The sequence below is a fragment of the Topomyia yanbarensis genome, chromosome 3 (assembly GCF_030247195.1).
Source record: "Topomyia yanbarensis strain Yona2022 chromosome 3, ASM3024719v1, whole genome shotgun sequence".
Classification (NCBI taxonomy): Eukaryota; Metazoa; Arthropoda; class Insecta; order Diptera; family Culicidae; genus Topomyia; species Topomyia yanbarensis.
In genome coordinates, this window is record NC_080672.1 from 110,401,316 (window position 1) to 110,473,404 (window position 72,089).

Sequence of the window (72,089 nt, forward strand, 5' to 3'; positions counted from 1 at the left end):
AAATTTTCATAAGAGATTTTTCTAACCCGAAGAGGCGAATGACCTTAAGGTTAAAACCTCTATAATCGAAATAAAAAAAAACCCTTTCTATAAGAGAAAGGTAAAATGTTTTATATGGAAAATTCACGTGGGATCGGATTCTTTTACTCAGATCTGGAACCAGTACTTTGTTCAAATGAAATTCGGTTGCAATCAATATGAATACTATACCCTTCATTTAAGACTAAGATTGTGAGAGTCGAGTCAGAAATGTATGAGAAACAGATGTGAATCTTATTTTGAAACTTGGCCATTTCCTCAAATTTCTGGAATCCCCAACAGTTTTCAATGTGGTCAAAGAGACTTTGGTTTGCAATTAGTGATTTGGACCAACAATTTCAAGTAATTTAGAACTTATTTGAATTAGTTTTACATCATATAGATATAATGATTATACCGGTTTGTATGGAAATTTTGCATTTGACCACATACTTCAACCCATAACACGAGAATTAGAACTCCGATTCCAATGAATTTTAATAGTAGTCAATATGGATGCTGTAGCTTTCATTTTAGACAAATTTTGAGAAAATAGAGTCAACCATTTCCAAGATGCAGATGTGAGTTAACTTCAGAAATTTAGTCACTTTCCCGAAGCTTCCGGTTCCGCCGATGGTGTCCAAAATGGTCAATGTGGGTTTGATTGGAAATGAGTGAGCAATTTTTTTTGTAAATGATCGGTCCGGACAGCAGGAAGTAACAAGTTACTTTACGCTTGTCCGGACATACCGTCGACTCAGGTGATTCGCATTTCTAATGCCAAAAGACCTTGACTCCTACGGGAGCAGACAAAGGGTTAAGTCGCCGGTAAACTCTAAGCTTGCTCAAATGACCCTTCCACGCTTTTCTAAACTTTCTCCCTTCAACTCCTTGCTCTCTTTTGAGTACTATGGCTCTTAATATTGAAAAATATACTTAACCTTCCAGTCCCTTGGTAATTAAATGCCGTAACAACAGCTGAAACTGCCAATCCAAGCAACTTCGTACACAATTTATGAGATTTAGCATCTTTTAGATAACATGCTGATATCAATTTATGTGGGAATTTCATGTGTGATCGAACCCTTCAACCCGTAATGGGAACTTTGTGCCTTTCATTTAAAACTAAGTTTGAGAAAATCGGTTCGGCCATCTCCGTGCAACCGATGTGCATATTTTTGGTCACATATATACATACACACGCACACACACAGACATTTGCCGAGCTCGACGAGCTAAGTCGAATGGTATAAGAAACTTAGCCCTCCGGGTCTCGGTTAAAAAATCGATTTTCAGAGTGATTGCACAGCCTTTCTTTAGGAGAAAGGCAAAAACCTACCTCGTCGAAAAATTCGTACACAAAGCGATAATATTACAAAGAGTCTACAGCAAGGATGGAATATGAGTTAACCTCAAAGCAATAGCACGTTTAGAATCAATATTATATCAGTTGATTTTAAAGGTGGCAAGACTCGGCGAAGTGGAAAGTTCGTTGGAAGAGAATATGTGGCTTTTTCCAAAGTTGGATGTTGACTCTGACCGGTTTCATCACATCAGGAATGTTATATTGTTCACAATCAAGAGGTTCTGATCAGATCTTAAACGGACAATGTTACTGCGTACTATTTTAATTCTCGTAGTTAAAAGACTAGTTATCTTGACATTTAAATTTATTGTTTCCATTTTTGAGCCTAACGTCAAGATCGCGATCAAGATGGCTGTCATACGCTAACCCAACTTATCATGCACGCTCCAATGGTGTACTTGACTACCACTCCTTAGCAAACAACGGTCAAAATGAACATCAAGTATTTTTTCTATATTTTATCAGCATTGTGAGAATTAAAATGTGTGATACTTTTCTATACTAAATTCCATAAAATATCAAGATTTGCTCATATATTACCGACCTTTGGCGACTATAGTCTCGATGCTAAAAAGTTCAGATTGAACGTGTGAAAACTGTACTGTTAAAAATAATCACTAAATAGGAACAATTCGCTCATCATGTAATACAAAGATTATTTTATAGTCAAGACAATGTTCAAATGGCGGACGGTAAACCCGCCCTTCTTCAGTAAGCCCCCTTGGCTAAAGCACCCTTCATCCTCAAACAACGTCAATGAACTATGAAGGTCAGATTACCACATGTTAATTCTGTCAGGTTACTGCTATATTACGCAACTGCTATTAAGAGAAACGTGACACAATATTTTTTATTTCTAACCTTAAAATATCCTCTTATCTTTCCAATAGCTTTGAAAATATGTCTCCTTTTGGAAATCTTAGATAGAAACACGAGTGTTTAAACGATTATTTTAAACGCTATTAACTCTACCTTAGGGTGTTCGGGATTTTGCTTTTTTCGGAGATTCTGCGCAAAATAGAATCACTTGCTAATACATTTTCAGATCAACTCAGACCATCTTGCGTGTCTAATGTCACCTGGCGATGGAATCTAAAACCATGTGTTTTCTCCATTTATTTTGATGGTTTGTTGCCTACATCGTCGCTCTTGTGCTATCTTTTGACAAACGCCATTTTGGGGTAAACTGAGTTAGATATGCCATATTACTCGTCTAACGAATCTCTACAAGATAAGTTGATGTCACGCCTATTTCTCAATGAATTTTTTACCGATTTTTACAAATGAAATGCATATTATCCCTACAGACTGCCACAAAATTTCGTGCAGATTGAATCGTCCGGTCACATAAGAAATTCCCATATAAGCCAGATCTAAAATTTTTATTTGAAAAGAGGGACCCCATGGAATTTTGGAGAGCGACTTCGTATTTTTTATGCCAAATGTTTTGTAAAATGCATGAAACCTTGAGATTTTATGTCAACTCGAAAAAAAATTGTTTTTTGAGGATCGACTTTTTGGAACTTGAATGATTCACACATTTCCTTTCTCATGAAAAATGTTATGCAATCACTCTGAACATGGGCAAGATAATCCCAGCCCGGAGTTACGAGTGTCATATACCCTTCGACTCAGTTCGTCGAGATCCGATAATGTTTATGTGTGCATATATGTATGTAATGGGTGGGTCGATTTGCACAAACTTAGTCTCAAATGAGAGATATAATCTTCCTATCGGTCACTGTTGATTTTTTTATTGGTCGGATTTCCGGTTCCGGAGTTACGGGTTGAAGAGTGTGATCACACAGCAAATTCCCATATAAACTGGTACCAACATGATATGAAAATGATGCAAAACTTATTAAAATAGGTGCAAAATTACTTGGGTTTACCAGTCTATCCGGTTTTTTTTATACGGTTTATCAAAGTTATGCGGCTTTTTTAATGCGGATTTTCAAAGTTATGCGATTTTTTATGCGGTACGTATCCTCCGCATAAAAAAAACTTCAGTGTACATCTATTTACATCGGTGCAATGACGGGGGCTCCTTAGTTCAATAGTGCCCAGGGACCCCGAGTGGTCTTAAGACGGCCCTGAGAATTAAATAACTAGATATCCGCGCTACTTGATCGTAAATAAGCACAACAATACTGTAAAAAGAGCATTTAATATAAATAATTAATAAGTTAAAAAGTTTTCTAACAACTAACCCTAAGTATATTCTACTTCATTCTGGTTATGTGTCTGACGGTATTTTTGTTTTTGACAGTGCTTTACACCGGATCTAAACTCTGCTATCATTATACAAGTGTTGTGATATTTATTTCGTTGATTGCAAATGTCGAAGTATTTTTCGAACTGCTCATTATTTTCATACTCTTTATAAAGTTTCCTCTTTTCATTTTGATCTGTCTATTGGTCCAAACTGAATGTCGCGAGTTTCAATCAAAATCAATCAGACTACAGATGTCGAATCTTTATTTTGAGTGAGCTCCACAGTAACCGAACATGCAAATTGCTCCCCACATCCTGCATTCGCGGTGAAATAAAAAATCGATCGAATATAAATCATACCATTTACCCCATCGGAGCAGTAGTTTCCAAAACAAATCAGGGGTATCTCTGGAAATAAGTGTTCAAAAATTAAATCCTCCATTACTCACATTGACTCTTTGATCCCAGTCCAGGCAGACGCAATCGTCGCTCATATTTCACCCGTTGCCGAACATCTGCGGAACCCGATTTCCATTTGTCCGGATAGATGGCGTTTAACACCGAAGCCATAAATTTGTTGAAAATTTGTCAAGGGACAGCATACGAGAATAGAGTTTACTTTTGAAGTAGGAGCAACAACAAAAAAGAGCAATCCCATAAGTTGGGGTGCCTACAGCTAAGTGGAACAGGAGTCAGTTCAAAGTAGTAGCGTAACAGTCTCGATTCGAAGAACTTTTCCGTTTGCACTTCTACTGTGTGGCTCAAGGACTGTAAACTCGTATGAATGTGCGGCTTTTGGTTGGCTCCTCTTGAAAAGTTGAACTTGCTGCCAATGTCGTTTGTCTGTATCTCTCTCCATTTTCCTCGCTCTCTCTCTATCTCTCTTTCTCTGTCTGTCTCTACGGTATCTACGCCAAGTTCTAATGAAGAAAAGTGGTGCACGCTTTGGGAGTGGAAAAAATATGCCCAAGTCCGTTGCAGCTCGTTTGTAGAGATTATTTATGGTGATCCTTCCAACACGTTTGAGCTGCTCGGGTGGTTGCATTTGGCGGGGAAAGGAGTCCGGGGTTATGTCACAGGAAATAGCTCATATGTTCAAATGATTATGCACTTATCCAGAGATGGCTCTTTGGTTGATAGCATGTAGCACTGATGCTACCAGCGGAGAGCGCTAATATGTGAAACACTTTGAGCATAAGAAATGAATGACGATGATGATGATGACGCTCTTGTGATAACTAGCCGGGTTATATTAGTTTGGGTTGCTTTTGAAAATTGTGCTGGTGGCTGGTTGTGTTCACACATTCCGTGTCAGGAATTGGATCATGGTCCTACTGCTCTGGTTTCGGGTACTTCGAGGTCGTAAACTGCTTTTGATGGTGCGACATTTTTACATCAGTTACAAGGAGATAATGATACGAAACCTCCTAGCAGGCACATTTTGAACCATGTTTCACACCAATAATGGTAAACGAATCAAATTTTTCGCTATGAGAGGTGAACATTTTATAATTTTTATTCTCAGTTTTCATTCATCAAACCTGAACTAAAATAACGCTAGGGTGATTTTGAAATTTTCAACAATTCCCTCGAGTACCTACAATAAACCCACTAGATAACAGAACCCGAACTTAGTACCACGTACCTGGCCAAGAATGCCCATTAATTCCAGATGGTAATTTGTTTACGGTGTAATGCGTTTTACTTGCTTACTTCCGAGCCGCTACTGGCACTGCATTGCAAGTGCTGGCGGCCACTAATGCCATTCTATCTTCTCCACGAGAACCAGTAACACTCCTAAAACGAGAACGAGTGGAAATGCGGACCATGATGTGTGCATGAAATTTGATTACCAGAGATTATGGCTGGAGCAGTGAAAATTCCGTTTTTTTCGTATTTCTCAGCATCCGAAAAGCAGCCAGGCACTACTACAACCGTTGAAAGCGGGTTTTATGGGACCGTCGTCGTCATCTCCTACTACACATCAGTAGGTAGGTACGGGGGAAGCAGTTTGCAACACAAACGTGATTTGAAATTAAGCTTCATTTCCTTTTACATGGCAGCGAGGGCCATCGACAAGTGTGAAGTGCGGTACTGCTGAGCCGCACGAGCAACTGGTTCCAGAATTTGAGCTATGGCTGTTTCCCTCCGGAGCGGATATTGAAGCTGCTAAATTAGGATGTGAACTTGTGACATTGCTCTAATTTCTCCCAGAGGACGATAAATTAGAGCTTGTTCTGTTTTAGGGATATGGTTTCCTGCTTATGTGCTGCCAACTGAGTGCATTGATTGGTTTAATGTTCTGTAACCGGTGCAGCGGTGTATTCGAACCAACCAAAACCATAATGCATAATAATTGGAATGTTCGAAGATACTGATCAATAGAATTGCATTTTACCACGTAGTCACAATAACAGCTCAAATATCTTTGATTATATTCGTAAAATGAAGTCTTTGAATTGGAAAATATATCTACATGTTGGGAAAACTTCTGTAACTACAATCAGGGTCGGCGAATCTCGTGGGTAGTATAAGTAGTACTACCCACTCGAAAATAACCGAGGGAGGAATTACCCAGTCAAAGGTTTGAAACAAACCAAATCCTGCGAATCACCCTCCGGAAGTCGCGCATATGGCCCACTAAACGAGCATCCGCTGATGCCCTAAGACGATTTCACTAGTTTTCAGAGCAGCGTGCACTCAGTGCCCTAGCACGACTGCCGAAAGGTTAACCGCGTATATGTATGCACAACAATTTCATTTTTATTCAGATGCAAATTGATTTTCTTTGCAATTTAAATTTAAGGGGACATTTTTACACATCTACATCTTAAAACAAGGAATTCAAATCGATATACAGAAAATATAATGTAGTTTTATTCAGACTAAAGAATAAGTTAGAAATGTTTTTAAACACTAGATATACAATATATTTGATTAACAATTGAAATAAGCAGACTACGATGACGAGCTAAATGCGAGAGTCTCAAACATCAATTGAGTTGAAATATTATCACTGGGTACACTTCAACGAGGCTGTGGACATGTTTTATCGTGAATTGGACTTAATTTTTCAACAACTCGTGCCTTTGAGAAGGCGAACGCGTCGTTGTATAAATAAACGTCGTTGGTGGAATGATGAACTGCGCAATCTTCGAAATCGGTTAAGGAAGGCTCGTTACTCTTCTTGACAGTAACATGAAGGACGAGCTGAAGCAATTTTGGACTTATTTGCTGAATAAAACATCCACCCGTGGTTCTCCTGAAAACTTTCAAAGTGTGCTAAGTAATAACCAACCACCTTTGTCTGAATCGTACCTGAGTTGTCTGCCGAAGTTCACCTTGAACTTGCCTGTAACATCGTTCACCGAACGCGAAGTGTACACCTGTGCACGAATCCACGTGGTGTCGACGGTTCAAAGAGACCAGGATCGGTCGGAATACATCCGTGTTTCGTCAAGAAATGCTCTTCTTCGTTAGCTGTACCGATTTCCATGCTTTTCAATCGCTCTCTCCGTGAAAGTATTTTTTTGCTGAGTGGAAGAATGCTTTAATAACACCAATTCATAAAGCCGGTAACGTCCACGACGTCATAAATTACAGAAGAATTTCAATCCTGAATTGCCTTCCAAAAATTTTTGAAAGTATGCTGTTAGATATTCTCTACACATCATCACTACAGACCAGCATGGGTTAGAAAGCGCCCAACAACGACGAACCCAATGAGCTATGTGTCAACGCTGATAAATTGGAAAACCGACAACAAATTGATGCAGTGCATGTAGATTTCTCAAAAGCCTTCGATCATCTTCCTGATCAGCTCGCAGTTGACAAACTGAGACGAATCGGAGACCAATTGGATCTCCTCGTACCTTACAAACCGCAGTGCATTTGTGAGACTTGGAATTGTACTTTCAGACCCTAACGACAACATATCGGGTGTACCTCAAGGGAGTCACCTTGGTCCTCTCCTCTTCGTGCTCTTTGTGAATGACATTTGCAGCTAATTGACATCGTGTAAGGTGATGTACGCAGACAATCTGAAAATTTATCGCATCATAACAACTCTGGTAGATTGTTGTGCACTTCAGATGGACATCGAGAGGATCGTGGCATGGTGTGACAGAAACGGAATAACTATAAAGATTCAGAGATGGACCATAATCACATTCAGACGAATACTCTCGCCAATTACGTTTGAATATGCAGTTGGGCTGCTCCAGTAGTCCTCATTCGATCCGCTGAGAACTCTTTTGGGACCAGACTTCCAGGTAGCGGCTAGCATATCAACCAAAAGAGAAGACATAACTAAATGTGGACATTTATCGTGTTTAAAATATGTAAATGAGATACATATAGGAGATATCGAGGATAGCCAGAATATCACGAACTGGAACGAGGCCGACGGAAATTTTACGTTTAACGGAAATCTGGCGCCAAAACATTAGGCGCACGACCAGACAACATGATTAATGTCGCGATAACGGTGACCACAAGCGCAGAAACCGCTCTACCAACTCCAATACGCCTGAGATGTGTATTCAACGTATAATGATTGGACATGATCCAAGATATCACCCGAATGAAGTCACGAATTGAACCAAGGTTTGTTGATACATTTGGGATTCCTAAACTTCCATTGTTCCACGAAACTTGCTAGTTTTCGAGCATCCTCTGACATGAAATATTGAAAAAGTTGTTGAAGCTACGCGATCTTTCATGAGTATCACCTTATAATGCCTAAGTGTCCGCCTTCTCATTACCATTCTAATCTAAGTGTCCGCCTTCTCATTACCCGGAAGGGAGCAATGTGAAAGAACTCGAACTAAGGTAATCTGGAATGATTTTCAGATAAAGCACTCAGGAACACCTATGTTTTACCCAGAAAATACAAGCCTTGCTTTTCACGCTCCATCGAATGGAGAGCCTCTTTAGAACTGTAACCATGTGGGCATGATCGTTGATAGGTGAATAAAAAATCATAAGTTTTTATGGAGAGTTTTTGCAGCACAGCCTGTTTTATGATCGTCCTCATCACTACTGCCATAATAATTAGCGTAGAAGAGATGCATCGCTGTCATTATCTGACGAACGTTCCGGTGATATGCGCACTACAATGCTTAGCGCAATGCTTTTACTGTCAAATAAATGTGTGAGCAATAATAACGTTTATATACAGTTATATCATTTCATCGCGAAACGTTTATCGTTGGAATGTGAATATACATTGAATACTGCTGTCACTGAAAAATGATTCTTTGTTCCGTTTATTCCGATCAAAAAATGAATCGAATATACAACATAGGGCCTAACCACCAGACGAAACATCGTTTTTCTCGTAAATCTGTCGACGAACCGGTGCCAATAACCGCATTTTCAGCTTTCATGAAGTTTCTGATTTGCGATTCTTGCGTCGTGTATATACAGAAAAATTCGGTGGATCCGACGTTCAAAAAATCCTTAATGAGACCTTTTTGCGTACAATTCTGAGCAATATCTACCCACCACGAAGTGGGTGATCGTGCACCTTTAATCGCAGTATCGAGAATCAAGTCCGCCAAAACCTTGTATACTTCCACCGGAGGAATTTCTTGGTTTGCTTCGATTGTTTCAAATATAGTGAACGGGTAGCTCATTCAATGAATGGGTATATTCCATTTATAGCAAGGTCGAGTGCAATGATAAATCTAACGCAATTGTCCACGCTGGTGGGGTAGGAATTCTTGTAGTTTCTACCGTATTCAAGATGGTTATATTGAAGTTGTCTCAAATATTATGCAGTAAGCAAGATCGGTTATCACGGTGAAGACAACCCCATGGCATACCGTGGGAGTTGAAGTCTTCTAGAACCAGTTGAGGTGCAGTGTATATGGAAACAATGCCAATAAGTCATTGCCTTTGGTTCGAACTTGAGAAGCGACAACTGCAATACCTGGTACCGAGCAAAGATTAATCCGGTTGAAAGAATTGCACATTTTTATCTTCAAAAACGCTCCTCCATACTGATTTCTCGATCCTGGCGAATATTGTAAAATTTTGGAAGTTAACCAGATTTTATACAATGCAATTGCATTGTTTAAAACTTGGGAGCGATATAGAGCCACTTATTTCGATTTTGTCAACGCACCCTTCAAGGGGTACTCTCAGGCCTTTACGAGGAAGCTAAGGAGAGAAAAGGATTTTTCTCTTACGAAAATTTATAAGCACATTAGAAGATGCTTCCACAATGGGACGGTCAGACTCTCGCTCTTTAGTGAATAAGGGAGGGTGGAAAATAGTCGTGGCTGGTGGCGTAACCCTCTTTAGCATTTTTTCTCGGAGTGTTCTTTAAAAGAATGCTTCAATTATTCCCCGCATAATTTATATGCAGAATATGTCGAGATGTCATGTGAGATCTATCCACAGTAGAAAAACTTTTCATGATTCTCTCCGAATTTTCCACGCCTTACATTGTTTCTGCAGTTACCTATTGCTGTTGGCCCAAATGTTTGCAACGACGGAAATTCATGCCACGCGGTACAAAAAGGCGAACAAGTTGACGAGCCCCGTTCAAAAAACAATGTTTGGAAGAGCAGATTCGGCGAAAGGCTTGAAATGAGGATGGAAAATAACTTGTTTTCTTATACTCCTGGATTTTTTCTGAACGCAATTGTTTGTAAGCCAGAATGTTTACTGACAAAGGCAAAAGGTTCTTGAAGGAGCTAATCTTATGCTTCGCAATTAAGGCCTCTGTCGGAGACTACACCATCAAACTTTACTTCTCGGGTTAGTACGTAGACAAGATACTTCACGGTGGAGTGTTGTTTAGTTAGATCACGCATATATCGATGATGTTAAATGGCTTATCTTTGGTGCCGAAGTAGACCATCCAGGGTCAGTTGTATTTGATGGATATGATTTGTATCGAAAACGCATTATTTATGCCTTTGGTAGAATATTCAAATCAACCTCCATTGAGCATGAGGGGATGTAAGTCATCGGAGATAACTTCTTATTAGCCAACATTATCAAGCTGGTGTAAGTACCGGCAAAATGAACGGGAAATCAACGCAACGAAATTTAAAAAATGGAGTTAGTGATATTTAGCTGTTGAGCTGTTTTCGTTGAGCCGTCGGGCATACAGCTCGTTAACAAAGGGTGTTTCCAAATATCCACCAGCTATTATACGGGAATTTTCATTTTAACACGCCATGTCTGATTTTTCGTCACTACGGGTAGAAATTACTCCGAATCATACTACCCACTCGGGAAAAAAGTGTTCGATTATCCCTGACTACAATGGAACCCATATGTTGAAATATTTTATTGCTAATGATTTTATAATTTTTATAATCAATTCGTTATTCGGTATGGAATATAAAAAAATGTCATTAGATTGAATTGCCTTTTGCCAGGTTAAAATTCCGCTGCATTTATTCCCAGATTAAAAAAAATGGTTTCAAAACAGGAAAGCTTGGAGGCCATTCGTTCTTTGAAATGAAATCCGCTCAAATTGCTCACACCACCTTTCCGCAAGATTTGTAGTATCCGTATACGTATGCGATCATCGCTAATATGTCGTTTCCATTCACGAAGTTAGGATGCACGTGAGAACTCATAATGAAAACTTCGCTCCTTTGCACATCATATCGTCCTATCGCACCATAGAGCGTTATGCTGCAAAATAGATTAGAGAGTGCATCATCATACTTCACTAGATCCAACGTCACAAACGAGACGGATGTCTCTCCTGCTGTTTTGATGCTCGATTATGACCCATCCAGTGTCCTAAGATTCAGCCTAATAAGATTTGTCGGAATGCCGTAAGTTTTATTCTTGGAATTTAACTAGAATTTGTCGTGTCCGATTTGAAATTTCAGAAAGACCATAAATATTGGTACTCTACCGTATGTCAAGTATACTGAGGAGACAATGTTAGGAACTTAATGTGAATATAGATGACCACTTTATTCCTTTACTATCAAATTCAGACTTGTCTTTCAAATTATATCCTCTTTGATTTCTGTCTCTTTCTTCCTTTTGTTCAGTTTTCACTTTGCGTCTTGCTCTAGGTCAGAGCATAAATAAACTCTTCTGTATTGACCCAAATGATGCTAAAATGGATGTCGAACAAAATTCGTCGCCAAAGTCTCCGAGTTTCCGTATCCGATCTTCTTTCAGATCAAATATAATCCTCGAAGTAGTCTAATATTACGTAAGACGCAGAAATATTCAGCTGTGCTAGATATCTCGAAAGTTCGCATAGATAAGTTCAGAATTGTGATGTTTTCTCTAAAGCAAACAAATTACGTTACTGGCGACAAGACTTTCATTATAGAAACAAACGCGTTTACATGCCCGCTTACAAAGTTAAGATCGATGGTGTAGTTATCAATTCGAACTTGGCATGCGTATGGCCTACTGAAGAACGGGACTGTCTGTTTCAATGACCTCTGGCTCCAACGAGCGAAGATTTTAAGTCACAATCGCACTGGACGGGACAAAATGGGGTGCCCTTTCAACGTTTGCGTGCTTCGCGTATTCTTCGACAAGGATCGTCTGCATGATTAGTAGTAGTATCGCGCATCTTGAATGCATTATTCCACTAATTACAAGCAAATGGGTCTTTGCATGAATAATTTTGTTGTCTCTCTCTCTCTTTCTCTCTCTCTCTCTCTCTTGAAAGGTCGCTAAATATACCGGCAAGAAAAAGCTCTACCACAAACCCGAAGCAAACAGCACCTTTTCATAGACAATTCAGAAGGAAAAGAGTATTTCCAACGCTTCCAAGAACACAAAAAATCTTATGTGATATTTCAACCAGGGATCTAGCTTAGTGCAGGATTGGTTAGACCTAGGTTGGGAACCAGCAACTTTGTGAACTTCTTCTGACAGTGTTCATGGTACGGCATGGGTTTATCTTCTCGATGATAATTGGTCTAGCTTACTCCACGATCTTTGCTACAGCTTTATAAAGGCGGCCTGCTTTACTGCCCCTGGCCAGATTTCCGTTCCCCTTGTTCCTATGAATTTGAGAAAACGAGCGGAAAAAGTTTGCAATATTCGGCTTCCTTTATCAGCTTCAAACAATAATTTTCTGTGTACCTGGGAATGATACTCCTATCCTGACTTATTTTATGACTTAACCTCACTTATTTTATAAAACAGATCAAGATTATAGCGACCCCCTAAAGTTGGTGCCTTTGGCGGGAGCCAACCGCGCGCTACGCCTCTGACTGTACGTTCTTCCAACATATGCCCGGTCCGGTCGTTTTATATGTCCGTGATTAAGTTCCTGAAATTATGAACAATAAACCTCGTATTATTAAAACTATTTGTTAGCCAATTATAAAGTGGCTTTAAGAGCGTGTAGACGTTTTTTTCAGTCCGTGAAGTGTAGCGCAGCAAAGCAAAGCTAGCTAATCCGCTCCTAAGGTTATCAAGAGCGTTCTGCAAGTCTTCAAGCATTTAGATTTTTTTCTGCCTTCGTGCCTCAAAAATTTGCTCTGATAAGCTTCGGGCCGTTGTAAATAGTGTGAGGCAGGCCAGCAGGCTACGAGCCCCTTATGAAGGAATACAGAGTATATGTACCAGCTAATCGGGTTGAAATCTGTGGGTCGTCTCCGATTCGAGTTTGAATTGCGAGGATCTGCTGGAACACGGAGTTTGTTGTGTTAAAGACCCCATGCTTCAGCCAGTGCAAACTGGAGTGCAAACGTTTGCATTCAGCATCAGTCGCAGCTTACGGGAAGAGGACATATCCTAACAAATAACGAAAGCTGAACAAGCCTTTATTAAGAGGGAATAAGCTGAACAATAGCTGCTCTAGCCATTATCCAGCTAAATTGTTTGTTAGGATGTCAACTCAGATTCCTCTAATGTCGATTGCTCAGTCGATACGATGTCTTGAATCCGTAAGTAATTGCAAATTTGGAGAGGCTCGGATAACTTAGATATATTCAATCAAAATATCACCGCTACATTCAAACTGAATGATCTAATAGCCAATAAAAATCGATACACTAAATATTACCAATCGAAGTGAAAATCGAGCGATTTGAAACAATTCTCGTTAAAAAACACAAATAAATTAAATTTCGCTAGTGAATTGAGGAATTTCGCGCTAAATCGTATTCAAAGTTGGCAGCACACTCTAATTTTAATGATTTTAATGAAACTTTTTGTACATGAAGACTTTGTCACAAGAAACCACTTTGCATACTTTGTTTTTCCAAAAATGATCTACAATGTCTTTTGAAAAGGGTCAAACTTTTTTTCACCATTTTTTTTTTCAAATGGCCATATTCTAAAAAAGGCAAATTCCAGAAGTAGAAGTGATTTTCATAAAATTAGTAAAAAAATTCGTTAAAATATTGAAAAAAATCTTCATCATACACTGAAAAAAAATCGATTTTAATAATTTAAAGTCGATTTACAAAAAAAAACATCTTTGATTTGGATAAAATTTTGTTCCAAGAGAGGTAGTTATGTTCCCTACCTACCATCAAAAATTCAAGCTTTCACTTTCAAGCAAAAAAAGTTATTTGAAAAAAACTTTTCCTTGTCCCACAAAAAAAAATTCAGGGTCCATAACCCAGAGACCAGAATCCAAAATCCCGAGTAGACAACCCAGATTTCACAGCCCAGAGTCCCGAGGAGAGAGACCAGAATCCAAAGTCGCCGGTCCTTAACCCAAAACACTGAACCCAGAGTTCAGTGTCGAAAATGCAGTCATAGCGCAGCGATCAGAACCCAGAACTCCGAAGACAAAGCTCCGAGTCTAGAATCCAGAGTTCCGAGTGCAGATTTCAGAGTCCAGAGTTCAGAGCTCAGATGCCAGAGCCAAGAGTCCAAAATCTTGAGTCCATAGCCCAGAGACCAGAATCTAGTGTTCTTATCCCAAAATACTGAGCCCATAGTCCTCAGGGCATAATCCAGAGCCCAGAGTCCAAAGTTCAGAGCCGCCAACCTAGAGTCCAAAACCTAGAGACCATAGTTTAGAGTCAAGATTCCAGAGCTCAGAGTCCAGATTCCAGAGTTCAGATTCGATAATCCAGAGTTTAGATTTCATAGCCCAGCGAACAGAACCTAGAGTTCCGAGGAGAGAGACCAGAGTCCGGAGTCCAGAATCCAGAGCCTCGAGTGCAGAGTCCAGAGTTTAGAGTTCAGAGTCCACAGTTCAGAATCCAAAGTCCAGAAGCAAGACCCAGAGCCTATTGCTGAGAGACCACAGTCAACAGTCCAGAGTCCATAGCACAGAATCTCGAGGCGAGATTCTGTGCACAGAGAACAGAACACAGAGTTAAGTCAAAAGTTCAGAGTGCAGAGAACAGAGTCGGGATTCATGGGTCCAGAGTCCAGAGCCCAGAGTCCTTAACCCAAATTACTGTGGCCAGAGTCCAGAGATCTGAGACCAGAATCCAAAGCCCAAAGTACTTAACCCAAAATACTGAGGCAAGAGTTCAGACTCCAGAGCACAGAGCCCAGAATCCAGAGTCCATAATACAGAATCTCGAGACGAGGGTCCAGAGTTCAGAACACTGCGTGAAGAGTGCAGCATCCAGAGTTCAAAGTCCAGAATCTAGAGCTCAGAGTCCAGAGATGAGAATCCTGAAACCAAAGTTCAGAGTCCAGAGCCCAGAATCCTCAACCCACAATACTGAGCCCAGTATATCGAGTTCAGAGCCTAGAGTCCAGAGTCCAAAGCACAGAGCCTAAAGTTCTGAGTCCAGAGTCTAGAGTTCAGATTCCAGAGTAAAGCATCAAGACCCCAGATACCAGAGCCCATGGTTCAGGGCACAAAGTGCTTAGTACAAAAATTCGAGGCCAGCGCCAAGAGTCCATTATACAGCGATGAGAGCAAAGAGTCCAGAATATAAAATTCAGTGTCCATAGTCCAGAGACCACAACCTAGAATCCAGAGTCCCGAGGGGAGAGCCAAGAGTCCAGAGTCCCGAATGCAGATTCCAGAATTCAGCGTCCAGACTTCAGAGTCTAGAGTTCGGTTTCCAGAGTCCAAAATCAAGACCCCAGATACCAGAGTCCAGAGCTCATAGAATATCAAGGCCAGAACCTGGTGTCTAGAATCCAGCATGAAGAGTGCAGAGCCCAGATTTCACAGTCTAGAATCTAGACTGACTGGGTATTTTCGGAATGGTCTTGATGAGTAGGTGCCAGAAATTTATGTCTGACGCCATGTTGAAATCCAAGATGGCGACTTCCAGACGTAAATTACACGCACTTGATACTGTTTATCTTTGATTTATACAATTGATCCATAATTATAATTTTAGAATTGCTCTTCACAACTGTTGTTACTAGACTGCTTTAAGGCCTTAGTTTTATAGTACTGTTATTTGGTAAAATGAGTATTGATGCAGGTAAGGTACAGGTAACCAGGGTAATATGCCAAACGAATGTCAAATTCGTTACTGATACTTTTTGCATGTATCAGGCAACTAGCAGTTGGGAAATTGAAACCTAAGATGATAATGACTTCCGTTGGTTTAGTTTTCGTTAGAAATATACTGAGAAAAAAATTCAGTTTGGACAAGGAAAAGTTTTTTTCCTTGAAAGTGCACAATTTGAATTTTTGACGGTAAGTAAGGAACATAACTACCTATCTTGGCACAAAATTTGATCCAAATAAAAGATGGGTTTAAAAAATCGACTTTTTTCAGTGTAAGAGTCGATAAAAAAATAAATGTTTATTCAAAAATTTGACAAATTTTGTGAAAATCACTTCCGCAACTTTTTTGTAGGGTTTGTCATTTTTAGAATATAGCCATTTGAAAAGACTTGGTAAAAAAGTTTGACCCTTAGGGACCATTCATAAATTACGTAACGCTTTTAGGGGGGAGGGGGTTCGAGAAGTTGTTACATATTGTGACATAGGGGGGAGGGGGAGTAAGCTAGATCGTTACGTAACATGTTTTCATCGAAGAAAAAAAATTTTTTTCAAGGAATTTGTTACGTAATAGGGGAGAGGGGGATAACTAAATTTGTGACAATTTGTTACATGGGGGGAGGGGGAGTCAATTTTGGGCAATTTTTGCGTTGCGTAATTTATGAATGGTCCCTTATCAAAAGACATTTTAGATCATTTTTGGAAAAAAAGTATGCAAAGTGGCTTTTTGTGACAAAGTTCTTCTGTGCAGAAAGTTTCAATACAATCTGAGAGGGTGCTGCCAACATTTGTTCGAGTTGGCGCGAAATTCGTCAATTGCTTTATTCGAAGCTAAATATATGAATGAAGAAAAGTTGAATATTAAAGTACACAACACAAATGTATTCAATTGAAGGCTCTATAAAATCAACCTCCTAATGTTTTCAAGCTGTACAAGTCCAACATTATCTGACCTATTAAATCCGTGGAATCCTTCAATCCTTTTGCTACACATCAGTAAACCTATTTTAAGATTTTTTTCTTTGGCTGCCTATGGTCCAACAATAAGCATCCTTTTGTGAAACGAACTTGAACTGAAGCGTTGCTCTTCCACATTCAGGCATCGGAGCAACTAGAGCAATGAGGATCACACATTTCCCTTGTACTGCACTTCAAAATAGGCTAAAGAAAGAATAACATGTGAACTAATCCCATTAAGTGCGCTTGGCCTATGCTCCAAATAATCGAGGTACACGAACAGCATCGCACAGGGCATCTATTCAAGCCTTCCGAGTTTCACCATTCATCCAGCAATAATACCGTCACGTAAAGGAGAAAAACCTATCATCACCCCCAGCAGCGGGCTCTGTTTGGGAATACCCGAGAAAAGAATGAAAATCTGCTCGCGGTACTGTCGAGGTAAAAGGGTTCGGTTCCTCCACCCTTCAGTTCATTTGTTATTTTATTACAAAATAATTCCATTCACAAGAACAGTGAATATTTACTGTTGGCAAAAGGCTTGGGTCGGTTGGTGAAACGTGAAGAATTGGTCGTCTTTTAGTTGATTACTGAACGCAAAGGATTCGGATGCTGCGACCAAACAGTCCACCCCCCGAAGGTATCGATCCCGATTATAGTGTTCCATTTATTTCGGCAACGTTCCGAAACAAGAGAAAGCCAAATTGGGAACAAAAAGTTTACACGGACTAAAAGAAAGATTGTTTTTTTCCTTTTTCCGATACCTATCAAGAGGCTTTTTGTTTGCTGAATTTAGGGCCAATTTTCTGTTTCAACATTTGCCGACATCGATTGAGGGTTGGGATTTTCGGGTGTACGAGCAGCAGCCAGCAGTTGTGCTGCGGAAAGAGAATTACAACGAGCAGTTGTACCTACATTGCTTTGGATTTGTTCGGTTCTGTTTTTGCAGCCTGCAAAAAGCACCAATGATCAAAATCGAACTGGATCGCATGCCCTGAGGATGTTTGAAGAATATATTTGATGTGTTCCACAATGTGGGTGCCTATGTAAGATTTTCGAAGAAAAAACTTTTTTATTACCAAAAAGTATGGTTAAACGTCCATAGCTATTATGTGTGACAATGAAAATGAACCAAGATATATTTAGAACAGAGATCAGCCATGGATATGATATTAATACCCGAATTTGGAAAATATGATTATTAGTAAAAGCAGTCAAATAAGATTATTGATAACAATTACTTGGATTTGAATAGGCATCATTCGTTCACGAATAGCGTATAATTGTTGACTGTGTTCCAGTCTTGAGTAACCCTGCACACGAAATAGATTTATTTAACGATCATGTGCAAACTAATGAGACGCAATAGGATATTGACATTCTGGTTAGGACACTGACTGGATATTGCAAACTCAATTATCATCTGGCTACTATTCAACGTGCTGAGCATTGTTCGTGCGATCTTTGTGAATTCGATTACGCATCTTGATATCATCTGATATGTAAGTGTCTTGCAGTAAAGCAAACGCGTATCTAGATTCCTGTTTCCCCATTTATAGATGTTTTAAGGGTTTTTATTGTTACTAACTCAGTGTGGTAAAAAATTATAGGCTTTATTAGTTTGCTACCCTACACTAAAGTATCCTACTTTATCTAGGCTGTTTACTATTTTATGTTGTGATTGCATTGTGTCATCATTTTTCATTCACTTGCCTTTACTTTTACCATCAGGAAAAAAATATGCTGATTTCTGATTCCTTCAAGGCTTTTTGGTCCTTAGAAAGTTGCAAATGTCAGTCAGGCTTATTCGATCATTAATCAATCCGATGAGTCGGAACGTAATTTTTATAAGACGCCTTTTTGGTAAACAAGTTGTACTGTAAGTGGTTCTTCTATACACTGACAATTCTATGCGAAATAAAATTAATTAGGCTGTGAATGTTCCGAAAAGGGACTGTCGTATGTAATGTAATTCGGAATTAGTGGTGTGCTAACAGAATTGTAACGTGACAATCTGACCTTCATATTTACTTGGTGTTGTTTGAATATGAAGAGTGCTTTGGAAGAATGGTGAACCAGGGTAGAACGAACGCATATGGTCAAGGCTCCGAAAATGGCAACCACAGGCGAAATTTTTTTTATCAAATTTTGCGTCAAACTGTTTGTTTTCCGTATGTTTATAACCTCTAATATTAAAAAATATGAATGGCGAGCGCAGAAAAAAAATCCATGTCTGTCATTTATAAAAGTTTGTTGATGCTACTTGCATGCCTTGAAAATAACTAAAAAACTGAAAGGAGATAAAAATGTACACAAAATTCATATTTTCAACTTTTTGCCTGGAACCACATTTTTCCATCGTAGCCTAATTTAAATTAGATGATACTGCTTGAAAGATTGAGATGAATATGGATAAATGCATATTTTCAATTGTGAAGTAATGGAAACCATATAACTTGTAACGTGACAGATTAAAAAATCGAAAAAGTTTTGTGGACCACACTAAAAGCATACATACAATGTCTAACCTATATTTTTCATTACCACTTTGAATCTAGTTTTTGAAATCGTATTGTGAAAACCTTAAAGTTTTATTCATTTTTGAGAAAACACAGTTGATCTTATGTAACGTGACAGATGTTTTCTGCTGTGAAGCAAGTCCATCAAATTTGATTCAAGTACGTCAAAAATGGTGACTATCTTCAATTCAGATGAAATCTTTTACGTTTCATCTTTATGGGTGGGAGACTAAGTATTTTGCATTATTAAACAAACAATTGTTATTCAAGAGTAGTATTTTAAAATGGCGTATCAGATCTAAAGGCACTACTTTCAAAATATATTGTTCGAAAATCGCTATTGGTGCAGCAAAACTATATGATAGCGAGTTCTAGGGAATCAATTCTTCCTTGTGAATATTTTTTGGTGAAATTTTACAATAAGAAAACAAAAAAATGTTTAAAGATACAATTACAAAAAAACAATGATTTTTTGTGACCAAAACCTAAAAACTGAAGAAACTATTAGGAAGTTATTAGTAAGGAAGCATTTTTAACTTCAATTATGTTTCTAAATTTTTTAGTATTTGCCAGTAATAAATATAATTTTCTTATACAATACTAATACTAAATATACTTTCGAAGCAAAATGCTGTTTAGAAAAATTTTCCGAAATATTTTGATTTTTTCTTTAACAAAAATATCTTGTAGTGAAAATACGCCCATTTAATAAATAACTCTCAGATACCAAACGCAAAAACATAACACGTTTAAAATTTAATTGCAAATAAAAAATGTTTAAAATATAATTGCATTGTGGAAAAAATAACAATAAAAGGTTTTAACATATTTCAAAAATTCTTTTAATTTCTAAATTTTAATTTTTTTATTTTAATTTAATTTTTTTTTCTTTGAATAATTTAGTTATAGAATGTATTTCAAAATGATTTTCCAATTCAAAATTCTCATGAAAAATTGTTCTTCAAAATGCAGATGTTTTTAAGTTATTTTAATTTTTTTTTCGACATAATATATTGCTTCGTGAAATTACGACCTTTTCATAAATTATTCACGTTTGTTTATCAAAACCAATATGCTTTTCTAAATAAACATGAAATTTCTCGTTAATACTCAGTTCCCAGACCAAGGATGATTTGTGCACGACTGTGTCGATATGCTTGCTTTATTAAAAATATAGAACTGTAACGTGACAGATTCTGGTTGTAACGTGACAGATCATTGAGAATACTCCATGAAATCGAAAACTAAGTTTTTCTTCAGGAAAACTATATTTCAAACTCTTCCTTGTTTTCCAAGCTTCAACTTAAAACTGTGTTCATGCAAATTTGGGGGTCAACGGAACAGACTTTTTCAATTTAGTCGGGCAACCTCCAAACTCACAGCGAAAATTGTGTAACGTGACAGACGTATTAAAATGGCAATAACACGAAAACCGTTCATGATAGAAAATAACTTTCTGTAGAAAAAATGTGCGGTTTAGTGACCTCAGTAATGTACAGTTGGGATAGAAACTGATTTTATCGTTGTTGCTGACTTATCTTATGAAATATGCGTAAAAATGTAACGTGACAGACAGAAGCCTTGACCATATTCACGAAATTAAAACTCCGTTATCAAGATCAGTAAGAAACTATACCATGTGTTTGATATTGTTTTCGTAAACGTAGCGTGCTGCTTTTCCTAGTTTGTCTAATACTTAAATTGATATGGTTTTCACACGTTAAATTTGCATTTCTTGAGATTTCAGTAGATGTCAAACTTCATTGACAGATGGGTGAACAGTGCTACTTTGGACGTTATTCATTGATTTATCACACTTGTGTACACTTTTATTTGCTTTATTTGTTTTATTTGTTTTATTTAGAGCAGGGAAAAGCCCCCTGGAGTTAGGTTTCATTCAAACCCTTTCTCCAGCAGGCATAAAACCTCCTCATCTTTTGCACCAACAGATTACAAACATCCAAATGATACATTACACAGCTTATTTCTATAAATAACACTATTACAATAATTTTGCTACTGAATAACTAAATTAGGGACAAAAGCTAGCTTGACAAGGAATTAACAAACAACTGCTTAGTGGCGGTACGGGAAAGATGAAAGTCAAAGACGTGGGAACATCGGTTGAATAACATACATCATTATAGCCATCATTGGTTCTGGCAGCAGGAAGACGAAGGAATGGATGGGATCGAAGGCTACGACGACGGATTCCGAAATCCAATAACTGGAGAAGATCAGGGCAGTCGATTCGTGATTGAAGAATATCGGCGATGAAAGTTGCTTTGGAAACAACATGCAGTGATCAGGGTAGGGCGGGAGATTTAGCGGGTCTCTCCATGGAAGTCGCCGAAGTGCAAATCGGACAGCTTCGAAGCGTTGAATATTGTTTTGGTAATAAGGTGCCCAAACAACAGCTGCATATTCAAGCGTAGAACGAACCAAAGCACAATATAACGCTTTTAAGCAGGGCACATCAACGCATTCTCTTGTAACACGAAAAATAAATCAAGTTTGGAAGCTTTGGATATGGTGTATTCTATGTATTCTCTAAAATTCAGTTTTGAATCTAGTAGAACTCACAAGTCCATCACGGACGATTCACGATGAAGAACACTCTGAGAAATATTGTAGTCGAATTTGATCATGGAATGTTTGCGGATGAAAGAGATGACTGAACATTTAGAAGCATTCAGTTGCATCCTGTTGACATGACACCAATTAACGAATATATCGAACTGGGACTGTAAGAATTCAGCATCGGTGAATGTTTTAAAAAGGTGGAATAGTTTAAAGTCGTCAGCAAATGATAATTTCATACATTTTATCGCGAGATTGAAGTCGTTGAAATAGAGCAAGAATATGAAAGGTCCAAGATGACTACCCTGAGGAACCCCAGAGCTGGCAGCAAATAGAGAGGTCGTACAGTCTCCAATTTTTACAACCATTTCACTTCCAGATAGATAGGAATGAAGCCAATTTAAAAAAGAGCTGCCGAATCCAAGCCTGTCTGGTTTAGAAACAGTTATCTGGTGGTTGATCTTGTCGAAAGCTGCCAAAAAGTCGGTATATATGGCGTCTACTTGTTGTCTTGCTTGCAATGAACGGATGATGAAGGATGTGTACGATATTAGATTAGTAGAAGTTGATCGTTTAGGCATGAAACCATGTCGGGTCTCGGATATGTAATCGAAGCTGTTATGGGTGATGAAATTCAGAACAATCTAAGCTTAGATACTGCACATAAAGAAGCTATTCCGCGATAGTTCGAGACAACGCATTTATCTCCTTTTTTGAAAACGTGGAAGATATAAGATTTTTTCCATAAATCCGGAAAAATTCCTGAATGAAGTGAGATATTTAATAGCATTGATAAAGGTACCAGGAAACGTTAAAAACAGGAAAAAAAGGAAAGGAAAAAAAAGTAAAAAAAAAAACAAATAGCAAAGTTTTCAGAACAACAGAAGGGATACCATCTGGTCCAGCATTAGATGAGGGCTTCAGCTTAGTGCATACTGAACTAATTGTAGTAGAGATAATGACAGGATGACAACCAATGGGAGGGCGTAGATCGATTCGCCGAAAGCCATATGGTCGAATACCGTTTGGCCGAATACGCTTTGGCCAAATATCATTAATTCAGTTGGACATTACCAAACATCTCAAATCAAGCTACGCACAATTACGTCAAAATAAAAATAAATTGAATTTTGTATTTGGTATCATTATGCTTATAAACCAGAAATGAATACAAATCATCTTTCAATGCTTCTCCTTCTCCCTGAAAACTGATGGCCCTATCGAGTTCTATGAAAGACATAGAAAACATTGCTGAATTTTCCTGTAGACAGAGATAAAAAATGCATAGAAAAAACAGCTCATGTTTAAAAGGATGGAAATACCCATAGACCAATAAAAACAAATATTTTAACAGTAATTTCAAATAATCAGTATTCAATTTAGTACAATCAATCATATGCGTTATTACATAGGTCGTATCTATTTGTTTCTCTATTACGGTTATTCAGTCAAATAAAATGGACAATTTTGTATGTATTATTTTCGGCTAAATAACCCTTGAACCAAAACCAGTCGGTCGAATGACAGTTGGCAAAATAGCCTGCGGCCAAACGCCATTCGGCTATACGGTATTCGTTTAAACAACAATCGGGCTAACAGCTTTCGATCAAATGGCCGTTACTTCTAATTGACCCTTTCGGCCAATTGATCCTTTCGGATTCCTTTGGATTTCTTTCAATGAGTATATAAAAATTATCATCAATCGATTGCAATCGTAAAAATAGTCACCCAGTGGGATTACAAATTTGCCGAAAAAGCAACTATTTTTATTGTGCATTTGAGTGCTGAGTTGTATACGTGATTAATAAAGTCAAGCATACTGAAATAAATGCCTAAACAGAGATTTTTAGGTCAAGATCATATAATTTAGAATCTGTGAACTTTTGAGGTTTAGTATATTATAAAAAGATTGTTAGAATAATGCAGCGCATTACTTGAGAACATAATTTTGGTAATTAGTCCCCCTAGAACTCAACTCAACTCGCACGAGATCCAACGGGTAATCAATAATGTTTGCTCTTTTATTTTTATTTTGTAAACACATATTTTGTATATTGTAAACACAAGAAAGATCCACGGCTCCGTTAAGCTACCGCTATGAGCTGTGTCAAATAAACGAAATAAAAAAAATCTCTAAACTCAAGAATCAACTCTTGGAAAAACATTATTTAGAATTTTGATCTCTTCGGTAATGTTGTTGAGAATGATATAATTATGATACTTCATTGATAATCTAATTTTTTTTGCGATGTTCCAGGTATACTAAGAACTCCCTAGAGAGGAATTTTCAAGTGCGACCAGTATAACAAGTTAACTTTTGCCCGTTTATGGATACGGAACATACTCGTAGAGGATTAAAATGCAAAGTTGTAAGAGATATTGAGTCTAATTAATATGTATGGCTATCCAAAAAAATTCTGAAATATAGAACTAGAGATCTACAAGAGTGATGAGTGACAGGTTTATGCCTTTTGTTCTGCAAATTACCTGGTGTTCACTACATCAAATTCAATATAGTACCTATAAACCAATCAACAAAGAATGTTATTAGGCACAGGTCCCTCTCGTAACTAGTTTGCCCCATAGTACGAAACAAATTCTTTAAAAACAGTTTTATCAGTAAAAACGTGTTAGGTGAGCATCTAGCCTCTTCCCTCATATGTCCTACCACCTGCCCCCTAAAAGTGTTACGTAACTTAAGAATGGTCCCCAAAATAGGTAGTTTTGGTACGGGCCCGACGAGTAGATGATGGAAATCGATCTTTGGCGTCAATTGAACATTCAAAATGACGACTTCTGGTGAGATAAATTCTGGATCGCCTCAAAAATGGGATTATTTTTGGAACGGGCTGACGAATATGTGATGGAAATTGATGTTTGACGCCACTTTGAAATCCATGACGGTGGCTTCCAGTTGAATAATATTCTCGATGACCCTTCCAATATGTGTATTTTTGGAACAAGCTCGACGAGTATATGATGGGAATAAATGTTTCGCGCCATTTAAAAATCCAGGATGGCGACCTCCAGTTGAACGGTATCCTCGGGAACCGTCACATATTGGGTATTTTTAGAACGGAGCTACCCACTAAAGTACTCTGTACTCCTTTTTCACCCTTCTACCGCACGGAACTACATCAAGGTATTACTTCGTGGAGGGTGGGAGACTTGTTGTGCTTTCGTTGCCCCGCTTTCTTTTACATACGAATTTCCCGCAGCTATCCCGGAGCCTCACTTGACTCATGAAATGACTCGACCTTTGAGCCATTTAGCTCTTGGCTCTTCACTTGATTTTTGTCTTCGTTTTTTGCGTCGCCATTTAGCTCTCATCTCAGTGAGCCGTTTAGCTACTGATTTCATGAGCGATTTAGCTCCTATTTCCGTGAGACATTCAGCTCCCAAGTCCGGCGTTGAACTCACTCTACTCGGGCTGAGAGGTTTACAACGGAATAATTTCTCCTGACACCAGTACCAGCTTTGTTGTGTCATTTTGCTCCAAGATTTTTATCGAAGTCTACTCGGTTATTATTCGGTGGTGGACCTACTTTACTCCGACTGAAAGTTCTCTGGCAGCGGGATTTCTCTCAGTAGCGATATCTTTTTCATAAGCCTATAGCTCCTGACCAATTGTAATCTTTCCTACTGTGAATTCTCGGCGGTGGATTTATCCCGATACCGATGTTTTTTTGTGAGCCCCCGCTTCGTCCCGATCTACTCGATCTTGTCCTCGGCGGTGGACCTAGCCTACTCAGCATGCCAGTTAGTAGCTGCCGATATCTGACCAACGGTTCCGGGTGAAACATAACTTCCAGTTCACTGGCGCCCCAATAACCCGCTGATGGCTGTTCAATGCGATCTACTCCATCTAGTCTTCGGTCATGGATCTAGTCTACTCACGAGCTAGCCGGTAGGGTATCCGTAATCCGTAGGGAATCCGTAATCGGAGGTACATGTTTCGACCATGCTTTGCAGTTGACGTGACGTTATACTATGAAAATCTACGAAAAAAGAGTAACTAACATGATTAAGTCCAAAATTTTAATTATGGTGTCTAAACTCTTCAAAAATAGCAAGAGACTTGGTGTCTTCCACAAAGTTGTTGATAGTATTTTAAATAATTTTGATGACAATTTGAAGGCATAATGAATGCAGCATATCGAGAAATAAAGCCAACGTTTAGGAAAAATTTCCAATATCAGTTCTCAATATCAAAGAGCTTTTTTTGTAAGCTTATGAGATCCATACCATGAATGCAATGTGAATTTTATTGCTTAAAAACCGCGAAAGAGATTTATCAAATGCAGTAATATGAGACTAGCTCGTTTTAAAGGTTTTCTTTTACACATAGTCTACTATATTTTGAAACTCTGTTATTTCAACAAAAATGTTTGAAATAGCATTTTCGAAAACTTTTTTGAAGACGAATTTCTTGAAGAGTAAATTCTCTATCATTACTTCTATAAGGGTTAGCCGCCACAATTATTTTATCAGTACCTAGTAAACAAAATTTTTACGCTGCTCAATTCAGCACTAAAAAATACACTATTAACTACACCTAACTTGAAATACATTAAAATTTTCATTAATTCCAATCATGTTTAGAAGCAATTCACATAATTGATAACACAATAAAAATCAGGTATTAATAAAAACCGATCCTGACTTACTAGAGACAAACTGTAGACGTCACTTTTCAACATCTTTCATTTACTTGCCGCAATGATATTCTTGTTATTAATCATATTGAGTTTTTGTCCTAACTCACAATCTCAAAAAATGCATTTTCAGCAAATGTTGAAATGTATGCAAGTTTTCGGTGAGCAAATTTATGTTTATAGACAATCAACCTATTCAAACGTAGCTTCCCATTCGAAAAATCCATATTTTTGAACATCTCTCCTAAAAAGTGCTCATAATAATTCTGGCAGTTTATTTTATATTGATGTAATTGGATAACTATGGGATCACGGCAAAGAGTGACAAGTTACAAGATCCCCTTCCCATAATTTTCCTCATGATGCATAAAATAATAGGTTCTCAATGTAGTGATCATTGTTCTTCCAAAAATATTTTTTTTGCAATATTTTATTAAATTAGTCAGCATCATTTTTTTTCAGTCGAACTATTTTGGTTTGGAAGGGGGCGGGGCTTAACCTCCAAACACCCACCCCCCCCACGGTTACGCCACTGGTCAAACCCATTCCACCAAATACATATATTGTCCAATTTATACATAATTTAGCAGAACCGGAGAACGCCCTCTTGAATTTAAAAATGGCTGCTGACATTTTTTTCCATCATCTACTCGTCAACTCCATTCCGAAAAGCTTTTATAGTGGACGATGGGGTAAAACGCACCCCCGGGGCAAAATGCGCCCCTTCCTTATATCAAAAACAGTTAAAAATTTCTAGAAAACGGTAATACCTGTCGGAAGTTCGCCATAGTAAACATGTCACAGTTTGATAACCTCACATCAGTAGCAGCTCGAGAAATAAACAAAAAACAATAACGTGCAAAACCACTTGCTTGTTTGCCAAGCATTACGCCCCGTTGTTGTGGTGCATTTTGCCCCCGCACAGGTGCGTTTTGCCCCGCATATTTTTTCAAACGGTGATTTTTAATGATTTTGAAGAATTGAATTATTTTCATGTTTTTGAATATTTTGCAAAGCGTTATGATTTTGATTACAGAGAAAAATGTTAGCTAAACGATATCATTAATTAAATTCTCACAATTGATGTTCTATAGCTTAGTTATGATCATATTTCCTTTGGGGGTGCGTTTTACCCCATCTTCCCCTAAGTAATAATTATTTTAACATTTCTCTATAACCTCAACAATATGAGTATTTTCAGAATGGGGTTGACGAGTACATGACGGAAATTGATACCTGAAACAATTTTGGAATTCAATATGGCGACATCTGTTTTACATATTCTCTCTCTAACCTCAATAATATGAGTGATTTCGGAATGGGGTTGATGTGTACATGGCGGAAATTAATGTTTGAAGCCATTTTGAAATCCAAGATGGCGATTTCTGGTTTAGACAGATCCTTTGTAACCTCAACAATTTGGGTTTTTAGAGGTAACTATAGAGAAGATATAGATGAAGAGATTAGTGATGATATGGTTATAGACAATTTTGCTCAACGCAGCATATTGGCCTTCAAAATAACGTTATTCAACGATTTCCGTCATGTACTCGTCTAGCCCACTTTGAAAATACCTGTATTATTGAGTTTATAGAGAATTGATCTAAACGGAAAGTCGTCTTCTTGGATTTCGAAATGGTACCAAACTACCATTTTTTCATCATCTACTCGTCAAGCCCGTTCCAAAAATACCGCCTTTTAGGGTTCTTAACAGTGGCGGATCCAGGGAAAGAGTCTGGGGGGTCCCGACCCCCGCTCAAAATTTTTAACTTCTTGAGAAATTTTAAAATAGTTTCTATTTTAAATTCATTCTAAGTTCGAAATCATTCCAAACCAGATTCGATTACCAAAAATGATTTTAATTAAATGAGGGTATTACATATTACGTATAGTACAATGAACATTTCAAAGTCGAAATTTTGGACCCCTCCGAAATTTTTTTCTGGATCCGCTCCTGGTTCTTAAGAATGTTGCTCTATCAGAAATCGCCATCTCGGATTTCTGAATGGTTTCAAACATCTATTTTCATCATTTATTTGCCAAATCCGTTCCAAAAATGTATTTCAAAATTGCGCAAAACACCCATTTTTATTATCTACTTGCCAAGTTCGTTTCAAAATTACCCATATTGTATCGATTTTGTTGGCTATTTCGGCAAAATACCCATATTGTTAGGGTTGTCGAGATTATTGCTGAACCGGAAGTCGCCATCTTGGATTTCAAATGGCGCTAAACATTTATTTTTAACTTGTCAAGCCCGTTCCAAAAATACCCACATTCAAGGGGATATCAAGAATATTTCTCAACTAACAAATTTAATAAGAATGTGAATCGAACTTTTTTTACAAACTAAATTCCAAAAAACGAACACTTTTTTTACGAACTAATTCGTTTTCCGAACTCCCGGTTTGGTTCATAAATGGAGGTTCCAGTGTATTACGTCGCCATTTAGCTCTCGTCTCAGAGAGCCTTTTAGCAGCTGATTTTAGCCATTTAGCTCTTGTTTGCTTGAGTAATTCAGCTACCAGCCTTACCACGATCTACTGAGATAGTCCCCGGCGATGGACTCATCAAACTCGCACTGACAATGCTATGACGGAGGAATTTCGCCCAACACAGATGTTCGCTTTCGCCATTTAGTTCCTAGCTTTATCGAAATCTCCTCGGTGTTGAAACTACCCTACTCCGATTGAGAGTTCCCTGGCGGTGGGATTTCTCTCGGTATCGATTTCTGTTTCTCCCAGTTAATTAGAATCTACCCTACTGTGAATTCCTCAGTGTTGGATTTATTCCTATACCGATGCTAGTTCTCGTGAGCCGTTTAGCTCCCCGCTTTGATCCGATCTACTCGATCTAGTTCTCGGTGGTGGATCTTGCCTATTCAACGGGCTAGCCAGTAGGTGTAGCTTCCGGTACACTGGCGCCCCAATGACCCGCTGCTGGTTGTTAGGCGTGAATTACTCGATCTAGTCCCCGGTGGTGGATCTAGCCTTTGTTTTGAGTTACTCGGTAGGGTGTCGAGGTCGACACGGCGATTTCGATGGAGCCTGGCATCGGGTTTGCTGGCGCTCCAATGAGCCGAATCCGGTACTGCGTCGCATACTACTCAACTGGATCCCTAGTATTAGTTGAAATCGGAAGTTCATGTGTCGACCTTGCTTTACAGTTTATCTTTTATCATGTGTCGACCTTGCTTTGCAGTTTATTATTATTGTTCACTATCGCGGGTGATTCGAGGAGAAAGAATAACCTCCGTTTAGCAGTATCAGCTGAAACAGCTTTTAAGCTGAAATTTATTATTGGCCATTATTGGATATAGTTCAAACATAAATTCTTGACTTACATTCAGTCTTCTATCTCCTAGAAATAGCGAAGGAACAATGATATGTTTCACTCGTCTCTGCAGCGAATTCTAGCATCAAAAATTATAAACAATATATCTATTATCAGCATGAACATAACTAGGGTATATAAATTTTAGGTTATACAATTCAATTCATTTTAGGCAACTTAGGTTTTAAATTTAGGTTTTCAATATAGGTTTTCAATTTAGGTTTTGCAATTTAATTAATACAATATGCATGAAACACTCACATGTGGTGGTGAGCCACCCTAATGTTCGACTCAAGATACTTCGTCACAACTGCTGGTCTTCGTCACTCCTCGTAGTTGTGAGTGGAATTGCTGTTTAGAACCTATCTGCAGACTCCGATGTGGTCCTAGCAAACACAAATGCAGACAGTGTGAGAACCTTACACCACGTCCATCTACCAGCCGGTGGGAATCTATAGCCACAATTTATTTTATATAGCAATCTGCTTACCGTACGATTGATCACAATCACAACGATCCTGTTTAATCTCCGTCAGGATAACTACGTTCGCGCACCGATAAAAACTAGGGCAGATTTAATTGGGGAATTACTATAAACTACTATTGATTTCGCACTCAGCGTCTATCTACTTTGTTGGAGTATTTCCTTTGTCTGTTTCGCTCGATGACACTTGTTGTTGTTGGGTAGCCTCCGAAACTACACCACCACTCGCAGTGTTATCAGATTGGCTGTTTTCAACATTCTCCCTCCCGTGTAGTTCCGGGAATCCCAGCCTTTGCTTCTGTTTCTCGCGAATTTCCAATACGGCTAACTTCACCACTGGTCGTTTAATGATACCATCGGTTGTGCGCACTTTTGCACTCCGGACCTGACCGTCCCTGCCACGAACGATCTCCACGACGCGTCCTCGCAACCATCCGTTTCGCTTGTTTTCGTCAACTACAATAACCACATCCCCGGGTTCTATGGGCTTTACATGCTCGAACCACTTAGTTCGCCTTGTCAACGTTGGTAGATACTCCCGTACCCAGCGCTTCCAAAACTCATTCGCTAGATGCTGTGCTAGCTTCCAGCTGTCACGTAGCGCAGAGCCGTCATACACTAGCTGTGTTCTTGGTTGCACGATACCACTTGACCCGTACAACAGGAAGTGATTCGGGGTAAGCGCTTCTTGATCAGCATTGTCGAGTGGAACGTAGGTTAGCGGTCGGGAATTTACGATTGATTCTGCCTCCAGCACCACAGTCTCCAGAACCTCATCACTTGGATGACGAGAATGTTCTGAGATGCCTCCCATTGCTGCCTTCACAGAGCGCACCATGCGCTCCCAGCATCCGCCCATGTGAGGTGCGGATGGCGGATTGAAGTGCCAGTTCGTGTGTGCATTGGTGAAAGTCACTGCACAGCCCTCGTGAATGGCTTTAATCTGCTCCGTTAACAAGTTGCTAGCTCCTCGGAAACAGGTTCCGTTGTCGGAGTATAAATCCGACGGAGATCCTCTGCGAGCAATAAATCTACGAATTGCCATCACACATGATTGAGTGGAGAGACTGTGTACAATCTCCAGATGTACAGCTCGCGTAGTAAGACACGTAAATAGTGCCACCCATCGCTTTACCAAACTACGACCCTGCTTCACCTGGATTGGACCGAAGTAGTCAATGCCGGTGTAACTAAATGCCCGAATATGGGGTGTCAAACGAACCCTCGGAAGCGGTGCCATCATCGGTGGTTTTGGTGTTGCCTTTCGGACTTTGCAATACAGACAGCTTCGGGCCACACGTTGTATCAGTGGGCGTAACTTTGGTATTCGAAATTGCTGACGAATCTCGTTAAATACTGTTTCCTGATTTTGGTGTTTGAAGCGTTGGTGATAATTGTCAACGAGAAGAGCTGTTAATTTGTGGTCTTTTGGCAACAGAATAGGATATTTTGCCCCGAATGAGACCGTTGGTGCAGCACCTATCCTACTGTTCATTCTTATTACACCCTCATCATCCATATACGGTGACTGCTCGTACAGCGGGCTATACTTCTCGATGCGTCGTTTTTCCTTCTCTGGGTTCGATTTGTTGAACTCTAGCACACAGTACTCGTCGGGATATACTTCAAATTGCGCCAGCCGCCACAATAAATTTTCCGCCTGCCGCAGCTCACCGCTTGTCAGTGGCCCAGTCTGTTTTCCTTTCCGGAATAGCTTAACTGCTCTCAGCACGTACGCTGTCGTTCGTAGTAGACGATTCCAGCTCGAAAACCTGCTCACGTCGATCAGTGGTGGCGGCAATTCCTGATGATATTGAAACACGACACGCAATTCTTCTTCTGTCGTCCATTGCTTAACTGGTTGCGTAGGCCATTCGTTCTCCGGACAATAGAGAAAGTTCTCGCCAATGTACCAACGGCTGCTAAAGCTAAAACTGGGTCCGAAACCCCACTTCGTCGCATCGTCAGCCACGTTCTGCTTAGACGGAACATAACGCCACTCATCTACGGTAGATACATTCAGAATTTCGCCAACTCGAAACCCCACGTACTGGTGGTAACGGCGACTATCCGATCGAATCCACGAGAGAACAGTTCTGGAATCAGTCCACACAAAACGTTTTTCGATAGGAAGATTCAGGGCCGTTCCTATATTCTCCATCAACCGACCACCTATCAGTCCTGCTTGCAGCTCTAGGCGGGGAATGGAGATCGACTTTAGAGGTGCCACTTTCGTCTTTGCTGCAACAAGAACACATCGAACCTTTCCCTCTTGTACGATCCGCAGATACGCGACACAAGCGTATGCCAACTCACTGGCATCGACAAACACGTGAAGTTGGATGCCGCTATGTAGCTTACTACTCATCTTGCCGAAGAAGCAGCGCGGAACCTCCACTTCACTCAAGTTTTTCAGAAGTCGCGTCCAGTCATTCCACAGATCCAGTAGACTTTCCACAATCTTTTCATCCCAATCTGTGCCAGATCTCCAGATATGTTGCATGAGAATCTTGCCGTGGACGATGAAATGGGCTATAAACCCGTATGGATCAAACAGCGACATAACGAGCCTTAAAACCTGTCGTTTCGTTGGAATGAATGAATCTTCTGCCAGTAGAACAACAAGATCGTCCTTCAAAGTTGTGTCAAATGTGAAAACATCTAATGCGGGTCTCCATACCATACCTAGAACGCGCTCCGAATCCGAAATCTTCTCTAGGATCATCGATTTCTTCTGCACATCCTTGGTCTCGCCTAGACGTCGCAGAACCTCCGATGAATTGGACGAGAAGTTCCTTATTTCGAAACCACCTTGCGCATGAACGTGTTTTACCTCTTCTACTATCTGAACCGCTTCGTCAATCGTGTCTACGCTATCCAAGTAGTCATCAACGTAATGGGCCTTGAGAATCGCTTCGACAGCCCTTGGAAAAAGGGGTTCGAAATCCTGTGCATTCATGTTCTTCACATATTGTGCGGAGCACGGTGAGCACGTCGCACCAAACGTTGCCACGTCCATTACGAAGACCGTCGGTACCTGATCAGGCTGCTTTCGATAGACAAATCTCTGTGAATGCTTATCCCGCGAGATGATCCTAATTTGGTGGAACATTTCTTTGATGTCCCCACAAATTGCAACTGGTCTCTGACGAAACTGCAGCAGAACTGCGAATAGTGACGTGAGCATATCTGGCCCCTTCAGGAGCATATCGTTTAGCGAAACACCGTTTACACGTGCTGCAGCATCCCAGATCAGGCGAATCTTTTCGGGTTTTTTTGGGTTTCTCACAACTCCGAGTGGCAGGTACCACACGCGATCAAGATTCGTCGACTCCTCCTCTTCTTGTGTGATTCGATGGGCATACCCTTTCGACTCGTACTCTACGATCAGTGCGTTCACTCGCTCACGAAGAGCTGGTTCCCTGGCGAGCCGCTTCTCCAACGATTGCATTCTGCGCAGGGCAAGTGGATAGCTATTTGGAAACGACGGCCGGTCATATTTCCACAGAAGCCCGGTTTCGAAACCTTTACCAACTCTTCGTGTTGTGTTCTCTAGGATTTGGCGTGCTCGTTTGTCGTCTTCTGATTCTAAAGGTGTAGCCACCGCCGCCTCCTCGACACAGTAATACTGCTTCATCAACTCGTGCAGCTCTTGGTTTCCGATCTCCTCTGAGTGGACATGCAACCGCTTAACAGAACTGCTACCATCGACCTGCTTACCGTAAACGCACCAACCTAGTCGCGTCTTTGCTGCCACTGGTTCGTTGGGTTTTCCTTCTCGTACCCTCAATGTAGTAAGCATTTGCGCGTGTTCGATGCCAATGATTATCCTCGGTATCGCGTCAGAGTAGCTGTCCAGTGGAAGACCTCTAAGGTGTGGATAAATCTTTTGAAGCTCGGTATAGTTGAATGATTGACCTTGAAGCTTCAACTTCTGTACCGTGCGCACATTGCTCAATTGAAATTTGTTCTTTAGTCCAGTTCCGGAGATGGCAACTGAAATTCGTTGAGAACCCTTTTCTTCTCGAGATATATTTCCTGTCCATGCAAGACAAAGAGACTCCTCTGGGCCGTTGATGTCCAACTCCGCTGCAAGACCGGCTTCCATCAGTGTAGACTCACATCCATCGTCTAAAAATGCAAACGTCTCCACTTGCTTTCCATTCCCCTCGAGCGATACAGGTAGATAGCGAAAGAGAGATAAATTGGTCCCAGAATGATGATTCTGCCGCGCGATGTTTTCACCGGCCGTTGGATGATTAGTGACTGACTCCATCACCGCTCGGGAATGTAGCAAACCATGATGTCGGAACCGGCAACCATCTACTCCGCACTCTTTCCCTGAACGACATGGCCACTTTCGATGCGGAATCAGACACGTTCTGCAGAGTCCTTTGGACCGAATCGCCTTCCACCTCCCGTCAATATCTAAACTCTTAAACTGAGGACATCGCGCTACTTCATGAGTATCGTCCGAACAGTAGGCGCATAATCTCTTCAACAATAGTGAATCACCTAAATGTGTTGGCTTGTTCGCCGTCATTTCTGCTGATTGGAGACCCTCTGCTTCTGCGTGAGCGTACAGCTTCTGTTGCTCTCGTACTGCGTTGACATGCTTGTTAGAATTATCTCCAGGGACCGTTACATCTGTCGCTGTCTTCACCAACTCCGACATGAAATCACCGAAAGTTGCCAAGTTCACGTCCAAAATTGTGCGCTTGTACCAGGACCATTGCATTCGCATTTGTGGCGGAAGCTTCTCAACCAACTCATGCACCAACATTGGATTGCGCAAGTGTTCCACCAGATCTGCTACGAACATGTGATCGACAAGATTGCGTACGGCCAACCCGTAGGTTATAATAGATTGCAAATTTTCAGCCTTTGGCGATGGAACGCTTCGCAATTTCTGCAGTAGGGAGTGAATTAATATTTCTGGTCGTCCATACAGCATCTGTAGTGTCTCCATCACGTGCGGCACCGATTGAGGCAACAGCAGACGACTTTTCACTGATTCAAGTGCTTGTCCCTTTAAGCAGCGTTGTAATCTGGAAAGATTCTCCACGTCGGTATACCCACAAGCCATCGTTGAACTTTGAAACGAACTGAGAAACATTGGCCAATCTTGTGGGTCACCGGAGAATGTAGGCAAATCACGTTGCATCACATGTCGCGCCGCTATTTGCTCACCGGAAGGTACGTGGTGTAAGGGCATGTGTAACTGCTGCATATTGGATGGCACTTGATAATGCGATCCAGCCATCTGCTGCTGTTCCGAATCACCCACATTTGTAGTAGCAACCACGGGATTCAGATTTCCGTACAGTCGGGGAACGTGTTGTGTTTGTCCAAAGACTCCTGTCATTGTTACTGGAACGGAAGCGGCAGATACCACTGGAACAGGTTGACGCTGAATAGGGCAATGCATGCCCGTTGTGGGTTGCGAACTCGTTTGCACTGTGCTTGATACACACCCGAAAGGACCAGTTTCCCCGGAATTGTTGACCGGAGGTATTGGTGCTCCCCAGATACTTCCATATCTAGAGACCAACGGTTTGGAAGTACCAGCAGCATGGATCGTAAGCTGACTGCCACAGTTCCCGGTTGAATAGGGAACCACCGATGCAGCACCAAAGCCCCAGGGATAAGTATTTGTATGCGAGACTTTTGTTGCGTTTGAATACAATTCGCAATTCGTCGGAATGCCGGACGAAGATTTTATTACTACCCCAGGATAGTTCCCACCCCAATTAGCATACGACGTACTAGTTACCGCTTGGTGTGACACATTCGTTAGAGGGACCGATGAATTATTGTTAGCAGCATTTGTCGTAGCATGCGGTGTCGACGTCGATTTGGGAACGATAATGTTCGTTGCTGCATTCTTGTTAAGAAGGCTATCGGCACCCGACTGCTGGCCCGAAGTAGGAGGAAGCGTAGCTGTTGCTATAGCAGATATTGGCATAGTTAACGGTGCTCCTTGTTCAAATGGCTGTGGCTTCTCAGCTAGCGGCATTTCACCTCCACCGAGCCACGACTGAACCATCTTTCGGCTAGCCCTACTGCTGATCTCGCTTCTATTGCTCCCGTTCCTATCTTCTAACGATTGCAGCAGCTCATGTTTCTGCTTGAGCAGCTTAGCATCTTCCTCTGCTCTCTTCTTCTGTACTTCTTCTTCCTTCCGACGAAATTCATCCTCCTTTTCCCGATTCCTTTTCAGCAACGCTTGTTGTTCTTCGAGCAGCTTTAGTGCCAACTCAGCCCGTCGCGCATTGACGCTGCTTGACGTCATCGTGGTTTTTCGGCTAGTATTACTGGCAACCTCGGTCACCTCGTCATTAAAACATTGCTCGCAGCGCCAGCTTTTGTTTGGATCCGTGTTCTCACTCGTGATACCAGCACAATCGACGTGAAACCACACATCGCACATGTCACATCCAATCATTTGGCTCACCAAGCCATCTGTGCGGCATTTTCCACACGCGCGGGCTGAGTTCATATTGTTGCTTACTTCGCACACTTTCCACTTGCTTACTACGCAGTGCTCGATTCAACTGTGAATCTTAAAAGTTTGTTCACTATCGCGGGTGATTCGAGGAGAAAGAATAACCTCCGTTTAGCAGTATCAGCTGAAACAGCTTTTAAGCTGAAATTTATTATTGGCCATTATTGGATATAGTTCAAACATAAATTCTTGACTTACATTCAGTCTTCTATCTCCTAGAAATAGCGAAGGAACAATGATATGTTTCACTCGTCTCTGCAGCGAATTCTAGCATCAAAAATTATAAACAATATATCTATTATCAGCATGAACATAACTAGGGTATATAAATTTTAGGTTATACAATTCAATTCATTTTAGGCAACTTAGGTTTTAAATTTAGGTTTACAATATAGGTTTTCAATTTAGGTTTTGCAATTTAATTAATACAATATGCATGAAACACTCACATGTGGTGGTGAGCCACCCTAATGTTCGACTCAAGATACTTCGTCACAACTGCTGGTCTTCGTCACTCCTCGTAGTTGTGAGTGGAATTGCTGTTTAGAACCTATCTGCAGACTCCGATGTGGTCCTAGCAAACACAAATGCAGACAGTGTGAGAACCTCGTCCATCTACCAGCCGGTGGGAATCTATAGCCACAATTTATTTTATATAGCAATCTGCTTACCGTACGATTGATCACAATCACAACGATCCTGTTTAATCTCCGTCAGGATAACTACGTTCGCGCACCGATAAAAACTAGGGCAGATTTAATTGGGGAATTACTATAAACTACTATTGATTTCGCACTCAGCGTCTATCTACTTTGTTGGAGTATTTCCTTTGTCTGTTTCGCTCGATGACACTTGTTGTTGTTGGGTAGCCTCCGAAACTACACCACCACTCGCAATGTTATCAGATTGGCTGTTTTCAACAATTATACTATGACAATCTACAAGCAACTAACACAATATAGTCCAAAAATTTTAGTGTTTAAACAAATTTGTTCAGTCATTTTTAGACTTTTGAAAATTGTTCCATTTTCCATGTCAGGAAAAAGCTTAATCGAAAGAAGTAACATTCAATGCCTTATTGGTTACATCATGCAATTCTGTCAAAGTTAAACACTAAAATTACTCGAATCTATATACACAAGCGGTATAACTCATTTCAACACCAATGGAAAACTGACACGGTCAGTGGGTGTCGCCGTGGCCTTTACGTTCGTCTGTCGTTTGTGATCTGAGGTGTTGTTGAGGTAACTCAATCTCAAATCAAAATAAATTTATTTTCACAGCACCAAAATGTTCTGCTTGCTTTGAAGGTGATTTGTTACTACGTTTTTTTACCGCCTACTGATTGTATTTGGGAATAGGGAATTCTGATAATGGAATGGTCATTGTCGTATGTATTAAGTTTGAGAATACAGTGTGTAAGTAGGGGTTTGCCCACTACTCGGGTTCTTGTTTGCCCGGCGAACCCTTCTTTTCAGGGCGGCCTAGGTGCTTCTACCAAGACTTTCGGATTTCGTAATACAACAAAAAAAAGTAAACAAGCAAAATAAATTATTAAATTTACCGACTTTTATTCTCCGCTACTCTCTCAACTGCTGCTGCTGCTGGTGATCTGCTACTGCTGGCGGTTTCCTCCGACCGGCCGGGACAACAACGGCCGCGTTCTCCTTTGGTCGTTGGCTGCTCCGGCAGCGGTCCTTGACAATTAGCTAGGGAGGTGAGCTTGGCTCCTTTGTTGGAACCTCCCTAGCGACGTTGGTGACAAATCACCGGATTCACTTGCTCCCCGCAAGGAATCCCGGAAGACACCGCAGTGTTCTTCCCAGGTGGAGCCGTTGTCCTACCTGCTTCCCTCTCCTTGGCTGTTAACTGTAGAGGAGAGCAAGTCTTGTTCGGCTTATCCTCTACAGCGAGAGGGGCGGGTGCGTCGGATCCTTAACTGTTAGCCGGGGAAGCGAAAACTCCTTTACAATTAGCTTCCCCCGACGGCGATCCTGCACCACTAAATGCACTTGTGTCCGAACCACGGGCCGGCACTTTTGACGGATTTAATTTGCCGTCACACGCGCGCACTGAACTTTTCGTTACGGTGACGAGAAACTGTCCCGAAGAAAAAACAATCTTATGGACGTCTGATCACTACCGTGGTTCGTCACTTTCCAACTCGGTGGCCGCCTTCCGCACTCCTGGCTATCACAAACCGCCAACCGCCTTGTCGCACAGCTGTCAAAGATGAGCAGCATAACCAGTACACACGAATTTTTGCAAGAGGAGAGCGGTAGCCTAACTAAGCCCTATGTTAGTAATTCACAAACATAAAACAAAAATTATCTAACCTATCTGTACGAATAAAACCGTTCACAAACGCGAAAATGAACAAAAATTTACAACTAAATATGAACGGTACCGAACAGCGGTGAGCATAATTTTACGTAAACAATACACTCTACGGAGTGTATACGCAAAAAAGGGTATATTTCCACCCAATGCTAAATTGTTACCCTGACGGGTTACAAGTGGAGGCCCGATTTTATCAGCCCCTGATTTTGTCTACCCCCGATTTTATCAGCTTCATATGAAAATTGATAGTTGCTAGTTTTATGGGCTCTAGCAGACGAATCACGATGAATTCGAGTAAACCCTTTCTTGGGCATATATTCCTTACCTCAGAGATCCGAAAATATTTTTTTTTTAAATTTTGCGCTGTCAGACCCCCTTAAGGGGAACTTAAAGTAAATAATCAGAAAAGGTTGCGGGGCTATATCTAAGGACCAAAGAATAATATTTTAAAAGCTTCGGTTTATTAAAAAGACAGAAAAATATATGTCCCGATTTGATGTCCCTGTTTTATCAGCTTAAAATTCATACTCTGTTGCGTTTCGGCTTCGCCTCATCAGAAACCGACACTAACTTATTGTCGGAATAGATTAGCGCCGGCTTGACGCAAATCCCTTAAAACTAAAACACACTTTGTGTTTTAATCGAACGACTGATCAAACGTGATGTCCCGTTCGAGCAGAAGTTCTGTTTATTAGCCGGCGCTAATCTATTCCGACAATAAGTTAGTCTCGGTTTCTGATGAGGCGAATCCGAAACGCAACAGAGTATGAAATAAGGATTTGTGCCCTCCTGTACAAAGACTGGTTTTGCCAACAAATTTTCACCCTAGTGAGAAATTTTGGTTTTTATAAAATTTTCCTCCTTAGGGTGAAATATAGCATAGAGCTTAAAATTCGCCAAGGGGCTGATAAAAACGGGTCTTCACTGTAGTGTGTAGCATTTTTATAGGAAATGGTAACTACTAGGTTCTTAACTGTTGAAGTGAAAATATTTTCAAACTGTTAGTTCTATAGCTATAAGTAATTAGTAGCCTGAAAAGTAGTTTTAGTTTAATATACTGCGTAATAAAAAATATCTTTGGGATTGGCTGAATTTTTGAAGGTAGTTGCTAAATCATGTTTATTTTGAAAGTAGTTGTAATATGTTATAATTATATTTAACATATACTAAAATCAATTGTTATCCGATGACTGGAAACTAAAAGTTTGTTCTAACTTTCCGAACTGCCGTATTTAATTGAGCTGAACTTTTGTCCATTTCTTCTCATTTACAGCCAATCATCGTTAACGCCAAAGTATAAAATTCCAAAAAACATTTAATGACTCATTCTGGGTTCCTCACAATTAACAAAGTTGATCCAGCACCTGCAACCGTCATCAGCGGACTACCGCAAATTGCCCAAATTTGTGAACAAGTAAGTCATCCTCAAAAGTCTTAATTATTTGGCTTTTTCGGAAACCCGGACGACCCCCACGCGGTTTTATTATACTCGGACGACACGTCCTCTGCGGAGCGGTAGGTAAGATTTTCTCGCACCTCCCAAATTTGTTTTTGACTCGGCCTCTGCGCTTTTTTTTCCTCGAATGGTGGCTTGTATCAAGAAGTTTTTTTTGTTTCGACGTGGGTCACCTGAACAAAAGTTCAAGAATTCGACCGTGAAACACCAGCCGGCCGAGGTTCGCTTATGGAGGAGCCAGTGCAAGAGTTAGTTGTTATGTCTTTCTCTTAGACAAATTATGCTAATGAATGATATTTTTCCAAACCACCGGATCCAAAACGTTTGATTTATGCCGATTCGATGCGGCTGTTAAAGGAATAAGTCAATTGAGTGTAATTAACACCTAACGTTGCAGGCACGGATCGGTATGTTTGTTTAACCCTCTATACGGTAATCGGCATTCCTTTGTTCTACAGCTTCCTCGTGCACAACGGCTTCAGTAGGTTTTATCACTCAACAAAACATGGGCGGTTTCGGTGACTGAATGGGGAATACTGCACCAATGGGTGGTAGAGCTCCAGTCATCTCGCGTGTAGTTCCAATTTGTCCATCAATGAAATTTACCATTTTGTTTGGACAGATTCGGTATGGCTAGTTCCGCGATTTTTAACGCCTGTTGGTCTCACTTAGCGAGCGGTTCTTGATTGGCGTTAAAATTCCTCACTTCGAAGAACCTTTAAATCATTTACTTCCGGTTACATTCAAATATATGAATATGTTGAAGTGTGATTTTAAGTAAATAACTATGAAATGTAACGGTACAGCATGGCATGACTGGTTCGCTAAAACACTAAATACATCAAATTGAAACATTTTAAAAATTTTATAACTCTCTCTGGATCTCCTACTAGCCGCTCTATTACACGTGCCATATGTTTACCGAATCAGTGAAAATCTACTGTCGCTTTAAATGATCGGAATCAATTATCGCCCACTGGCAAGAGCTACTGATGGTTATCGGCAACATGTGGCGTCAAAGATTGGCTCCCCTCGGACGGTCACCTATAGATTCCACATATTGGCCGGAGTAGGCGATAATTAAATTTCAGCAGCTCGGCCGAGAAGCGCCAATATATCGTCAGCAAAACAAATTCATCCCATTTGATGTTTTGTTTCATCTCCTCTGGCCTAGAGTTCGAACAGCGTGCTCGTGTATCTCTATCCTACTTTCGCTGCTTGGGCGCGCTTCGGATGGGTTCGAATGCGGAAAAATATGGCCACTTGGACCACCAGAGGAGACATCGAAATTGACTTCTGCCGTCGGTGTCGGCTGCCGGTCAGCAAACCAGCCGTCGAGCGGCAAGAGAAATGTGAGTCAATTATTGCGTTTTTATGCTCCTGTTGCTTTATGAACTCACCACACACCAGGGCATCTAATTTGCTACCAAAATAGCCCCCGGGACTACGCGGAGTTCCCTGGCGCGCCATGGCGCTATCGAGTATTTGGGTATAACAGGCGTGGAGACTTTTGTGAGTGTATAGCTAAAGGACATTTGGTTCAAAAGTGGAAGAAATGGGAAATAAAGTACTCATTTGTTCACTAATTGAAACGGATGGAACTAGTCTTCGGGGCAAACTGCAAAAACCGATAATGATGGGAGGGAAGATTGCATTTTTGGGTATTTGGGTTGAATATGTTAATAATAAATAAGTTGCATCATTTTGAGTCCGCATTACAACATATAATGTTAGTTAAACAATCAAAATTTTTGAAGAAAACCTTGGTGATTTGTTATACTTTGTTAAACCACTGCTATTGTCATTTCTTGCCACAAAGGCTTATGATTCAAATTGATATTTTCAAAGTTCGAGAAGACTTGACTGGGACCGAGTCTATGAGAATGTCAAAGATTTAGTTCAAGATTTTGGTGAGTGAGAAGAATGATGGCTTTTTTGGGTGACATATTGGAGCAATTTCAGTATTGATTTGTTTTCACTATTCAGAAGTTAAAGTAGACGCCTTCTGACTAGAGGTGTGCGCCGATGCATTTTTAATCGGCGGCGGCGTAAGCGACATTTTTGGCCGGCGGCGGCGGCGTTGGCGGCGTCACGCCGTTGGACCCTACCGGCGGCGGCGCGCCGGCGTGACGAATATTGACGCCTATGTAACTAAAAAAATTCTTGACTGTACAATTCCTTTCCCAAATTTTCGGTTTCTATTGTAACAGACTTCATACATACAAACAAACGTTACAGCTTAAAGAAAATCTAAAAAAATCATCGCCCACGATGTACTAGCGACATCTGTTGAACACATTGCACAAAATGTAATTCTCGCAACCATATCAAATTTTTTTTTTTCAACTGAAGCTCCAATAGTGCCCACCCTGCTTGCCAAATGCAAGATAATAAATGAAAGGTGGAACTATTTTTATTTTTTGTAAAATTTGAAGAACGAAATAGAAAAATTGTCGATGTCGCATACTACGACTTCGCATGAAATAATGATTGCAATGGACAAATTTGAAGAGTGCAGAGTAACGACTGTATTTCAATGACCCATAATAATTATTTATTGTTCTATATTTGGGAAATTAAGCAACGGTAAATTTTTTTTTGTTTTGTTTGAGGAAATTAATTGTTGTTGTCGTTTCATTGTTTTTTGTTTCTATTTAGTCATCTTTACCGTGATATGGTGATTTTTTTTGCTGCTAGAATTCTGATAAAAACACAAATTCTATTCAAAACGAATTGTTAAGCTTGGTGGTGATGTACTTTAATTGGCCAAAATGTTTTTCATTTACGATTCTCGAGATAAAAAGCACCAATGATTTAACGATTTCAAACTTCACACAAAGAGAAATCCAAAACATGTTTAGGAAGGAAGAGAGCCGGTTGTTAAAAACAGACTTCCAGCTAAATATTAATAAGATTTATGTATCTTTGCTGATGGTTTTCAGTTAGGGATAAATTTATTCTCTAATAATAGTTTTCTTTATTCACATTTTGGAATAAGCTTTTTCTAAATGTTGTTCTAGCCGCATTGACGGCGTTCATAACACACGTAACGAAACACGCTTTTCTCTTGAAACTTTTTCGTTTCGTTGTTCGTGGTACTCATACAGAGAAGGCATACTAGCGCCACCATCAAATCGGTGGTGCATATATGAAACAAACACTATCTGTGAAGTTGTCCCTGGGTTGTTTACCATCGCTCTTTTAGAATCCCGCAGATATCAGGTACCTAACACGAGGCGTTATTATTGGTATTACTGCGCAGAAATGTCACTTTTAATAATCGTGTAAGGACACCTTTCAAGGTAGACACATTACTTCATTTTCCAGGCTGGTGTTTACTTTTATCTCTTGTAAGTACAAAATCGCCACAATGATAAGGAATACGATTCCCTGGTACTACATTTTCTTACAACGTACGATCTGCTTCTATCTCGAGTGTAGAGTATCCTCGATGTGCTGCAATCATACAGTTCTACACCCTGACGAAACCTAAATATACAGTTACTATCAATCATAATCATTCCACGACTTGACGTGTTAGCTCCTGTTAGGTTGAAACTGATCACTAAACAAGTCTGATTGAAAATGGCCTGAGCGTATCTCTAGTGTTCGTAGCACCTGCACCCCGCCAATTTCTCCAGCAGTTCCGGGGACCAACAAATTCTAATCCATTGCATACATTCGATACACCGAATCAATTAAATTACTAACATACTGTTATGTGCTTAGTCACCGATTGGCATCGTGTTGTAACTTAAGAAATGGTTGTGAACAACTCCCACCTTGGGCACTTCGACAAGAATGAATTTCACATTTCCGGCCCATATTGTTTGTTTTGGTTCGCGTTAGATTAAAAAGACCGTAACGTTTTCGGGTGGGTGCGGAAACTAAGTAACGCATTTAACTCTGTGTCAAAATCTCTTCACTAACGCCACCGATTTGTAATTGAAATCGACCTTTTTTTTCTACGAGTGGTGAAAATTCATCTCGTGTTACGTCTTATTTGTCTGTGATACCGGGCTGGTGCAAATCACTGAAAATCTTTCTTGAGTGGGGCTAGATCATACGATGCATAATTTATGAGACTAGAAATCTTACCCTCTGCATCGCCACATCTGTGCACCAGCGTCGCGAAAAGTCAAGATCACTTTGCTCAACTATTCATCGAGAAATTTTTTTTAAAATATGTAACGATTCAATCAATTATAAATAAACCACGTATTGAAAATAATTTTTATGTTTTCACAAAACTAGTTCACGCAAAAAAAAGATGACATTATACTCAAATGTTTAGTAGGTGGTTGTGTCTGAATATGATTAATATTTTTATGATTCTAATTCATAACTCGATGAAACATTGATTTGTATTAACTTTATTGACTAAAACAGTCAAGAATTGAACGACGCGCAAGGATTTTCGTAAATTCTCGTCGTGTTATCGTGATATTTTAGTCTTGAGCTAACCGTTGGATTTTTTACACAGAGTCACGTGTCTTATAGTTTTCTAAATTATTTCACGGACATGAATTGTGGTTAGGTAATGTATTTTGCTCAGCGCAGTTTCATTTAATTCCGAACATTTCTCTGAATTTTAACAAAGGAATAACAGGGTTACAGGTCCTAGTAATGTCTTTGTATCTAATGCTCGTGCCTATGAGACTGGTTGCTAGCAGTTGTACACAATAGCTCACATGGAAATTTCAAAACCAAAAAGCAGAGCGAATAATCCACGAATAATAGTCTGAGTTCCTTGTATTTTTTTACGTAAGTATAATAAAATTATGTGGAAAATTAATTACTTCATGAATTACATCATGAACAGTTTCACGAGCTCGACTGGTGAATCGTGTGTAGCATATTAGGAATTAAGAATCGGTTAAAAAATCAATGAATAATACACTGCGTTCCAGTGAAATTGATTAGGTGCAAAGATTAGGATCAGGCACATAATCGTAAATTTCAGGCACATATACCTTGAAAGTGGAAGTTTTTTTTAATTTGTGGACCATTTCACGCACACGAATGGTGAATTGAAACTTGTATGCTCACAATCATAACCAGTTGACGAAGCAAGAATGGATCTTTGAACTATATAGCGAGTGTCGTGTAATGGTTTTCGAGAAAATATCAAGATTATTTTAATTTTGTAATCCTATTGACGACCACTAATATCAAATAATGATCAAGATGTGATAAATCATGAATCAGTTAACATCGTATATTCGGTCCATAGACAATGTTCCTAGATTTGTGGATAAAGTTATGAGCCAATAATTTTAGGGCTCGCGAATTGTCGGCGCGGGAAAAATGCATCGGCGGCGCGCCGCCGATCTACCGTTCGGCGTCGGCGTACGTTAAAAATTACCGGCGGCGGCGGCGTGGCGCGGTGGCGCACAGGTCTACTTCTGACCAAAATTAAAGCGGATATTTTAATTACGGAATTGCCGACAAATCTTAAAACCATTGCATACTGGGCCAGAAAAAGGAAATAAGCAAAATCAAAACCTCTAGCGGTTTGGGTAGGCAATTATTTTTGAAATGCTGTCTTCAGCAAAGTATCTTGGTTTTACCTGAGGCTTCTTTTGGTGATGTAAATTAGTTTGAATATTCACTGCATAGGTTGCACTGCGATGCTTACTTTCTAATTTCGGATGTAAGGGATTTGGAGATTTCAGCAAAGGTTTAAAACGTTGAAAACTATGACATGTTTTCGAAGATACCTATCCAATGGCGTAGTAAGAAAATTTGTCGAGGGGATATGAATATTTTTGTATACATATGAAATATAATCAGAAATAATCTGAGCAGGAAAAAAATGTACAAAAACCAACAACTCAGGGAACGGGTTTGGGTAGTCATCCGACACGCTAATACAACTAATCTTGCACGGAACCTGATTCCTCCTCGGCATTACCTTACGGAATTGCTTCGGGATAAATTTTTTATGTGCATATCAGTCAGCACACACTCCTATCCAACTAATTTTTTCAGTAGGGTTACAGAATCCTTCCTCGACACACTACCAGTTTTCGACCATCCACACAACGTGGCAATTTCTGTATGCTAGTTAGAAAGCTAGCTGTGGGTCTAGAATTAGTACTCTTCCTATACGAGGACAATCTGGGCGGTAAACTTCAGACTGTCTAGTTTACTGATCCCTTCAGTTCCCTTGTGCCATATAGTACCACTTCCTCGTTGAGCTTCCGACTTTTTCACGAACTATTCGGTCTAGTCCCGACGATGGATCTGGCCTACTCCGACGAAGAGTTCCTTGGCGAGAGAAGTTCGAAAGCGAACCAACCAGCCAGGGCCGAGGTCAGCTCGGCGATTCCGGTGGAGTAGGGCGTCCAGTTTGCTGGAACCCCGGCGCGACTGGTGGTGTCTCCTCGCGGTCTACTCAGTCTAGTCCCCAGCGATGAATCTAGCTTACGCTGACGGAGAGTTCCCTGGCGAAAAAAAGTTCTCCCAATTCCGCCCAAGTAACAATTGCAACGTATTATTCCTGCGGAGAGTTCCCTGGCGGTGATTGTTCTCCCAAAACCGTTGCTAGATGTTCACCACGCCGTTTTCGCTGTAAGACACCCATGATCTACAACATGACTGTTTACTGCATTCCACGTCTTCACGTCGCTTGTCATTTTGTAGGCTACATTATCCAGGTTGATGTCCGGTCCTCTCGTTTTAAGTAGCTCCCTGCACGTTGCTTCAAACCTCGTACATTCAAAGAGCACATGCTTCGGTGTCTCCTCGACGTTCTCACACTCTGAGCACAATGGTGACGTTGTGTACCCGAACCGATAAAGGTACTTCCTGAAGCAGCTCGGTTGGAACTGCTTTAGGTGGAAGGTTATCTCTCCGTGCTTTCTATTGACTAACGTAGGCAGGTTTGGGAGGAGCCGGTAGGCCCACTTTCCTTTCTCCGTATTGTCCCATTTAGGGTTCGTCGCGGTGCGGATGTGGGCGGTAAATAGATTGTCCGCACCGCAACCGCAAAAAAATATCAAAACCGCACCGCTTACCGCAACCGCACTTTATTTACCGCACCGCACCGCGCGATAATGCGGTAAATACGGTATTTTTTATATTTTTAAAAATTGTGTTGAAAAATTATACATTTGTGTAACCATATATAATAAAATGTTAGTTTTATTCACACGAAATTTAACTTTAAGAGACTCCTCAGAATGTAATGTTTAAAAAAAAATCAACTTTTGCATTTTCTATTAATAAAACTCCGTACATTTAAAATGCAAACATTATACATTCAAAAACGTTGTACTGCAGTAATAGGAAAACTTTTATTTTAGCAACCCTTCAGTTAATTGAAAAAATGTAATAAAAATGTAATAAGAAATAAGGCATTTTTTTCTTTAAATTGTCACATTTTCAATGTGTTTGACATATGACAATAAAATGGATGATTTTCGCATTTACGTAGTAAAAACCACCTTTCATTCTTAAAGGAATTTCAACAAAAAAAAATTTTGAAGTCGAAATACCAGTACTTCTATATAGTAGCGCATATATTCCAATACAGTGAAATAAAAACAATGTATTTCATCAATAAGAACGACGCCATATTTCACGAAAAAGAATTGCTCTATACATTACATCTAATCAGGAGTCCGGTCTCAACCGGTACAGAATTATTGAACATTAGAAAAACTGCAAAAAATGTATGATTTGTAACACACAGCAGAAATGTTATTAAAAATAGGGGGTTTTATGGACGAAATATCCCAAAACTCTAACTTCTGCATTTTCAAGAAACATATGTATTATCATTCAGAAACTAAGATTGCTCCCTTTAAAAATATATGAAGTGTAATTTTCTAAAGGCTAGTTCTAGAAAGTTCTAGCATTTAATGTATTTTCCTATAATAGTTTCCCAAAGAGCCAATGGCAAAAACTTCAATTAAAGTGGACGGGAGTCAACGGTGGTATTTGGCAAAAATAGTTTCAAAAAGGCTACAAAATAGTCTTAACCCTCCAGCACACGCGCCTTTGTATTTTGTGAAACACCTTCCGAAACTCAAGTGAAATCTTCTTTCAGCAATAGCGGTTGCTCATTCGGGGAACAATTCGCGCGAGTGCTGGAGGGTTAACTGAAAAATATTAAGATTTAATTTGGTAGAAAACTATCGTAAATTTGAATGGAAGTACGCGAAAAAAGTTATGTAGCATACTTTTTGAGAAAGAGTCCAATAAAATTGACTGCATTGCATTGATCACATTGAATTTACACAACAATCAAAGAAGATAGAAATACGATGTTGATGAACGAATGATAGAATAATCAGCCCAATTTGGACCTCTTCTAATTTTGGACGCTTTTCATATATTTGTATTCTCTACTGCCAATTACTCCAAATTCGTTTGGTTTGATGAAGATAATTATATTCTTTGGGTTGTGTCGCAGCATAATTAGGTCATATCTAATTTCTTTAAATTAATCAAAATTCACAGTTGAAAAATTGATATCGGAAACGATTCATAATTCAACGATTTCCAACAGAAATCGGGAGAAGTGATGCACTTTTAAATTGGATTTAAGAGTAAAAATTTATTGTTTTTAAATGATCTAATAATTTTGTCTCTATTTGGATCTTGCATTTTATGTATTTGAAATGGTTAGTTTGTGAAGTCTTACTTAGAAGTATAAAATAACTAGTGTCCAAAATATGTCGTAAAAATAATAGCGTCAAAATATTTTGTACACAGCTAGATTTTCTTTCGTAATAGCAGTCTGTTTATCAATTTAGAATAACCAAAATTATCACTTTATCAATTTTTTTTTTTGCGGTGCGGTTGTGGTAAAACCGCGCGGTAAAAGCTCTTTCCCGCACCGCATTTGCGGGAAAAAGTGTCTTACCGCACCGCAGATTTTGCGGTGCGGGTGCGGTAAATACCGCGCGGTTGCGGTAATTACCGCAACCGCGACGAACCCTAGTCCCATTCATGCTGCCACGTCAATATCAAATTGATTTTCATCATCTTCCTCACGTTTCTGGCATTTCATTGATACTCCCGATCAGAAACACATAACAAAATGTTTTCAAAACAATATCTTGCGTTTTTACTTGTTATAATTTTCTGTTATTTTAACTACTAACGAGACCAAATTTATAACACAATATGTTACAAAAGTTGTATTCTGTTATAATCTTGTTATTTCATTCTGATCGGGCTGTTTCCGAAGGTATTATTATGTACGCAATCGCAACTCTTACGACCACCAACCGGGACATTCCGTTCAGTTTTTCGCGGTTCCGCTTGGTTTTCAGCGGCCGCTCCCCATATCGTAGTATCGATGACGAAACACTAGATAACAGACCGGCTTTTCGCAGGAGTAATCAACGTGGTTGTTAAAGCTCAAACGATCGTCGATTATCACTCCCAATTGCTTCGGTATTCGTTTCGATGCTGCTCACGTGCCCTTCGACGGTGATCTGTATCCGCTGAACCGCTTTGCAGTTGCTGACCAACAACACATCCGTCTTGTGGTAAGCTATTTGCAGCTTGACGTCGTTCATCCAGCCCTCGATCGCTTCTATTGTTTTCGTCACCGATATCTCCACTTCTCCAAATATTTCATGGTGATGACCATTATTGAAAAGTCGTCCACGAAACACACGATTTTCACTTTCCCGGGCAGCCGCATTGTTGAGACCCCATCGTACATCCCGTTTCAAAGAGTTGGACCGAGAAATGGAGCCCAGAGGAACGCCTCGTTGTGACTCGCATTGACTTCTGCCCTTCGTTCGTCTTGTACAGCAATACTCTTCTCTGTAAATAGCTCTTCACTATCTGGCTCATTCTTCTATGCAGCGCTGCGGCATTGGCCAATACGAGGCTGGATGGCCCGGTGACTTCCCTGACTTTAACAGTAACACCAGCTTCTGTACCTTCCACATTTCGGGAAAAATGCCATCATCTAAACACTTTTGCAATACCATCCTGAATATGTCCGGATATGCCAGGATCGCAGCTTTCAGTGCTACGTTTGGTATTCCATCCGGACCGAGGACGCTTCTTTGAGCTCGTCGTTAGTCGCTTGTCGGTAACCAGCTAGTTGGATCGTGCTTGGTGAAGAGACCCTCAACGATTATCATTAGCTTACCCGGGCATATTTCAGTTGGTGTCGACGAGCTCTCATGTTCGTCATGACGACTCAGTACGCGTCCCCCAGGAATAGGCGTCTACTTCTCAGCATAACTGCTTATGGCAAACTGGTTTGCTAAACTTGATATCCCTTTTTAAAACGGTCCTAGCTTCCCAAAACGTCGCTTGCGCTCCTCTTTCACTCTCCGATCATGCTCTCTGAGCTCGGTTTCTGGATCTGAGACAAGCAACTTGTAACGTAATGAGCTACTCACACCAGTAAGCTGGACGCCGTCTACTGCGTGGTTCTAGTTTGCGCGGCATTGTAACGTCACAAGTAGGGTTCGTCGCGGTTGCGGTAATTACCGCAACCGCGCGGTATTTACCGCACCCGCACCACAAAAACTGCGGTGCGGTGAGACACTTTTTCTCGCGGATGCGGTGCGGGAAATGAGCTTTTACCGCGCGGTATTACCGCAACCGCACTTAAAAAAATAATTGATAAAGTCTGCATCAAAAAGTGAATTAAAACTTTGACTTTTAGCATTTAAGAACGACGCAAATTATTACCTTACAATAGGGAAACATAATAAACATTTAATTGCTCTAATTTCCATGGACTTTACAATGATTTGAAAAGAAATTCGAATATAATCTATATTCAACCCATCGTTACTTACATTTTTAATTTGGCACCATTATATTTACGACATATTTTGAACATTTTGAAAAAAATACAAGCGAACCTTTTCAAATATATAAAATGCACAATCCAATCATTGAAAAACAATTGAATTGTACTGTTAAATTCAATTTAAAAAAGCCTCATTTCTCCCGATTCCTCTTGGAAATCGTGAAATTATGAATCGTGTACGATGGCGTTTTCTCAACTGTAAATTTTAATTAATTTGGAGAACTTAAAGATGAACTTAAAAAAGTCTTAAGACTTAAAAACAACCCAAAGAATGAAATTATCATCATCAAAACAAACGAATTTGGAGGAATCAGCAGTAAGGGAGACAAATGTTTGAAGAGCGTCCAAAATAAGCAGGGGTCCAAATTAGGCTGATAACTTTATTATTCGTTCTTCAACATCGTATTTCTATCTCTGTTGGTTTCTGTGTAAATTCGCAATGAATTTTCCTGCAGTTCGTTTTTAAGACTCCTTCTACATAACTTTTTTTAACAACTCATACAATTTTAAGGGTGCAATCTTGGTATTTTAATAAGAATACATCCATTTCTTGGAAAATACGAAGTAAGTGTTTTAACGTATTTTGTTCCTTAAATCCCCTATTGGTATAAACATTTCTGCTGTATGCTGTAGATCATACATATTTTGCAGTTTTTTAAATGTCCTTCAACAACTCTGTACCGGTTGAGATGGGATGGATACCTGATCTGATATTAATTAAAAGTTTTCCTATTAATTGCAACTGAAAAACGTTTTTGTATGTATAATGATGAAATACAGCTACATTTCATAGGACTTCAGTGCTATGCTAATGTTTATCTTGTTTCGAAAGTATTTATCTCAAGATGTACGGCATTTTATTAATAAAACTTGCAAAGTTCACATTTTTTAATAAATTTTTCATTCTGAGGAGTCCGTCAAAGTTAATGTTCGTGTAAATAGGAAATTATATATAGTTATACAAATAAATTAATATTTTTTCAACACACTTTTGATAAATGCAGATTTTTACCGCATTACCGCGCGGTGCGGTGCGGTAAATGCAGTGCGGTTGCGGTAAGCGGTGCGGTTTTATTATTTTTTTGCGGTTGCGGTGCGGACTATCTATTTACCGCCCACATCCGCACCGCGACGAACCCTAGTCACAAGGCATCACAATTCTTCTTGTTAGATCATCCGCATCAACGTAGGTACTTGTTTCCGCTGTCCGCCGAAGTGACTTAACAAATAGATTTTTGTGTTAAAGACCTTCGTCTTCCACTTTAGCTTGCGGGTCGTCCTTCTCCGTGCTGCAGCTGAGTTCCATAGGCCGATGCGGTAGCGAATCGCCTTGTGCTCGCTATGGGGATACTTCTCGCACACTCTCCAGTCCATGTTCGCCGTCAGTCAAGAACTACAGAATGTGGTGGAAGTTCTCTCGATACCGATGTCTGTTTCGTGAACCAAAATGCTTCCAGTTTTTTCACGATACTAGGAGCCGTTTATCTACCCGCTTCGCCGCGATTTACTCGTTGTAGTCCTCGGTGGTAGACCTAGCCTCCTAGAAAGTACAACTAGCTCAGTTTCCTCCGTGGAGAGTTCGATACCCAGCTTAATAGCCCAAGCAGACAAATTGTCCAAGGTAGTCTGTAATGGTTCTTGTAGATCGACAGCTTTGGCTCCCGTAACAGAAACCACGTCATCTGCAAGTTGCCTTAACGTGCAGGAATTGTCTAGACATTCATCAATGTCGTTGACATAGAAATTGTACAACAGTGGGCTTAGACATGAGCCCTGGGGAAGGCCCGTGTAGCTAAATCGTGATGTCGATAAGATAAATTTAGTAAAAAGTTGTTTAAAGTCGCTGAAAGACCATGTTCGTGCAGCTTCTCTGAAAGAATGTTGGTCGAAACTGAATTAAAAGCCCCCTTTATATCTAGGAACACTGATGCCATCTGCTCTTTGCTAGCATAGGCCATTTGAATTTCGGTTGAGAGCAACGCCCCTTTGCCTTTGCGAAAGCCTAATTGTGTATCTGACAGTGAGCTATTTGCTTCGACCCAATTGTCGAGGCGGGAATGGATCATTTTCTCGAACAGCTTCCGGATACAGGACAGCATCGCGATCGGTCGATACGAATTGTGATCGGAGACTGGTTTTCCTGGTTTTTGTATGGCGATGACCTTCACTTGTCTCCAATCTTGTGGGACAATGTTACTCTCAAGAAACTTGTAAAATAAGTTCAACAATCGTCTTTTGGCTGAGTCTGGCAGAATCTTCAACAAGTTGAATTTGATTCTGTCTGGCCCTGGAGCTTTATTGTAACATGATAAGAGAGCAAGTGAGAATTCCACCATCGAGAACGGTGTTTCGTTCGCGTTATAGTTATCTTGAGGAAACGCGGTGCGGTGGATCTTCTGTGCTGGGGCGGAAACCGGACTAACCTTCTTGGCGAAATCGAATATCCAACGGTTTGAATATTCCACGCTCTCATTAGCAGTGTTTCGGTTTTGCATACCCCGGGTCGTGCCTCAAGGAGTGCTCATCGCTGTTTCGCGCGTTAATCCATCAACGAACCGGCGCCAGTAACCAGATTTCTTGGTTTTTATCATACTCTTCATCAGAGTTAAAAATATTCAAACTCATTGAATGAAAATTGATCATATTCAGCCACATTCATTTTCAATATTCAGTGACGCAGCTGAAAACGTCAAACGAACAAAACACCCATTCATCCATGCATATTTTCATTCGTCTCCGATTATTACACGAAACGACCATGTAGCAACGAATCAAACACATCAAAGTAGGCCTTGACATAATGTAAGCGATGATGATTGTTGTTTCATATGCTTTACCGGCATTTGAAAACATTTTCCTTGATAATTAGTGAAATGAATATATTGTTCGATGTTCAACTGAATGAATAACATGGATATTTGAATGAATATTTTTTCTATTCACCGCGAGTCGCATCAGGTTCATTTTCAGCCGTCAAAATAAAGCTTCGATTATTTGTAACTCTGCTCTTCATTCGCGTTTCTAACATCGCGTACTGTCGATAGCTAGCAGGTAGCCCATCGTCACGGTAGGTCTTATAGGCGGCAGCTTTCATTGCGTATACGTCTGAGCATTCTTCTTTGTTCCACCACGGATTAGAAGAACGTTTTTGTGTTTTCGCCCGGGTACTGGCTTAGTCTGAGCTTAATTCGCGCTGTCGAGAATGAAGCCAGCCAAAAAGCTGCACTCTTCCTCCGGAGGAAGTTCTTGAGTAGATTCGATGTTGTCGGATATCGCGGCAGCATAGCTCTTCCAATCGATATTTCGTGTGATTGATTGATTCTAATGGTCTTGAGCTGTTGGTGATCGAGACTACGATCGGTAGATGGTCGCTACCGTGGGAATCAGGGATTACCTTCCACGCGCAATCTAACTGTAGCGAGGTCGAGCAAAGGGATAAATCTAATGCAGTTGGGCGCGCTGGTGGGGAGGAATCCGTGTCATTTCACCCGTGTTTAGAATTGTTATATTGAAGTTGTCGCAAATATTGTGAATTTAAGAAAAACGGTTATCATCATAAAGGCAACCCTATTCCGCACCGTGAGACTTAAAATCTCCTAATACTAGTCGCGGTGCAGGCAGGGATTCTATGATGTCATGTAGCCGGCGATGTCCAATCGCGGTGTTGGGGGGATATATATGGAAGCTATGCAACGATCTGTGCCTTTGGTTGTTACTTGACAAGCGACAACTTCAATACCTGTTATCGAGGGAAGGTTCATTCTGTAGAAGGAATAGCGCTTTTTGATCCCCAAAAGCACTATTCGAATAATATTAAAGTCGTGGAAGTTGAGATCTATGTCGGAAGTTAACCAAGTTTCACATAATGCAAATGCATCGCAACTCAAATCATTTATTAAAATTTTTAAGGAATCGATTTTCGGGATGATACTTCTGCAATTCCACTGTAAAACATTGATCAAATCCGTGACCTCGTTCGATGAGTTAGCCATCGAAGGATACAATCGCTGAAGAGAGGGGCCATTTAGCAGTCAACTGCTTCAAAATTTTTCTTACTGTAGGGAGAAAAGCTAACATAACTTTTAATAGGATCAGTTATATTGAAAGTTTTTATTATCCAGTCCACTATGTCCGAGAGTTTGATTATTACAGTGCTGTGATTATTCTCGAACTGAAACAAAGGAACACTTGGGATTTTTAATGTTCCTTGAAGTGCTGGGAACTCCTTCTCTGAGCTTAATCCTCCGAGACCAGGAGCTACTTGCTTCGGTTTGGTTGCAACACTTCGAGTAGATGTGATTTTCGGAGCCCCGTCAAGGGATACCTTCTGGCCTTTACAAGAAACTTTAGGAGAGGAAATGTTCCTCATCTTCCTATAACTTCTAGGCACCCTAGTAGATGTTCCCTCTTGTGGGTCATCAGCCTCGCCCTCGTTAGGAGGCAAGTGAGCATAGATGTTTGTTGAGGTTGGTGGCGTAGCTTTCTTTAGCATTTCTGCGAAAGAACGTTCGGATCGTCCCGCAAGGGAACGTTTTAGTTTATCCCGCGTAGTTTGTACGCGGGACATGCCGAGATATCATGCAGATTCTCTGCACAGTAAGGACACTTCTCAGCATTCTTACTGCACGAATCATCTAGATGCTTCTTCCCGCATTTTCCACAGCGGGCCTTATTGCTATAATGGGTGGCTGTGTGACCCAATTGTTTACACTTTGTGCAATTCATGACCCACGGCACAAAAAGACGCACAGGCAGACCTTGTGCAAGAGGACGTAATTTGGCAAAGCGGTACCAGCGAAGGTCAACCGATAAGAGTTTGATTGGGGGTACGTTTTTGAACCATTCCCCGCAACTACTACTGAGTGCAAACGCTTGCACTCAAGTATTTTCACTGGCTGAAGTATGCGGTCTCTAAAACGGCCAACCCCGTACTCCAGCAGATTCTCGCATGTCAAACTCTCATCGGTGACAACGCCTTCAGACTGTACTTTTATAGCTGGAATATACACGTGATAATCCTTCGTAAAGTGCTCGCAGCAAGCAACATCGTTTGCCTGCTTTGAGTTAGTCAGCACGACCCTCAGCCTGTCTGAGCGGACCTTTTTTATTTCGGTCACAGCCGAGAACCGTTTCGTCAGGTCTTTTGAAATCTGTAATAGATTCAGCGATTTTATTTTGGGCCGAAAGAAGACCACAAAGGGACCGGTCGAGAGCTCTGGATAATGTTTGGGTCGGGGGAGAGCCTTAGGAGTCGACTCGATCTCCATTTGGCCATCCGAGGAGGGAGCCATCAACACCGTCAACGCATAGGGTTAGCACCCGCGCAGACGGGAAAAAGCCGTAAATGAGTCAAAAGAGGTGGATTTCACTTATCTGTATATTTGTTTCCCATGATGCACCAGTCCATCTTATATAGCTGGCTATTGTTCAATCCTCACTGTGAGCACAAAAGACTGAGGAATGCGGCCCAACGGTTAACACACGCACAAAAGAAAAAAAATCCAAAAGAGAATGCGCAAGGTAACCTTTAACGCGGACTAGCACTATTCTTTGTCGCAATCACGGACTGGAATAAAACACTTGTGTCTCGATTGAGCGCTCAAAAACGAATGAATGTCAAAAAATCTTATGCGTATTTGAGATGACTGAATTATGAGCGTTTAAAATCTAACCACTTTTCATTACATACCATTCTTGTTGAATTTGCAAAGTTTACCGCATATCGAAAACAAAGACGTAGTCCTACGTCAAAATTGTTTTGTTACCAAATTTAATTAATTAACTTTTACTTGGTTACAAAATGACGCAAAGAAATAAATAAACTGACCACTTTACTGATCGCTTCTAAAATATTAGCCTATTGAAGCAGGGAACTGCAATTTTTACATTTCTTATAAAAGAAATGTATAGAATTCGCTCAAACCTTCAAGATTTTTTCCGAGGCCCGGAGGGCCGAGTCTTATATACCAATCGACTCAGCTCGACGATTTGGGACAATGTCTGTGTGTGTGTGTGTGTGTGTCTGTGTGTGTGTGTGTATGTAACGGACAAATTCTCATTCGTGTTTCTCAGCAATGGCTGAACCGATCTTATCCAAACCAATTTTAAATGAAAGAACTAAAAAACAGTATGAACGCTATTAATTTGTTTTTGATTCTGATGTTTAGTTTCCAAGATATGAATGTTTGAATGCGTAAAAATGGCATTTTTTGCAGTTTTTTAGAATTATCTGCCGAAATTGACAATATAGATTAACAATTTATATGTTTTTAGACAGCTTTAACGAATACCTTTCGAACAAGCTATAGATTGTTGAAATCGGACTATTATCAAAAGAGATATTTAACATTAAATGCGGACGAAAGATTTTTATCATTTCCCATTGCCAGAAATATGACCAAAAACATGTAATCTATTATTAACGCCAAAACGGCTTATTTTAGGTCAATAGTATCTTCGGAGAATATAATGGAGGCAATACGCCCTTTCTTTGGTATTGTGCTTTTACTGATTAATCTCCCTATGAGTGAGATATTTTCACAAATTTTCTTGGAAGTGATTATATCGAAATGATGCCTTCAGCAAATTTGTAGCTCTTATTTTTGCGAATAACTTTACTGAAGACATAAAATATCTATTTTGAATACTTTAAAAGTTATGGCTTGTTGTTTGTGGATTACCTTTTGTCGCCCATTTATTGTTCAATATAGTAATAATCCATTGAAATAAGCCAAACATTATTACGATAAAAAGAATTTTGTATTTCATTTTTCTATCTACAACCGCTAGAAATAATCACCGAACACTTCCAAGTTGTCTGGAAGGAACTTGATACCTTATCAGTGCAAAAATGTTCATTTGTACGAACCTTCTGACTGCAATTTTTCTAACTTATAACCAACGGATCGATCGAAACATATCGGAAAATGAAAGTGAAGTAAATAACTCCAAGCAACGGCGTAGCCAAGAGAAGGTTTTGTGGTTTAACAACTTCCCTCCCTACCACACCCAAAAAATATATTGGATTGCAATTGAAAATTTATTGATGCAGACTGATTTAATTCAATATTACAATAACAATTATCTGATCCGTATATTGATAACCTGTTGTTGTAAACATCATGAGAACTTTTGATAAATTGTCGGAATGGGGTCCTGATATGTAATTGATCTATTGGTCTTGATTTCACAGTTGCCTAATAGCATCAATATCAAATTCCTGCCTGAAAACATTCCAATAGAAAATTCCAGAGTTCTGTAATCAATCATAATCCTCAGATTTCTTTTCAAATTGAGCTCGCTTTTGTAGAGATGTACTGTAATGAGGGTCTTTATTTAATAGAAAGCGAAGTTAAAATTGATTTAATGTCTATGAAACATTTGCTAAAAATGTTTTTGCCTTTCTCATTCACTCTAAAATTCGTCAATCTAATCCCGACCGGGAGGGCCGAGTGTCATATGCTAATCGACTCAGTTCGTCGAGATAGGAAAATGTATGTGTGTGTATGTATGTATGTATGTATGTGTGTATGTGTAAAAAAATATGACCTCTGTTAATCAGAGATGGCTGGATCGATTTGCACAAAGTTAGTCTCAAATGAAAGGTACAACCTTCCCATCGGCTGCAATTGATTTTTTTTTATTGATTGGACTTCCGGTTCCGGAGTTAGGAGTTGAAGAGTGCAATCACACAGCAAATTCCCATATAAACTGAAATGAAAAATTTTCAAAATCAAATTTGTATTTTTGATGCCAAATGACTTTATAATGCATGAACTCGAAAAAATAATGTTTGAAAAAAATTGATTTTTTTGGACTTTTTTGCCTTTCTTATATAGAAAGGTTATGCAATCACTCTAAAAATCGTCAATCATACCGGCCCGGAGGGAGTATGCAGTGAGGGGTTGCTGTTTTAAAATTAAAACTAGTTTAAAATTTCTTAACAAGTTGAAAATTTTCGGCAGGACCCGGACCTCCCGGATCTTACTATGTGATACTGAAACATCGCTTGAAACCAGCGGCGGTCAAGCGATGTTTCAGTATCACATAGTATCTCAAGATCGTGGCTGTCGATCGATTGTACGTATGTGCAAATCGTACTGAACATGTAATATTCATTTCCACCATCGTATTGAACATAACCAGCCATGGAATCGTAGTCTGGACAAATGAGAAAAGCCCAATTGCACCACTAGGTGGATCAAAATAGGTTTTTATTTTGGGAATGCGTCGAGTTGAGACGAAAACGTAATATGATTAATAACGAGGATAACACTTTCCGAATGTAGAGAGAAATTTATGAAAAATGACGATTTCCATTCGACTCTAGCAGGTCCTGGTCGATTTTGATGAGAATTTGATTTTTGTTGTATGACCCATTATATGTATAGGTCAAATGTTCCAAAACAATAATTTAAGGTCAAGATATCATCATTTTGAAACCGCCAATTTCGGAGGTTTAGTATCTTTAATGAGTTTTACAAACGTTAAACAGCGCATCATTTGATAAAATAATTTTGACGGTATATCGTCCAAGAAGTATTTATGGTGAATTTTCTCAGGTTAATATTCATGACTACTATAAAGTCTCAACAAATTTGCTAAAGACACGAACTCTGTTACTATTGTCTGAAAAATTAATTCTGCATAATTTTTAAACTTCAAAAATTACGGTTTCGGAATTATGCCGTTTGGACAGTAAGATCGATTTTCACCAAACTCCCACAAATTGTAAAATTGGTATTGTAAAAAAACGTAAGGGCGATAGGTGGGACCGAAAAATTAACCAACGCCAAAGGGACTATATTCTATATATACTATCATTTTGTCAATTTCAATAGCAAACACAAATTTTAATTTAATAATTTCAAATACTTTATGAAGTTTTGGGTTTCGATCACTGAATCATGCAATCTAGGATGTAAAAAACACAATAGTTCTTAAATAGGAAATAAAACCAAGTCTGGAAATATTCACTGTTGATTTTCTTTGAATGGTATCACTGATACTATCGCTTTTTTCAAGAAAAAGCGTTGATTTCTTAGTTCTCAGTCGCGTTGTAAATTTGAGTAAAGTATAAACTTCAAATCGATTAAAAAAATCGATTTTTTTGGCTCAGTACAATATACATAACCCCTTTAGGAAAATTCAGTTTTCCCACCACAATGCATTTATTGAGGAATTTAGATATTTTATTAACAGAGCATTAGCAATAATTCGTTTGTATGTCTATTTTATTGGCCATTTTTTCGCTTTCCCATTGATTTGGTTTGAGATTTCTAGCACTGATGTTGTCCTATGCTGATTTGAGCGATTCTCTGAGTCCTGCCACTATCCCATGTAGTATGTGTTATCAAAAACATCGCGAAGCATCAAGTTCTAAATGTTCTCAAACGATATAATATCCGAAGAGAGTGATAAGAGTTATAAGAAATGTCTCATCACACTGTTAGGTGGATTAAAAGCGTTTTTTTTACCAAAACAGTTACTGGTCGAATAGGAGGGTAACGTGCGCTCCCGTTCCCCTCACTGGAGCGACCGGTTGAGATATACTAGTGTGGAAGTAGTATAATATAGGATATTTGTTCGATTGTTTACACAAACTTTTTTTTTTATTTCGATTATAGAGGTGGTCCTTATGGTCATTCGCCTCTTCGGGATAGAAAAATCTCTTATGAAAAATTTCTACCCCTATGTGCGGGGTCGGGACTCGAACCCAGGTGCGCTGCGTACAAGGCAATCGATTTACCAACTACGCTATGCCCACCCCCACAAACATATTAAATGTTGAAAAAAAAACTTGGCAATACAGTGAAGACTCGTTTTTATCAGCCCCTTGGTGAATTTTAGGCTGATAAAACGGGGACATTTATAGAATCTGGACATATATTTTTCTTTCTTTTTAAGAAACCGAAAATCTTAGAATATTCTCCTTTAGTCCCTAGATATAACCTCATAACCTTTCCTGATTATTTAGTTTAAATTTCCCTTAAGTGGATCTGATAGTGTAAAATTTAAAAATAAGCATTTTGTGCATATTTCGTATCTCTAAAATAAGAAAATTATGCTCAAGAAAGGATTTAATCGAATTCGACTTGGTTCGTCTTCTAGATCCCATTAAACTACCAACAATCAATTTTCATATGAAGCTGATAAAATCGGGTACTGATACAATCGGATCTTCACTGTAACTGGAAAAGCAACGGGAAAATTTGTGCCTGTTTATTTATTTCAAACCTCTTTTTAATCGAACGTAGCAAAAAATGGATTATCCTTTGTGATACAGCACAAGTCAGTTAATTCATCATACCTTTTCAAAACAATTTTCACAATCTTCCAGCGAAAAGTCGCTCTAATCTGACAATCTACATAGAATTATCGTTCCTAAGGTCGAAGATTATCCAGCTTTTAAGTTAAAAACAGCAAAACATTTCCGTAAATGCTACAACAACAAACCTTCCCCGGAAAAGTTGATACCATCAGTGTCCGCCCCGGATCAACACGTTGGGAAACTTATAATACCTGTCTAGACGAAAACAAGTGCTGCGGACAAGTGACGAACAGTGAGCGAAAAAGTGTCGATGGTTGTTCAAATTCTTCGAAAGGCCAACAAAATGAAAGTAAACAAAGTTCTCAAGAATTGATTGAAAACTTTACCCGGCGAACCTTACCGGCCGGTCTGAGACAGTCGAAAGGGTTGGGCTTGTTGTTGTTGTTGCCCACGCTATTCCTTGGGAGATAATGCTTTTGGCAAATATTTGACCTCCCGCTACGATGCTCAAAAGGGAAGTGACTCCACACTTACCTGGGTCTGCCTACGGAAGAAGGCGAAAAACGGAAGGTCGAATCAATGAAAGTATGCTAATTGTGTGGTGTCGTAGCCGTCATCGTCGTTATCGTCGTCGTTGTCGTAGTCTTCACCGTCGTCTCGTCGAACCAAAAGCAGAAGCTCTTTCAAGGTGCTGCCAGCCAATTGGCGACGGGGATAAATAATGCAAAGCGCTCGCACGGCGGTGGAATGGTACCGGGATGTTGAAGTATTTGTATAACTCTGAAGGAATGAACGGTTCCCGGAGTCGGGTCGCTTGTCTGTGGTGACAATAGTGATAAAAGGACATGATTGGCTTTTGATGGCTCTACTCCGTTTAGCGCTGCAAATGCTAGTAGGTTGAGGTGAAACAAGTATGGCGATGGCGTTCCAATCATACGGTAAATTACCTTCCAATCTTATATAGATACGCCAAACGGTTCCGTGGAAGTTCTAATGAGCTGTACGGGATAGAGTGAGTGGTGGCGCTCGGTGAAATTAATTTCTAATTACTGTAAGCGAATTATCCGTTTAACATAATTACCGAGCATTATTGGCTTTGTACATCGGAATCGTTTGTTGGCTTTTGCGAAGCACTGCCACAGTGGGAATTCGTACGAATCACACCGCTCATCAATTGGTATCGGTTCTGTAGAAATAAACTTTGTTGTCTATCTTAATTGTGTAATTAACGTTTTTCTCTGATGGAATATAGGAAATTTATTCAATCTTGACGGGTGTAATCAGAAACGACATAGATATGCATTTTGGAGCTCCGTTGAAACCTATGGTAATTATGAATAAATAATTTGAATGATGAGCATTTCAACACTATACGACAAATGGAATTATTGAATATAAAATATCGACGTCACGAACCTTTGGTCGATGATAATATGGCAGATAATCTCACCACCATCACGCATTTAAGGGTTAACGTGTCATTTTAGCTTATATATTCTAATCTTACTGTTAACCCTATCTGTTTAAAGATCACTCTCTGAACGGTCATTAGTTTACCATTTGACTTGCCTGCGGTATTGCAACATTACGGCATCACTTTGCCTAATTAAATTGCTCATGATCAATCATCCAAACATGTGTACATGATATACCATCTGCAAATAAAGCCTGTCCATACATATTTGCTCTGTACAGTACTAGTACAGATCGGTATGCGAACGGACGAGAAATGAGACGCATTCATCAAACATTCAACTGGACTGACAATCACTCACTTCCATCTCATTGACCATGCACAAATCAAACATTTTCCCTCGAGAAACAGCAACTAGTTACTGCAGCAGGCAGAGAAGGGCGCACAAAAATCTACGCTAGTTATTTGCTAGCTAGTTGACTGTTTGTCTTCCAATTTCCTTATTGAATGTTTGCAAACACACATAACTACTGGATGCAAGAAAGCTCCTCCTCACGTGTTGTGCGTCTGCTCCTTTGGTCATTAAATCAATCCCCCCAAATTACTCCCGCACAACCGACCAGACTCACAGACTCGGGTCGAGTTTAATTCAATTGCACGAAAAGGGAATAACGTACGACTAAATATTAATCTAAGTCCGCCACTAGTCTACTGTTCTACTGTGGACAAATATCCATCGTCTAGTTTCATCATACAAGACTGGACGAAACGTGGACGATCAATATCTTTAGTGCTGTTAGTTTCTTCCTTCAAGCCACCAAATCCTACCGTCCTGAGACGTTGGACGTGGCAGACCTGTGGGTTCGATTCGATATATGTTTTCAGTTTCAATTAGTGTGATTTTATCCGTTCGTTCTACGTATTTTGAGTTCAATATTTGCTCAGACGGACTTCCCTTCTTTCATAGTCAGGAGCTTGTTTGCTCATGATTCGGAGAAGATGCTTTGCCGTTTCCTGCTGATCGGAATGGCGGCTTGCAGGCTTTTATTTGCGACTGCCGGTACTAGACTAAGCGCATTTGTTTTTGTGTGCAATAGACGTCTGCGTTTGAATTGACTCGTAATTTCCTATTTAGTTGCCACATTGTGATACATAGTTGACGACTTTTTCAATGGTTTCAAGCGTCGCTGAATGCTCGAATTTCAATCATTTTACTGATCTTTTCGGATGATGCTAATAATTTAGAGAGAATCAACGTATGTAGCTTAGAAGTAGCCGATCACATCCTTACAGTCATCGGGGAAGAGAAGGAATGTTAGTGTAACAAACGTTGTTATGGAGACCGTGTCAGGCACGTAGCTAGAGGGGGGGAGGGGGCTAGGGGGCTAAAGCCCCCCTGAAATGCTTTGAAAATAAATTTCAAAAACATTATTATCAGCGACTTTAGCTTGTAGCTCGTTTGGTTTGAGATAAAGTTAGAAGATTGCTGTTTCCAACAATCAAAATCAATGGTCACGAAACTCAAAGTGGTTTATGCTTCTACCCCGCCGGTGTGAAGCGAACGACAAATAAAGTTACTTTTATATTGTGTTCCTTGTCTGAAGAACAAAGGAAACTTCTACTATACTATGCCCTAGTAATCTGTCGAGATGAGTGAGTCGCAGAAGCAAGAAGGGGTGCACCGGCCAAATACTGTGATTAGTGGTGATTCGCATAAGACCGAGTATTTGTGATGAGAAACATTTTCTGAAGGTGAAAATGGAGGCTATACATACGATAGCCACCTTTATTGAGTTCTACCACCTTAGGTATTCTGCGCTCATAGCGTTCAACAAATTGGATCAGGCGAAATCATTGATTTTGAATGATTTAAAGCCATTAAATTTTAATGGTTGTGTGTGACAATGCTGTAATTAAGATCTTCATATAAATGGACGGTGAAAGAATCAATGTTCGGTTACAAGATCGGATACCGCTTACTTGCAGATAAATATCACATATGGGAGAAATGCAGTACAAAACATAATGCGATAGTACAATTCTTTGCATATATCAAAGGCAAACTAGTACGTTCCAGTTCTGTAAAAAAACGTTACATTACGATTTATTTACCGCTGAACACGAAAAATTACCAAATATGTGGCACATGTTCAGGTAATATTGACAGCGGCAAAAGCTGCGTCAATATCTCAAAATCTACAGCCAGCACAATCATTGAGGAAAATCACAATCATAAAGGCAACAAGCAAGCATGTTTGCGAACATAAAGGCAGCAACTACGATTATGACACGGAAGTGTTCAATAGCGAGATAGATATGAACGACCCCCTATACGCAGTTGGTGAGGAAAAAATATTTCCCTGCTTCGTAAATAGGTATCGACTATGTACGGGGAACGTGCCATTTGAGCCAATATATTCTGATTCCTGGCATGCAATGGTTAAGAGCTTGTGTGAGATCTATTGAACAACTAGTAAAACTCATTTTATTATTTTTATTGTTGGAAATAGATATAACTAGATAACAGAACCACTGTTTCGATTGGCTAAAGCATTTAACCGAGTTCACTTATGAATTATTTGAAAAATAGTAGAAGAAGTTTAATGGAGATTGAGTACTAAAACTCTCCAAAAGTGAACGCATCATCGCAAGTGATTGTCCCGTTTAATAAAACTCAGATGTAATACTCGATATTTGCAACTCTATTTTAAATTTAAATGACAGGTTTTTGACGTGTACCTAATTTGAATTACTGTATTAGGTCGGTGCACTCTGTACTCTTAGTATAAATACTAGACATCACATTCAAGCGTACTAGGCAAAAAAATTTCAATTTACTGAGAACGATATAGTTGAGGCGATAGTTTTTGCTTTCGCGTCATTTTAACGCATCATCATTTTCATTGGCACTTAATTTCACTTTCATGCGATGAATTCGTTCCGGTCATACGAGTTCGCAACACTGTTGCGACTAAAATGTTGTGACTGGTTGAATCTGTTAGTTCAATAATTTCGATTTTATGTCCTCAGTATATAGCAGTCTCACGATCTGTTTTTTATTCGTTTTGGCCTAAAATGAGAGATGATCAGAAATCACGGAGGAGGAAAAAAGAGTCAGCTAATCTAAGAAGCCTCTTCTATCTTTTCTATGCACTCAGAACGAGTGCTTTCGGAATTTCGCTCTAATCCTCTCAATTCTGTTTGAATAAAACGACATTTTCGAAAACACATTACGTCTTCGTTATCCGCACAACATTCAACGTTAGGTGGAACAACATTGATTGAAATTGTTTGCTAAATTTTGGTAATACAAACCTGTAAACAAAAAGCATTACAGCTTTCTTTAAGAAGTCATGCATCTCTTCCAATCTTGATGATGATTGTAAAAAAACTTGAGCTAATTAAAAACGAACCAATTACTGAGCAGATCGTTTGAATTGACTTAGAAAGTGCAACTACAAGCATCTTCGCATCACGAAAACTGCCGCTGACAAAAAAATTTGCAAGAGATTCACAGAAATTGGATAAATTACAATAATTTAAAAACATAGAAATCTGAAAGACAGTCTCTTCGGCATTGGAGAAGCAAGTGCAATGTGTTTTCTTTGATTTGTCGGAAGCAAGTGTGATGCTAAGCTCACCCATATTTATAGTTTCGAGTAATTCTAGTGGCGTCATTAATGTTACATTCAGTGCTTCGAAATTTAAAAATCAAATTTCATTAACTTTCCAACTGACTGAAATTTTATGCAGAATCGAATGTTTGAGTGTAGAGAAAATATAAATCCCTTTACCAACCAAGGCATTCATTTGTTATTATGTGAACAGTTCGAGCATTAGTGAGCTGCGTAATCTATATCTAGTGCATTTTCGCTCAATAATCCCTCTCAGAGCTAGCATAGAAACAAAAATCAGTTTGCTTCTGAAACCGAACATATGCGAACCCGAATGCGCTATGTCGGGAGAATGAATGACGAGGGAACCGAAACAAACATTTCATTCTTCGCAGCGGGAAGGAATTTAATTTCGGTTCTCTTTCAAGTTCACACAGGGATGTCATTTTTTAAGCTCTGATTACATTTAACAAAATGAAAGTAAATTGCAAGATAACAGTAATCAGGGGATTTCCTTTCGATTAATGAACAGTCCTATAGTTGATAAAATTCCGGCTAGGTTAGTAAATTAATTCATTGAAACATCTCTTTTGTATTGTCCAAAAATCCATGAATTCCGAAAAACCTGTAAGCTTCGTTTGCTCAAATATAATATTTGCTTAATCTAGGTAAATACAGCTATAGTTCTTATTTATGCTTTGTGGAGAAATCAGTAGTATTTTTTATACACTCTTTACATGTCAACAAAAAAAATTACTGGTCATATATATTGTTTATAGCCTTAGTTTTGGAACTGTTTTCACTAAGAAATTTTCAAAATTACATTCAGTTTCAAGTGGCTATCTCAAGTCACCAGAATTAACACATTTATGCAACAAGTTTTAAGCCCCTCCCGAAACAAAATCCTGGCTACGGGCCTGGACAGTGTATACCTCTGCATCTCCACGTTTGCAACACACAATTCACCTTGATGATTGATACGATATATGCAACTCTCAGTAGTGTTATCATGTGTTTATTGCTCTGGGCAGCCGGCTGCCGAGAATTTATGATAGATTTATCGTTTATTGAATTAGTTTGAAATGCTCGGTTTGTAAAAAAGCAGCTTCAGCTCCGGCCAGCCGGCAGTCGGTAGTGTTGCTGATGATTAATTGAATCAAACGGCAGGTGGACGATTTTATTACTCCTTGCTCCTTCATTCCGGCGAAACACGGAATTCCAAAAAAAAAAAAAAATCAATATAGTGAAAAGCGATTACTTTTAATGCTTCGGTACATTTGTCGATGCATTTATGTAATTAGAAGTTTCGTAATACACGCATTATTTATCGTATAACTCCACCATTTTCAGTCAATTTTTACAAGCAAAAAAGTTTTTTTTAGGATATTTTATGCCATTTATTATAAACCAGGTTTAGAATACAACGTTGACTAAATGACTACCCCTATTTGATGTGTACAAAAAGCACCTCTTTTGCGGGCATTTTGCATGACATTGGAAAGCATTTCGGGCTTAATCGCAGCAATTTCAGCTCGTATATTAGCTCTGAGTTCATCTAGGTTCTTAGGTTTGGTAGAATAAACATTACTTTTTAAGTAACCCCACAGAAAAAGTCTGGTACCGTTAAATCCGAAGAACGAGGAGGCCATTCCAAATCACCATTTTTTGAGACAACGCGTCCTGGCAATTTGCTCTACACGAACTTGATTGTAGCGGTTGTGGTTTGGCAAGGTGCCTCGTTTTGTAGAAAATAGTTTTTCATGCCTTTTCCTGCATTTGTGGACAGACAACGTGCGCCAAAATCCATCGGTTGCGAGCGCCGTCGATGGTCTCTCCCTCTTTGAAAAAATAAGGACCGATAATTGCTTTAGAGCACACGTTTGTGCCGTTTTCCTTTATGTCATGCAGTGGTGTTTAATGTATAACGTGTGGGTTCTGTGAAGTGAGCTTCGTTCGTCATTAAAATGTTTCACTACTGAACGATCGTTTTCAATGCAAAGCGCTACGGTTTCAGCGCGTATTTTTGGTGTAAATCGACTCATAGCTAAAATGGCACTAAATTACGTTTAAGAATTGTGTTTACTTGTCAAAATCGGCTGGAAAATTGCCGAGTTGTTCAATTTTGAAATAGGGTACATCCTGTTGGCGCACCCTGTATAAATTTTGGAATTATTATTAATGACAATTATGTATTGGCCAATTTCTACACGGATGATTATGTTGTAATTATTCGTGCGCATTGTTATGCTATTTAAGGCACATTTTATCGCCGTGTAGTGGTCGGCATAGAATAGTGCTACGGATCTCCCGTTCCGGTGGTATGAGCCCACCAAACGGGATAACCTCAATCCAAGGTGTGAAGCGACCTGTGCCGAGGGATGAGTGGTCGAGGGGGCGAAAAAGATGCCTGATCGCTAACGGAGCCTGTGAGGTACGTGGGCACCCCCCACAGTAAGCGTCTCTTACCACGTTGTTGCGGAGCTCTGGCGTGGTGGACCTTTTTTCTCTCGCTACTCGCGGTATCGAAAATGAGTTACGAAAATAAAAATGACAGTGAACTGGGTAAGGTAAGAGATGATGCGGAAGCGATGGAGGTGGTGAATCCCTTCGCCAAAGGGGGTTTTTGTGAGGTCTCCTCCCAGAGGAGGGACAGCGGAGCGACGGTGGCTGTAACCAACAGCACCAGAGTCTCTACAGTGGTGGTAGGAGATAGCCCTATCAACACGCTCGCTGGGCCACCACCCGCATCGCAACTCGATTATATCATCAAGTTTACAAGCGGAAAGCAGAACATCAGCAAGGAACTGAAACAGAACCTGCTGGTGCTCCGCCAGGCTATTCGAGTCGCAAGACAAGAACAAGACGCTTATATAAGGCGGGTGGCGAAAAGAGAGAAGGCCGATGAAGGCGCCCAAACTGAGACGCCTTCATCGGCCTTCTTCATTATTCTTCCTTGGAGGAGCTACGATGGCCCAAGAGGCGATTGATTTCGCCTTGACGGCCAAAAAGATTTTAGTAGAGGGCAAGACTGCGTCTAACCCGAAGCGGCCCAGGCAGTCACCAGGCGAATATGGGCGAAGCAACGCCAAATGACGCGCAACCACAAAGGCCAAACGTCGTTTGGACGATGCAGACCGGGGTGCAAAGGATCCCGAAGGGCGTCGACCCGAGAAGGTGACTTCTCGGCCAAAGAAAGCGAAAGACACCAATCGGGCGCAGGGCTAAGCGAAAGTCGAACGCACCTCGACCCGCAAAGAAGGTCAAGGACAGATAAGAGGCTCTGTCGGTGAAAACCGACAAGGACAAGTATGCCGACGTCCTCAAATCGATGCGGGCGGCCGAAAGCCCCTCGGCTCTAGGACAAGATGCGCACAGCGTTAGACGTACCAAGACCGGCTAAATGATCTTGGTGCTGGAATCAGGTGCGCAATCAAGTGGGGTGGCATACAAGAAGTTGGCCCGAGACGTCGTGATGGCGGCTGACGGCGCTCTGGTGAGGTCGTTGGGTGCGGAAGTGACCCTTCAGTGAAAGCAACTGGATGAGGTTACGAACGCAGACGACGTCGTCTCTACCGTCATGGAGCAGTGTGGCGCAGAGATTGAGCGGACTTCTGTACGCCTAAGAGAGAGACTCTTTGGCACACAGGTAGCCTATTTCAGGCTACTGGTTGCGGAAGCCAAAAAGGTCATCGAGAGAGGGAAGCTAAAGATCTACTGGTCACTATGCCCAGTAAGCTTACCTCAGCCGCTTTCAGTGGACAGGTGCTATCGGTGCCTAGAGTCCGGCCATAAGTCTTACGACTGCAAGGGTCCAGACAGAAGTAAGTTGTGTCGTCGCTGTGGTGAGGAGGGACACAAGGTGCAGAAATGCGATAGGGTACCAAAATATCTTATCAGCGCCAGTAAGAAGCGAGACCGTAACCATGTTATGGGTGGACCTGTGTGTCCCTTCGGTGAGGCCAGTAAAAAGAAGCCGTGCAGGTAACAGCTGAATCTTAACCACTGTGCATCTGCCCAGCAGCTGCTGTGGCAGTCAATCTCGGAGTCGGGGACAGATGTCGCCCTCCTATCCGACCCGTATAATGTCTCTGTCGATAACGGCAATTGGGTGGCGGACGGGTCTAGAACGGCGGCAATTTGCAAAACGAGACAGTTCCCGGTTCAAGAGATAGTACACTCCTCTGCGGAGGGTGTCGCGATTGCCAAGATCAATGGTATTGTAGCTGCTATGCCCCACCAAGGTGGCCTATAGAACAGTTCAACCAGATGATCCACAGGCTCTTATCCGACATAGTGGGTTGGGAGCCGTTCGTCATAGCGGGAGATTTCAACGCTTGGCCAGTGGAGTGGGGCAGCTACTGGAGGCTCTTGCGAAAATCGACGCAGTGCTAGTCAATGATGGTTTCACTAGCACATTCCGTAGAAATGGGGTCGAGTCATGGATTGACGAAACGTTTGTCAGCCCGGGTCTGGTTCTAAATATGGACTGAAGGGTAGACGAGGGCTGCACCCATAGTGATTACCAAGCAATACACCTTAGGATCAACTATGGTGTGTAGCATCCGAGGGTGGGTGATCCCTACCAGGTACGCGGGTGGAAGACCAATCACTTCGACAGCAAAGTTTTCACCGCGGTCCTGGGACTGGAGGCCAACGCCAACAGTCTAAGTGAGGATTCGTCGGTAGCTGTCCTACCACGCGCGTGCGACGCTACCATGCCGAGGAACCCCGCCAAGAAATGGCAGACGCCCGGTATAGTGTTGGAGTGCCGAGACTGCAGCCATATGATCAGCCTGCTTCAAAGCTAGACTTAGGACGCAACGAGCCCGCACCGAGGAGGTAAGAGCGGACCACCGTGAAATGTTTCGAGCTGCGAAATTGGCCCTGAATAAGGCCATTAAAAGCAGCAAGAGAGCGTGTTTCGACAACCTGTGCGAGGGTGCAAACGCCAATCCGTGGGGTGACGCCTACAAGATCGTGATGGCTAAGACCACAGGGGGCTCTTCACCCCCCGAACGATCACTGGACCGGTTGGCGTGGATTATCGAAGTACTCTTCCCGTCTCGAGCCACAAGTCCCTGGCCTCCTGCGCCGCAAGGCATTGTGGGTGCGGCCGAAATGGTGGCTCCGGTGACGAATGAAGAGTTACTCGCAGTGGCTAATTCCCTAGCAACGAACAAAGCT

General features: G+C 40.2%; 1 protein-coding gene across 1 annotated transcript; it reads right to left on the minus strand.

Annotated features, from left to right (window-relative positions):
- Window positions 1–30,762: 30,762 nt before the first annotated feature.
- LOC131687139 (uncharacterized) lies at window positions 30,763–36,956 on the minus strand. Its single transcript, XM_058971189.1, has 2 exons — window positions 30,866–36,956; window positions 30,763–30,809 (listed from the first exon to the last, which is right to left on the minus strand). The coding sequence occupies exons 1-2, from the start codon at window positions 36,954–36,956 to the stop codon at window positions 30,763–30,765; spliced, it is 6,138 nt and encodes a 2,045-aa protein (XP_058827172.1).
- Window positions 36,957–72,089: the final 35,133 nt, after the last annotated feature.

What these genes read in the sequence shown, in the direction of transcription:
- LOC131687139 (XM_058971189.1), bottom strand. Translation starts at nt 36,956, where the DNA reads ATGATTGGATGTGACATGTGCGATGTGTGGTTTCACGTCGATTGTGCT. An exon ending in AAAAGTGCGCACAACCGATG is followed by an intron (nt 30,810 to 30,865) that starts GTATCATTAAAC and finishes CGCGAGAAACAG; the next exon opens with AAGCAAAGGCTGGGATTCCC.